The sequence below is a fragment of the Amia ocellicauda genome, unplaced genomic scaffold, assembly GCF_036373705.1.
Source record: "Amia ocellicauda isolate fAmiCal2 unplaced genomic scaffold, fAmiCal2.hap1 HAP1_SCAFFOLD_84, whole genome shotgun sequence".
Lineage (NCBI taxonomy): Eukaryota > Metazoa > Chordata > Actinopteri > Amiiformes > Amiidae > Amia > Amia ocellicauda.
Genome location: NW_027103010.1, coordinates 197349 through 258296, shown reverse-complemented (window position 1 = coordinate 258296; position 60948 = coordinate 197349). Strand labels below are relative to the sequence as shown.

Below are 60948 nucleotides of genomic sequence, written 5' to 3'. Positions count from 1 at the left end.
GTTTAGTTAAGAGTTACATTGATTGTTTACGTGGTTTGTTTAGCTAAGAATGATATATCTTGCACCTGTTTTGTAGTAAGAGCAGCGACTGTTTGTTAGTGAATTTAGCAAGTTACTTAGCACACTCAACACGCCCTGTCTGTAATCAGAAGCTTTACACTGTAGGCTGTAATTATTCGCATGTATCTAGTCAGATGAATGATCTGAAATGCATCAAAAGTCATGGAATGAGAGACTTTCTGGGCGTTGGTGGTATAGTGGTGAGCATAGCTGCCTTCCAAGCAGTTGACCCGGGTTCGATTCCCGGCCAACGCAACGTTTTCTTTCTAGGCTTCCGCCATCACACTTGTGATGCTTCGGGGGAGTTCGACACCATTCAAGCTATTGCGACCCTACTAAGCCTGCACTTACCGCTGTTTTCACTAACACACTTCTGGTGAACCGTTGCGCATGAACAGATGACGAATAAATGGCCTTACACTAGTATCCCACAGCACCAGCTTCGTCTGTAGAAAAACAAAGGTTCCTCTCCCTGCTGCAGGATACCCACATCACACTTGACTCGCAGACCTTTACTGCGCCCTCTTGCTTGACGTGGGCCGTGCTCCCAGTAGCGCTGTAACATACATGTGCACTTGCGTGCAAAAGTATTCGGTATTACATTTATTTGACGTGTTCTTTGCTTGAATATACTTTAAAAGCTAATACACTCCTCTCCATGCTCACCAACAACAATGTTGGCGACGATGACGGCTAAAGTAAAGTGAAATAGAAATGCCACTTCCATTCACTCCAATTACTATTGTTGTTATTATTACAAGGGAAAACTATGACCCTTGTTCATCAGTGTCTTGGGCGGACAGTTATGTCATTTAACAACATCCAAGATACCCGAGCCATCGGTCAGTCAGCACCGCTAGATGGCGGCAGTCAGACACTCATGCAATGTTTGAAGGAGAAAGTGTTCAAATAGAGGAGCGCACAACTCTCTACGTGGCACCGATGTTAACTAGTTTTCACAGAAACCTGTGCTATGTGGCTCGTTGGTCTAGGGGTATGATTCAAAGGGTTCAAATCCCGGACGAGCCCTTTGTTTTAGTCTTCTCTCATTCATTTTCATTTTGACAGGGTACTTTTGCCAACATGAAAAACATTTCCTTCATGTATCATGACTTCATTATGGTAATATCTCATTTCGTATGTTTCCAAATAGGCCTCTTAACAATCATCTACAAGCCTACATATACCAGCATGATTTCATACAATGTGCACGATATGTAGTCCATGTCTGTCTCTCTGTCTGTCTAGATATATGTTTATAATTGAGTTGATGATAGTTGCATCTGTGCGCCAAACTGTGTCTGAGCAGCAGACTGTAACTTGAAATAATTGCATGAAAATGTCTGTATCTTCTTAATTTTATGCAGGTTAGTTCAGCTAGTAAGAAAGGTCACTATCTTTTTTTTATCTTTTTCTGTAACTAAACCATTCTGTCTTTCTACATGATGCCGTAAATCCAACATTTCCCCAATTCGCTCCCTGCGAGAAGACAATGCGGTGTGCAATGAAAGTGATAGCCTGTCACTTGGCACTTCAGTTCTGCGTACCACCAAGTCTTATTAGACTCCTTAGTTCTAACTGCAAGTTCCCTGCCATGTCCATGAAAGGGGATTGAGTCCGTATTGAACCATTATCTAAAACACAAAACTATGAGAAAGCTTTCGTGATCTATTGGTGCGCATCGCTACCTTCCGAGTAGTGGCCAGTACTACTACTACTAAAGGTAATTATACTAAGGAACGAATGAACGAAAGAGAGAGTATCATTACTCAGTACACTTAGAGGCTATGTGTGTACTAGTAACTTGTTACTTGATTTAAGTCACGAAAAGTCGCATCCAACGTCAGTCCCATCCTATGTAATGTGTGATGTCCAGAGCCGGCCCTAGCCATTTGGGGGCCATATGCGAGATTTGATAGTAGCCCCAGAACCATCCCCCCTCTCGATGAAAAAAATTTTAGTGGTGCCCATGTTTATGGCGTATAGAGAATGTTTAGTTAAAACTAAAATAAACACAAACATTTAAATAATGCACATCACAGAACATGTATTGCACTTTAACATACACTGTACTTGTTGAAGAAATTGATGTAATAATCAATACAAATGTAAATAGTGCACTATGCATATTGAAATCAGAGCAATAACTAATAAACTGTTTAGGTAAAATAACATCCACACCAAAAATACTCAATACTGAAAATACTATAGTGCACAAAAAACTGAATTTAAATAATACAATTCTATCAAAAATCATTAGCTGACAACTGGCAAACTACTGCAGTACTTAACTACTAGCTGATCATTATCATCATTTGGATGGCAACTGGCAGTAGGCTAGCTAGCAAAGTGAGCTGGATTATTACTTTATAATGATATATAATTTATAAAGACATGTAAATTCCTCACAAAGTTATGACTTAAAGTCCCACTGCTTGGAATTTAGAAAACACAGAACATCACTAAAGTTCCCCTGACATTATCTTTATAAACTCCACCACAATATACATTATATCCATCATATTTACATTACATTTAGCATACATATCCCTGACGCGTGTATTGACCTCACTGGAGACAATATGCTCGAGTCACAGATTAAATGCCCCTCTCCCTCTCGGGTTTACATGGTCTTAGTTTATTGCACTAGAGACGAGTTGTTTACCCGCAGCACTGCACAGGGCAAAGGACTGTCTTGTGCATTGCGCCTTGTTTAATACTTTGTTTTAATGATCTTACCGAGTGGTTTTTTACGTCACTGGTGGGGCTACAAAGCCATGAATCGAAGTGTTTTATCAAGTTAGGATTAAAACACGATGTACAGTACTGAACAGTGTACAACAGACCCACAACAATTTAGAGAGCATAATGATAAAGGAAACCACTGATCCGCATTAACCATGAAACGTCCATCAGCAATGTACTTTACCTTGAAACCCACAATAAATGGACCAGACCGTTACCTTGCACTTTTAAAATGCGTCCATTTCGGGAATGTTACATGGATACCATCATCTCAGACATTAGATTTTGCACGTAAACTGTGGGCTTAGATCGTGGAAAATTGTGCATGTTTTCAAAATTTCTACGCCATTTACTGGTGTTCTTGGGATGCTCCTTCTGTGTGACCGTATACCTCGAGTAAACGTTTACTCGGTCTGCTTGAGCAAGTGGGTTGAAATGACGTGTGTAAGCCGAAAGCCAGTAATGTATTTTGATACCAGACATTACAGCTTTCATGACCAGGGGCGCAGCGAGGATTTCAGGGCCCCATGAAAGTAAAAAAGGTAGTTACCGAAATGTGACCCATCGGGAGGATAGCTAAACCCGGGGGTTATGCCTGTGAGGAGAGGTTGAGGGGTGGATGAGGAAGCTCGCCACTTGATAGGTCAGGTCGTTGAGGTAGGAGGAGAAACAAGTGAGAGCAGTCCCAGAGATTCCAAGGTCAGCGAGGCAGGAGAGGAGGATGGAGTGATCGACGGTGTCAAATGTTGCGGAGAGACCAAGGAGGATGAGGATTGAGGAGAGGGAGGCTGCCCGAGCACAGTTGAGGGAGTCAGTGACTGCCAGGACAGCAGTCTCAGTGGTGTGAGCGGTGTTTGGAAGGCGGATTGCAGAGGATCAAGAAGTGAGAGATGGGAAAGGAATGCAGAGAGCTGACAGTGGACCGCACGCTCGAGGGTCTTTGAGAGGAAGGGGAGTAGGGCGACAGGGCAGAGACAGGTGCCTCTGAGGAGAGGTGGGGTCAAGGGTAGGTTTCTTGAGGAGTGGGATGACCGCAGCTTGTTTAAATGCAAGAGGGGAAACAGCCAGAGAGGAGTGAGGAGTTGAGGAGGGAGGAGAAGAAGGGGAGTTGAAATGGAGCAGACGCTTGCAGGAGGCGAGTAGAGAGAGGGTCCAGGGGACATATTATGGGTTTGTGACCTAGGAGGAGAGAGGAAAGTTCAGAGTCTGAGAGAGGAGAGAATGAAGAAATGGAAGCTTGATCGGTGGGAGACTTGGGCAGGGTGGGAGTGGAGAGGAGACTGTTGAAGAGCTTGTGGATGTCTGTGATCTTGTAGAAGAATGAGGCAAAATGATGAGGTGAGATGAGATGAGGGAGGAGGGGGGAGATGAGAGAGAAGGTGGAGTAAAGCTTGCAGGGGTTGTGGACAGTGGATTCAAAGAATGACTGGAAGTAAGACTGAGGTGAGCGAGGAGGGGAATGTGGGCAGTAGAGAGTGGTAGAGTGCGAGGGTCGCTGGGAGTTTGGATCTCTTCCACTTGTGCTCAGTGGTGCGCAGACTGGATCAGGTTGAGCGGAGAACAGAAGAGATCCAAGGCTGAGGAGGGGAGGGACGGACAGAACGAGACGGTGTAAATGAAGAACTTTTTCCTGAAATCAGGAGCGATTCAAACTTCCGGTTTGAAATAGCTGTAGAACTGTCGCTATTTCGGTTGGAATTTCATGAATAAATTAATATAGGGACAACCTATGGACTGCCTACAAGACGCACAATCCCAAGAAAAAGGGAGCAAAGTCGATCCACGAATTGTTTATGAAGGCAAAAAAAAAATAGGCAATTAACCAATCGTGAAGCATGAATCGATTCCAAAGTACAACAACCCTGCTAGCACATTGCCTCAATGCTGTAGCAATATAAATTATATTGCTACAATGTTATTGGCAATGTTGTGTGTTAGCAGGGAATACCTGTACAGTTTTTTTCCAACAATCTGAAAAGTTAAATACTGGTGCTGAAAAATTAAGTACTAATAAAACAGAAGTATTTGGCACACACAAGTAATGTGTGTTGGTTCGGCAGTTACTGCTCTCAGGAAGGTAATGTGACTGCCTCCCGTCTCCAAAAAAGCTCCCGTCATTGATGAAGCAGGCGTGACCGCACCTTCCCAAGCTCTTCACTATGACTTCACATCTTGTCGCTATTAAAATCTAGGATGTGTCACAGAGTGGAAGTTATACAGTACCACTGGGGGGTAAAACTTATGGAAGCACGACTACACCACCTAGCGGTTGTCTACAGCCGCTAGGACCCATTGGGAGGTTGTCGATTGCCCAAATATGCCCATTTTGCATTTACTACCTCTCAATTCTCCCTTCGATTTAGGTTATTTAAATTGGGGAATCTCAAGCCAGGAGCACACCACAGACCACACAAGACAGGTATACAATTAACTGGATTACAAATCTCTAATATAAAATCCATCAGACTTCCTCTTTATGTTAAAAAGACAAAAGTTCAAACTAAAAAATGCATTCGTGGAGGGTTCTGTTGGTCTCCTCCGGCAGCACCAGGAGCTGGAATGGGGCAGGCAATAGTCCACGTGTCCTAGTACAAAGTAATGAGGGGCTCCGACAAAAATTCAGCTTCTGCTCTGGTCCGGGTTTGGCAATACAAAGAAATTACAATGTCCATGTACAGTCCAAGAAAACAATGGCCGAGTAAAAAAAAAAAAAAACAGGTTGTTTGTTGTTATCCTTTGAAACACTACTGTAGTTCAAAAAGCCTGTACGCTATCCCTTCTCTGGATACTCTCGCTAGCGTTGCAGAGGTCGCCTCAGCTCTCCTCTGGGTCTCTTAGCCCTTTCCGTTACTTGTCCATCAAGTCCTTCGTTCGCCTTTGGCTCCACGTTTCGTTCCCGTTGCTCTGCAATCCCGTCCCCCCCAGCTCCACCCCGGGAGCATTTTATCTCCAGCCTAACAGGTGCTCCTCATGGTCAATTATTGAATTTCGTAGAACCTGGCGAATAAGCGGGTACTCTCATGAATGCGTGATTAGCCATGTGTATATTTAAATCAATCAATCGTAAATAAAACTCGTGCATTTCCGTGAAGTGGGGCGGGACATTCAAAGTAAACAAACGTGATTTTAATGGGAATAATGTGATAATATAAGAGGTTTAAAGTGAATTAATAAAACAAAACAAAAAGCAATCAAAAACACACAAAACAAATACCAAATGCTAGTGATGCAGTAAAGGGACACTGTTTGGAATGAATGAGAATTGTGCATTCTTACCGATGCCCCACAACGATCACACCTTTTGATCGATCAGCTATTTAACTCTTTCATCAACCTCCATTACCTATAACATAATTCTGAGAAATATATCTTTTCTTTCAAGTGTGCTGCAGGAAACATCCACTTATTTATAATTCGTTTTATGTCACTTGTTTGCTGCAAGAAAGGCAAGGCGGTAAGGCTGTAGAACACTGCTACATTATGCATCTTGCACTATGGTGTCGGTAATATAGTTTTTTCGTGCAATACTTATTTATATTGTATTCATAATTCGTTTTGTCACTTGTTTCTTGCATACTGTTTTTATTTTGTGTGTTTTTTTCTTGTTTCAAACATAAAGAAAATCTAAGACATGAAGCTATGCAGTTTCTGTGTAAGTGTATGAACACAATGATCGGTGGTGGAATTGGCTGCGATGCAAGGGGACCAGCTAAAATCTTGCCTAGGGCATCAAATTGGTCAGGGCCGGCCCAGGGCGGAATGACTGATGTGAGTAGATAGTAGGTTTTTTTGGGCGCGGCCTATTTTGTTATGACGTATGCCCTAAGCTTATTAATATTCCTACGTCATAATCGGGGGGCGTGATTTTAGAGTTATTTCCTTAATTATTCCTACGTCATATCCGTCAGAAAGTGTACACCCCTAAAACCCTGAACAACAAGGCCCCCCATAACCGGTTGTTCTTGTTGTTCTTGTTGGTCAACTGTAGAGTGTGAATGGGTCGGCTCTTCCTGTAGCGGTTGGGGGTCTTTTTTAAATATACATGTAAGGGGCCCAGGTCTTAACAATGCCATTTTGAATAGTGCGTTTATCATATTCACACTGTCTCTGTCTCTGTCTCTGTCTGTCTCTCTCTCTCTGTCTCTCTCGCCCAAGCATTTTATAAGATCAACAAGTTCTGTTGTCTGTAATGGTCCCAGGTCTTAACAATGCCATTTTGAATAGTGCGTTTATCATATTCACACTGGCTCTGTCTCTGTCTGTCTCTATATCTCTCTCTCTCGCCCAATCATTTTATAAGATCAACAAGTTCTGTTGTCTGTAATGGTCACAGGTCCTAACAATTCCTGTTATGCATAGGGTACTTATGTTAACCCCAATGTATATGGCTCTGTCTCTCCCCTCAAATTTAATTAAAAATAAAATTAAAAAAAAGAGGGTGTGTGTGTGTGTGGGTGTTTGTGGGTATAGGTTAATTGTATTTGTAAAAAAAAAAAAAAAACAAAAAAAAAAAAAAAAAGCTGTGGTTATATTTTATCTCACACATAATGTGTTCATTCGTTTTACTTAAATACATTCTAGGGTCTTAAAGCTCATAAGAGTTAGACTTAAGATAAGGATATGTTTTTAAGGTATTTTAGCAGGCTCAATCCCTGATGATAAGGAATCATTTAAAAAATAAAAACAACTGATCACTCAATGCTAAATAGATCACAACACTCAAGGCTAAATCACTCACACCACGGGGGACGGGGGTGGGCTCAGACAAACGTAGGCATGGCGTGTGGTCTCAAAACATTAAGAATACTTTTAAACTATATAATTTATAAGCTTTGTAAAATAAACCCAAATATCTCTTTTGTGGGGATAAACGCTGTTCTGAGTAGTTTGTGACTTGTTTAATACCAAACAAAGCATCGCTATTAAAAAAAAAAAAAAAAAAAAAAAAATCACTGTAAAAGCGCTACTTATTTTAGATCTTTATAGTTATTTTCTTGGCTCAGGTTGTTTTTTAGCGCGTATAAAGGCCTGAAATATTCTTAGTGTTTATTGACTATAGGTCTTGATGCTTAAAAATGTTTTTTTGAGAGACCAAAAGGTTCTAATAAAAGTTTAGAGTAGAGAGGAGAGAGATCGTCGCCATCTTGGTTTCTATTTGAAATTGATGCAGGGTCATTTTATTGGTTGGTTTTGATATGTTAATTGATAACAGGACGGCACAAAGGCCAGCCCAGAACAATGCCTTACAAGCAGATCCGGCATCCGGCCATCAGTATAAGTATGAAGGTCTGGTCTTCAGCTCGACAGACTCATACTGACCTTTCGATTTAAGCCTAAAGATCAACAATGTCCGGAAACAACATCAACGACTTCGATTTAAACGAGTTTTTAGGTAAGTCTTCAGATTATTTTCATTGACTCAGAGCGTGGGCATGTATTGTAAATAAGGTTATAACATCTGTTTTAAGTTCTGTAAAATTATTTTTCAGCCAGTCAACAGGAGTTAATTCCCAACGCTGAGGAGATCATCTGGAACAACGACGGTAAGATTTTTGTGTTTGCGCTCAAGGGTTCTTATGTATGGGTGTGTGGTTGTGTTTTGAAGCGGCTCAATAGAGTTATGAAAACGTTTTAATATATATTAATGGCGGTCTCTTTAATTACACAGAAACTATCGAAAGGCCTGTGATTAATGTCTCCGAGGATCAACCAAGAGAAGTGGTTGTCCCTAGACAGGCTGTCTGCCGACCGGGTAAGAACTAAACCCCTGTTTGTTTGTATAACGTTTCGGTAAGATGTTTGAGGCCCGTTTTGTTAATTTAAAAAAATATCCTTTCTAACAGTATTAAGAAACGTGGTTCGAGACAACGAAAGGCCTTCCACATCGAGGGATTGTTTCGTTTTACCTTCGAGAACCGTAACCTTTCAAGAATCTGAAAGGCCGTCAGCCCCTGTATCTGATAGCGGTGAGTATATATCTGCCGCTTGTAAGAGGTTAAAGCTTTTTATAAAGAGGGGTGGTTAAAGGTTAAACATGTCTCTTACCTTCACAGAAGTGCAAAAAGCTAAATCAGCTGAAAAACATAAGAAACGATTATTCTTTGGAGGTAAGTAAGATCTTTCAAACTTTAATGTTTTTAAAAGGGTTTTGTTTGCCCGTTGAGGGCTAATATTTAAGCGAGGGGTGTCCATTTCCTGTAGGTCTTGGGGGTTCTGGGAAAGATCTTTAGAAGTCCGGACAGGTCTAGGCTTGTTTCTGGGGCATGTGTTTAGAAATGACCGATTGCCCGACCGTCTGGTTAGGAAGTAAAGCTGTCCGAAAGGTTTTAGTAAGTTGTTTGGCTTATCTCCCGCAATTATACTTCTGTTTTAAAGTGGCTGTAGGAAAAGGCTTGAAGGTGTTCATTGTATTTAATATTTAAACAGATCGTGAAAACGTTTGTGAAACAGGAAGTCCCGGGATCAGGAAGCGTTTACACTTGGAAGGTTCGTTTAAAAATGAAATGTGGTGTGTGTGTGTATAAAAAGTGTTTTATTAACAATATTACATTTAAGAAACAGTTTATTTACAGAGGCTTCTCTGTTTTACATTTATTATCAAGTCCTAATAAATATATTGTCTGTAAATAATAAGGCGTTGTAGTGAATGTCTAAGCCTATTTTCAAAGGTCTAAAAAAGCTAAAGGTTTTGAAGGTCCTGGACATGTTGTTTTAAGTTTGATTTCTGTCGCCGTTTAAAGATGTAAATGTAATGTATATTTTTATTCTTCCCAAGACTCTTGGGATAGTCATTCTGTGGATGAGCTATTGAGGACAATTACCCCGTCTAAGTGGGATCAAACATCTTCCCCGGAGAGATCACCGAGAGGATCCCCCACGGTGGTCTTGGAGACCCCCCAACATCTACTCAGGCCACAGCCTTCTGGGGGTAATTCAACAATCCAGATTCAGCCCGCCGCATTGTCGGGCGGAACAAATACAGGCAACCAACAACCTCAGGGGTCGCCGTCAGTCAGGGTTGACACACCACCCAACGACGGACTGGTTTCAACATCGTCCCCCCAGCCCCGTTTCTTGGCTACAGAAACGCTGAACAGTACACCGCGATTGGCCAGGGTGTCACCGCAAAGGCCTTCTTGGTCTCCGTCCGTGAGTATACGCTCGCTCCCTGCCTCCTTCGACCGAGATTTACCGGAGCGACCATCCTTTGCAGCTGAGCCAGGACACCATCCCCCGGAGCTACTTCCTGAAGGTCGGCATGAGTTGCTACATACCTTGTTACTAAATCAAAGACTTGTGTTAGTGGGGCAAAACCTTGTGATAGAGAGTCAAAACACCCTTATTAATACCCTTACTAACGAATTGTACCGTATTTAATGTTTTAATAGATACAAAACGCCTTACTATTGTGGGTTGTTGGAAAAATAAAAAATAAAAAAAAATGTCCGGACTTGGTAAAAGAACTCACAAACTAAAGGATTATGAACAAGTTAGGGCCCCAAAAAGACCTTCCCGAGAGAACACCCCCGGCCCTGTTGTGAACTCCTCTGATGTCCCAATGAACCAGGAACTATTACAAATGATAAATGATTTAAATAACCCCCAATCACCACCGATAGAATGTGAATTACCAGACTTACCGGTGAACCCCGACCTGTTACAGATGGTCAATGATCTAAATAACCACCTCCCAACGGTAGCGCTTATAGAGGTTCAACCCCTAGTTCACCCCGATTTGTTTGAAATGGTGGAGGCTTTGGAGACGCTACCCCGACCAAATTCTGCCCCTATTATAAATGATTTGAGACCATTAGAACACAGTACGGCGGCAGAAGCAGCCGTCACTATAGAGGAGGGTCTTGACATTAACCGGGTGGATATCTTTGAAGGACTTTTACAGGCTTTAAATGAGCCTCCTCAAAAAGGGGGTTTTGTAGATGTCAGCGGTGGGGGTGTTCGGAATGTGGAGGGTTCTGAGACTGATAAGGCTGTGGATGACATGCTCTGTGAGAATGTAGGGGTTGAAGGCTTTGTTCAAAATGATGATGTGTCCAAGAGTACCAGTGATCCCGTGATTATAGATAGACCGGCCTATAACAATTTTGAAATGATTCAGCGTTTTAATTTTGCAGAACTTTTAAATTGTGACAATTATGCAGAAATATTTGTCAACATACACGAGGCCTTGCAAAACATGCTTGAACAGGTTGCTGAAAGGGTCAGACCTCGAGATGTTGTACAGTTAGAACTCAGAGGGGATGATTTGTTTAGCAACCTATCTGTAATGCTGAGTGGAGATAATTTAGATGTTGATGAATTTCTGGCTAAAATCGAAGCGTTATTGCAAAGTAACGCATCCATCTTAGCTGATGAAAGTCTGTCTCTGGTAATGAATGTGTTTCGTAACCCTGAGGGTGTGGCGCTTAGAAGACTGTCGAAATGCTTGAAGAACGACATAATTAGGAACAAGCTCAGGCAATTAGTGGTGAGTTCCAATGGTGACAATAAGCTCTGTTTTGCTTACAGTTTAATAAAACTACTCACCCCCGACATGCCTGAACCCCAAGCTATGCAAGAGGCTTTAATGCTTCATCAGAGGGCCGGCTTAAACTCTCAACAGATGGTTGCCTTTTCAGACATTGCCATGTTTGAGGAGTTGTTGTCTTTAAAAATTGTTGTGTGGTACCGTTGTGAGGTAAAGGAAGTATTTGTGAAATGTCAGACACATCCTGAAACCCATACACAGACACTGTTTCTCTTCCTAAGTGATAGTCATTACTTTGGAATAAAGAGTTTGACGGCATTTTTGGGTTGTTCGTATGTTTGTCATTGGTGTTATAAGGCCTTCAATGATAAGCTTAAGCACCGCTGTGACGGTTACTGTAACGTCTGTTTCAATCCGCAATGTCGTAAGGGTTTGGCCCCTACCATTCGATGTAAAGATTGCTTAAGGATTTGTCTCTCCGCGTTCTGTTTTTCCGAACATAAGGTGCAGAGGGCCGCTGCTGAGGGGGTTAAAAAACGGAGTTATTGTGATCAAACTAAATATTGCCCGCAGTGTTGCCTCCAGTACCGTTTTCATGAGGTTAAACCACACAAATGTCTGGAACCGAGATGTAGGATCTGTAATGCGGATTTAACCCCGGGGTCTGAACACCAGTGCTTTATTCAGCCGGTTAAAAAGGAGCCGCCGCACAACCGGTATGTCTTTTTTGATTTTGAATGCCGGCAAGAAAACGGGGTCCATGTTGCTAATTATATACACTGTATTGACATGTTGGATTGTGAGTGGTCAGCTAGCTAGTCCAAAATACCTCAATTACACATTTATTGCCCACAATGCTAAGGGTTATGATTCTTACATATTGATGAAGTATCTGGTGGAAAATGGGGTGACCCCAAAAATAATAGCTCAGGGTAGCAAGATCATGTGTTTCACCGACGAGGTTTTCAACCAACGTTACATAGACTCGTTAAATTTCCTCCCCATGAAATTGAGCGCTTTGCCTAAAGCTCTGGGTTTTGAGGCTCAGAAGAAAGGTTGGTTCTGCCATTTTTTTAATACTAAGGACACTCAAAATTATCGAGGGTCCTACCCGCCCGCCTCTTATTATGGGGTTGATACTATGATGTCTCATGAGAGGGAGGAATTCTTTAAATGGTACAATACGGTTAAGGGTGGTGTTTTTGGTTTTCCGAGAAGAGATGGCCGCTTATTGTAAAAATGATGTGGTGATCCTTAAAGAAGCCTGTTTGCGTTTCCGCGCCGAGGTTATCAACACGTCGGGTCTCGACCCTTTGCAAAGTGTGACCATAGCGTCTCTCTGCATGAAAATGTATCGATCCAATTTCTTGCAGAAAAACACTATAGCGGTCACCACTTCTGACAACTATCGTGCTAGACAAAAGAACTTTTCGACTGTCTCCATACAGTGGCTGGAATATCGGAGTGCCCGGGATAACATCTTCATCAGACATGCTTTAAATCAAGGGGAAGTCAAAATGGGTCCTTACTACTTAGACGGTTTTAGCGACGTGTCCGGGCGGCGTACCGCTTATGAGTTTGCTGGTTGTATTTACCAGGGCTGTCCTCAGTGCTTCGACCCAAACACCTTTAACCCCGTAACACAAAAACTCTGCGGTGATATGTACTATGATTTCCAGGAACGAATTGAAACTTTAAAAAACACCTATGGTTTGAATGTACTGGTGATTTGGGAACACGCGTGGACGACCCTGAAGCAACAGGATGTGGGGGTACAACGGTTTATGGAAACCTTGGACTTTCCTGAACGTCTAGAGCCCAGGGATGCGTTATTTGGGGGTCGTACCAACGCCCTCTGTTTACATTATGAGGTAAAGGAGGGTGAGAGAGTAGATTACTATGATTTCACCAGTCTGTACCCTTATGTCAACAAGACCAAAATGTACCCGGTGGGGCATCCAACCATTGTTTATCGTGACTTTCTCGAAATCGGACAGTACTTTGGTTTGATCAAAGTCAGCATGTACCCTCCTCGCGAGCTGTTCTTACCCGTGTTGCCTTACAGGTGTTCGGGAAAATTGATGTTCCCTCTGTGTAGAACGTGTGTGGAAACTGAAAATCAAAATACCTCTTGTCTGCACAGTGATGACGAGAGAGCGCTGACGGGTGTCTGGTGTAGCATTGAGCTTGACAAGGCGGTGGAGAAAGGTTACAGAGTCGGTAAGGTGTATGAGGTTTGGCATTTTTCTGAAAAATCTGATACTCTTTTTGCTGAGTACATTATGACCCATCTGAAAGGGAAACAGGAGGCATCGGGCTATCCCTCATGGTGTGTTGACTCCGCTGCCAAAGAGCGGTACGTTCAGCAATATTTTGAAAAGGAAGGGATCCGTCTAGAGCCGGGGAACATAACTGTAAACCCCGCCAAGAGACAAATGTCCAAACTGATTTTAAACAGTCTGTGGGGTAAGTTTGGGGAAAGAAATAACCGTCTAAACACAACCTTGATTAAAACCCCTGAACAGTTTATAGAATTTATGTTTTCCAAACAACATGCAGTATCACACTTTCAATTCTTAAATGACCACGTGGCACAGGTCCAGTGGAGGGCCCCTAAAGATTTCCCCACCAAACAGGGAAACGTTAATGTTTTCATAGCGGTTTTTACCACGGCTTACGCCCGGCTTGAACTGTACAACTTAATGGATCAGCTGCAGGAACGCACGCTCTATCATGATACTGACTCTGTAATCTTTGTCACCAGGCCAGGGGATTGGGTCCCTCCCCTCGGGGACTACCTTGGGGAGTTAACGAGTGAGCTAGATCCTCAGGACCACATAGTTGAGTTTGTTTCAGGGGGTCCTAAGACTTACGCATACAGAACGGCTGCGGGTAAGACCTGTATGAAAGTTAAGGGTTTCACTCTGAACCATTGTAACAACAAGCTCATTAACATCAAGTCTCTGACGACCCTGGTACAAAGTTTTGTAACCGAGAAAGACGCGCCTCCTCGCGAGATTATTACAGCCGGAAATCAGATCTATCGCAATAAAAAGGGGTACACATTGGAAAATAGATCACTAAACAAACGGTTCAGGGTGGTGTACAATAAAAGAGTGTTGAAGACTGATTATACCACTCTGCCTTATGGATATTAGCGGTGGTTTTGATAACAGACTTCAACACCCTTTCTCCTGTATTATAGCCGGTCCCTCCAATTCGGGTAAGAGCTATCTTATAAAGAACATCATAGAAGATGTGGACGCAACCGTGTCCCAAGCTCTTGACAACATAGTGTGGTGTTACTCTTGCTGGCAACCTCTCTACGATGATTTGGCATCAAAAAAAAATAATCTGAAATTTGTGCAAGGTCTCCCCGCCTCGTTGTGTGACGATGACCTGTTCCCGCCCGGACAAACTAATCTAGTGATCCTTGATGACCTGATGGAGCAGGCCGGTGACAACAGTGAAGTGGAAAAAGCTTTACAAAAGTACACTCATCATAGGAATTTAAGTATTATTTATTTAGTTCAAAATCTATTTTTTCAAGGTAAAAAAAGCCGCACTATTAATTTAAATGCCAATTATATAATTCTTTTTAAAAACCCCAGAGATAAACTACAGGTCACCGTCTTGGCTCGTCAAATGTACCCTAACCAGACCAAATTCTTTTTGGAGGCATTTGAGGATGCCACCAAAAAACCCTACGGGTACTTGATTGTGGACTTAAAAGCACAAACCCCAGAAGACTTTCGCCTCAGAACAGGTTTGTGCCCGCCCGATTGGCCGGCAGTGTATGTGCTAAAGAAAAGGAAATAAATAAGAATGTCTGTTCGGATTAAAAGAAATCTGCCGCTTTTGCAAATGTTATTTGAGGGGAGCCCGTGCCATAGGAAAGCTGTGCTGGCAGGGGCCCCCTCGGATTTGATCGAGACCCTGTGTGAAATAGCTTTTAACATCTTACGCGGTAATATACCCCTAACCCCTTCTCAACATTCTAAACTCAAAAAACAAAAAGCGGTTATCAAGATCATCGCTAATAAGAAGTATTCTATTAAAAGAAAAAGAAAGAAGATTAATCAAACCGGAGGTTTTATAGGACCGCTGTTGAGCATAGCCGTGCCTTTCCTAACCAGTCTTCTAGCTTCCAGAGTGGGTTAATAATGGAATATGCTCAGAAAATGTTTTTGATCCCTCAGGAGCAGCTTGAGAAACTGAGAAAAAATGTTGTCGGGCCAGAGCCCATTAGACAAACGGCCGAAAACAACCTGGACTCTGAAATGAAAGCTATACTGGCCAGGGCCGATTTAAATCAGTATTCCAAAGCCCAGATGTATAGCAACACGTTACAGCTCTACCTCCGTCTGGTTAGACAGGGTGAAAAAGATCAAAACATTTTAACTTTAACCATGGCCTCTCAAGAAAATGGTTCTGGGACTGATGCGGGGGGTACGGTTGATAAAGATGTTGCGGTGCCCGAACCTGTTGAGAGTTCAGAGGGAGATGTTGTAACGGATGTTTTGAGAAACATGCCGGCCAGAAGCAAAAGACATGCAGAATATATTCTGCACAAAATGGTTCAGAAACCGCGGGTAACGACTTGGAATGAACAGGGTGAATTTGTTTTTAAAGGACAACTGCTCAAAGGTTCACACATGTTTGATTTGTTGAAGAGTGTCACTAGCACTAATAAGGTACCCGATAGTCGCCGACCTGTAGGCTGGAATGCTTTCCTACAGGCGATGGCCTGTCTGAACATACCCCAATCAACAGTCCCTAACCAGGAAACGCGACAAAAAATCCGTCTGTGTAAAGAGGTGGTGACTGATCTGACGCCGATATCTCATTACTCTGACCGTGTTGAGCAACCCTCCTCAGGATCTATCCATCGTTGGGAAGCTTATTAATCTCATGTTTTTATTTGTCTCCCCTGTAAATAAGGAACCGACAAACCATTTTTTTATTTTTATTTTTTATTTTCAAATGTTGTACATTTATTTATAACATAACCCTGCTTTGTATAAGATTTGTGCTGAATAAAAACAAAACTAATGATTCAAAGGCTGTTTTCATTATTTTTTCACTTTAACACGCATGACATCTTTTAAAATCCTCACAAGAACACCCCATCTGTATACATGGCTGGCTAGGGTCGTAAGTAATTGTGTTATAAGGGGGGGTCCACAGTGTCCTGACAAACTCTGCCACTTTTTTATCATTTTGGCCTAAATCCTCACTGTACAAGGACATAATATTGGGGTATGACCTTCCTTTAGATCTATGATATAAGAAAAACACACAGTGTTGACCACAAGTGAAGGTCTGAAGACTTTGTACTTGACGACCGCTGTAAATGGTTTCTTGACAGTTGTTGAGCAGAAAGTTATTGATCTTCCGAGGGAAAGGTCTGAAATCCGGGGGGTTTCCATAGGAATCAAAAAATTCCCCACGGCGGTCCTCCCTTAGATAAATAGCCAGCCAATGTTCTCCGGGCATATTTTTAGGGTGTGTGTTGATTATGTACATTGCAGGTAAATTCTTGATCTTAAATTTAGGCAGCTGGTCGCAGGCGTAGACTCCTTGAAACACTTTCCGTGAGCCGTCCAGGGCATTCATGATGTGGTTGAGCTCTCTGGTGTTCATTTTAATAATAATCATACAGAACCTTTCTCCTCTGATTCACCTCAATAATGTTGTCAAACACAGCATACACGACCATATTTACAGTGCGTGGTAGAGGCTGCTTGAAACGCATCTCCAAACGCATATTGCCCGTCTTCATCAGTGAAAAATGTTGTCCACACTCTTCGTCAGGGGTCAGGTTGAAACCGTACAGGGTGTAACCGCTGCAGTATTCCCGGCGATCGATCAGCAGAGGTTGATCCTTGAGATGGCGACCCGTAGCCAGTACTAGACTGTAATATTCACGAACCGCGTTGCCGTTTTCAAAGTCAGGTTGAAAAGGTCTGGATGGAACCTGCACACCATCGACGTACAGTGCTATAAATTCCGCGTTATAATGTTTAAAGTTAAAGGGGTTCTTGTTGTAAACCCCGGTAAATGCATCATTATCCACGAGACCTATAATAACCTGTTTTGGGAGCTGGCCTAGAAACAGATTTTCCTGGTTCATCACCCGTGTCCCTGCAGGGATACTGTGGACTTTCATATAGACTCTTTCGATCGGGTACTTGGCGTTTGCCGTCATTAAAGCCTGCGCATGTCCTAGTTTAACCGCCGGGGAGACGGATACTTTTTTCACAAACAGCGAGGCCGATAATATGGTCAGTTTATATTTTTCAGTATCAGGGGTCATCAGACAAAAAGCACTTTTACTACGGATCATTTTAATTTTAATGTCTACCCCGTTGAGCATGAGTTTTTCTTGGAAAAATATGTCTGCATGAATATGTCCCATTAGCTCAAAGGTCCTCCCTTCTGTTGAAAAGGCCGTTCTTTTTTGCAAACCCTTATTGAGTCCCTCTGGATCCTGGTCGTCCATAGCTTCCGGGGTGTCTTTGAAGAAAAGGCCGGGGCTGAACTGTTTGCTTAGGGTCTCCTCACTATAATTAAGGATACACTCCATCATGGCCCTATAGGGGTAAGTATTGCTGCTTTGACTAATGAGCCGATCTCCCAGGGTCACATCCACCTGTGAAAACATGGTGGCCACCGGGTAATTGATGACCCCAGCGTTGGCCGTCTTCTCGATTGCATCGCCATCCTCATCAGTCACTTTACAGTTCATTAAAATAAATGTGTTATTCAAATCAATATAATCCTCGCCATTGCCAGCTATAAAAAACTCCAGAGGGGCCGTATCTGAAATTGCGGAAAGAGGGGGTATCTCTACATATATGCTCTTATCTATACTCGTTTGAGTGTATGGAACTGTAAACAGATCCAGTTCTGATTTGACGCATTCTTCCGATAGACTGTGGACAAAAGACATTTTTAAAAGATGTATCCTGAGGCTCTATTTGTCTTTCTTTGAGACTTTCTTTTTGCAGGTTTTTTCTTGTGCTGCTTCCTTCTCCGAGTGTTTCCACGATATGTTGGAGAATGAGAGCTTCTTCGTTTTTTGTTAGCCACGGATCTTCGTCGCCCTGGTGGACACATACTGTTTCTTCTTTTACCCCCCCTCCTCGCCATTACCATGAGACCCGAACCCTCCTGCTGCTCATGGCTAGCTGCCCGGTTCATAACATTGGTGAACACGTCACTAACAATATTTTTAGCCGCTGATTTCAAGTGGGGTCTGGCTATAGCAAAGCCTCTCTTAAGCAGGGGTACGGCCATTCTAAAGAGACCACGAAAGAGTCCTCCTAGACCGGCTCCATACATTGTGGGGGCTCCTACAAAACCGGGCAAGCCGTTCCCGGCTTGCATCTTGTAATAATCCACATAGGCGCTAGGATCTACATAACCCCTCGAGGTAGCCATTTTAATAATGTACACACTGTTTCAGGGGTCGAAAATGTAGTTTGACAATAACTTTACCGAAGCGGAAGGGTACGTTGATATTCTGATCCGATTTTACTTCGATCGTGATGTTGTCAAAGTGGGTCTTTGAGACTGGTACGTAGTGTGGCTTGTCATAAGTAATTGTGACCATGTCATTGCTTTTACCTTTAAGAAGTACATTTCTCAAAAGGGGGACATAGCTATCCCCGACCCTCTGGTGTGTTATGATATCCGTATACACATAAAGAGTGTAAAAGCCGCCCCTGATGTCAGCCGGGAAGGGGGCCACCACTTCTGAGAACCTGCTCTCTGTGTCAGAATAGAACCCTAATATACGCCCCAGTTGTCCTTTGGTTTGAATGCTAATACCAGGTTTTGACACCTTGTACACTCTGTTTTTAATAGGGTTGTAATATAGCTTGATGTTGGGGGTGCCTTCTGAGAACTGTTTATGCATCTCATCTAATATTGTATCCACATTGTCATAATAACCTCCTTGCATCGTGAATGTCCATTGACTCTTTTTAACATCGTCAAAAATGGCGAAGGTGGCATCCTTATCTTGTAAAACAGCCCAAGTGTAAGGATACTGTATTTCCGCCAACCCCACTTCCCACGACCCCCTTAGATCTATAGATTTTCCAAATTGTACCGTGTAACTGGATATTTCATTTTTAGGGTATATATCGAGAGAGGCGTTACTGGGTAGAGTCACGTAGAAGCCTCCTGATTCCATCTTGAGTATCGAATGTAATGACCCCCTCACACCGGCGGGCATGTTGTTATAAGGCTTGAATATCACAAACCTGTTGTTCAGGGACCCAACTATTGAACTTTTCAGGCCATCCAAGCCATTTCACCAACACATATTTTTTCCGGTTCTGGGTTTTCTCAGCTAATATCTTTTCAACTCTGTATACAATGTCTTTACCCACAATAATTTTTTGTAACTCGGCTTCGTAAAACGTTCCTTCTATATCCTCCCCGTCATAGTCTTTTAACCGGTACACGGGGGGGTCTCTAGCCACCTGTTCGGTAACTGTAAAATATTCGTCAGAAAATGTTTGTTCATAATCTTTGGCAAAAGTACTCCTTAGCTTTGAAACGCGAACCACATCGCCGATGTTGAACTTATAAGTAGTTTTCCCCTTCTTAATAAATGGGCCGTATAATTTTTTATAGACCTTAAAAGAATTACTTTGATCAACATCTATAGGCTTCATTTTAATACTGGCGTGATACCCTTGGTTGTAAGCATCGATAAAATCCTGAACTTTATCAAAATACTTGAACGTGTTGACCGCTGTAAAATATCTCCACATTTTGGTCTTTATGGTGCGGTTAAACCTCTCCACCACCGATGCCTTAAGCTCATTACCGGTGGTGAAATGATGTATTTTGTGTCTCTTCAGTAGATTCTGAAATTCTCTGTTGAGAAACTCTTTTCCTTTATCAGTCTGCAGTTTTTTAGGACATCGTCCCTGGGACAATATATCCTCAAAGGCCCTTGTCACCACCCGACCTGTTTTATTATGTAGAATGCGAGCCCAGGCATATTTTGATAACACATCGATACACATCAACATAAATTCGTGACCATTGTTATGTTTTGATAAATTTGACATATCGACTAGATCCATTTGCCATTGTGAGTCTACACTCACCTAAAGGATTATTAGATACACCTGTTCAATTTCTCATTAATGCAAATATCTAACCAACCAATCACATGGCAGTTGCTTCAATGCATTTAGGGGTGTGGTCCTGGTCAAGACAATCTCCTGAACTCCAAACTGAATGTCTGAATGGGAAAGAAAGGTGATTTAAGCAATTTTGAGCGTGGCATGGTTGTTGGTGCCAGACGGGCCGGTCTGAGTATTTCACAATCTGCTCAGTTACTGGGATTTTCACGCACAACCATTTCTAGGGTTTACAAAAAATGGTGTGAAAAGGGAAAAACATCCAGTATGCGGCAGTCCTGTGGGCGAAAATGCCTTGTTGATGCTAGAGGTCAGAGGAGAATGGGCCGACTGTTTCAAGCTGATAGAAGAGCAACTTTGACTGAAATAAACACTCGTTACAATCGAGGTATGCAGCAAGGCATTTGTGAAGCCACAACACGTACAACCTTGAGGCGGATGGGCTACAACAGCAGAAGACCCCACCGGGTACCACTCATGTCCACTACAAATAGGAAAAAGAGGCTACAATTTGCACAAGCTCACCAAAATTGGACAGTTGAAGACTGGAAAAATGTTGCCTGGTCTGATGAGTCTCGATTTCTGTTGAGACATTCAGATGGTAGAGTCAGAATTTGGCGTAAACAGAATGAGAACATGGATCCATCATGCCTTGTTACCACTGTGCAGGCTGGTGGTGGTGGTGTAATGGTGTGGGGGATGTCTTCTTGGCACACTTTAGGCCCCTTAGTGCCAATTGGGCATCGTTTAAATGCCACGGCCTACCTGAGCATTGTTTCTGAGCATGTCCATCCCTTTATGACCACCATGTACCCATCCTCTGATGGCTACTTCCAGCAGGATAATGCACCATGTCACAAAGGTCGAATCATTTCAAATTGGTTTCTTGAACATGACAATGAGTTCACTGTACTAAACTGGCCCCCACAGTCACCAGATCTCGACCCCAATTGAGCATCTTTGGGATGTGGTGGAACGGGAGCTTCGTGCCCTGGATGTGCATCCCACAAATCTCGATCAACTGCAAGATGCTATCCTATCAATATGGGCCAACATTTCTAAAGAATGCTTTCAGCACCTTGTTGAATCAATGCCACGTAGAATTAAGGCAGTTCTGAAGGCGAAAGGGGGTAAAACACAGTATTAGTATGGTGTTCCTAATAATCCTTTAGGTGAGTGTATAAGCGGAATATATTTGTTATAAATACAGCAAATATAGTTTTATATTCACTGTATTTTCCATTTCATGGGATTCCAGAATAATTTCTGTATCAAATTTAAACTACTGAGATATCATATTAAAGATATAGGAAAGACCAAACATATGTGCAGTGTCCGGTTTTCTTTGTTTTCTTTCTTTCTGTAATTTCTGCTTTAAGTTTAACTTGGTATTCTCGTCATGCCATGTGTTCTGTGTCATGCTCACTGTCACTATCTCTTTAGCATTCTGTTTAACTTCTTCATCACGTCAATGCTTCAGTTGCCCATTCATTAACCTAATGGTCACTAGCAAAACATCACCATAGTTCCCAATATTTTTCCTTGACGTCCTGTGTTAACTGAAGTTTAAGGACCTCGTGGCGCAACGGTAGCGCGTCTGACTCCAGATCAGAAGGTTGTGTGTTCAAATCACGTCGGGGTCAGTCTTTTACTCAACATTCCCTGTAATATCACTCAATAATTCCTGCTGTGGAGAGTGTTATTAATATCCTAGAATGCAAACGTTGTTAGTCTAAGTAACATGCATCTACACCCGAGGGGATGCATAAAAGTCAGTCTGGTCTCCTGCACGTTGAAATTATATTTGATTTTAAGAATCCGTATCGTTTGTTATATTTTAATCTGCCTTGTTATAGGCTATTAACAGTGGACTGTCACAATCCGTGTTTTATTCACTGCTGTATAGCTCCCTTTTATGTATTTCTTGTGCTTTCGATTACCGCCTACCCTATACTGTCTCACTTTCTGATCCCTGGTCGACACAATTCATACACTAATAAAAACGTATAGAAATACTTTAGATAACATCAACACTACTAGGTAATAATAGTAGATGGGATTCAATGTTCATTTCTCGGTTCATGTTTGAGCGATTCCGAGGCCTCGCTAAGGTGCCTTTTAGTGATGCGCTAAGGTCGCTGCACTGTGGCGCGGCACACCGACCCCCCAGGATGTTGCCATATTATTAGGAATATTATTAGGGTTCCACTGTACAAGATCTGCTGCCGTGCTCGGCATTACCAGCAGCTTATCCAGACGGAGGCGCCGGGTGTCACAGAGAGATGCAGGTCGGTGCTGCTAATGGAGCGAGTCACTCATACTTTGACAATCACTCTTTGGGTGCATCGGGGTGTGTATATTGAAGTCACTAGACTTTCATTGACGTACACGGAGTAGCCTACACAGCATCAGCTGAGTTTGCGCCTGTAGAAAAGCCTGGCTGAATTTCTGCCAGCCCCAGCTCCTCTAGTCCAATAGTGCTATTAGTCAGCAACATTAGATGGCAGTCACACACAAGGTGCTTGAACTTGAGACTGAGAAAGTTTCCAGCTGTTGGAGCGCACCGCTTTCTACGTGGCACTAGTGTAAAGATGTCACTAATGTAAGTTTGTTCGAGATATGATTCTCTCTTAGAGTGCGAGAGGTCCTGGTTTAAAATGCCTTTCTTTTACGGTTTTCTTAATTTCTCATCAGCATTTTATTATGGTATTACCCCTTTTCTGTAAAGATTAGTTTATAATACACATGCATATACTACATATACTATTATTAAACATTATTATTATTTTTATTTCTTGGCAGACGCCCTTATGCAGGGCGACTTGCAACATAAGTGCAAGAATACAGTTAAGTACAAGGCATCAAACATTACAAATTCAAATTTACATTAAACAAAGCAATTCAAGATAATACATTTTACAACTTCCAATGTATACAGTTAAGTACAGTAAGTGCAGTCATACATTGTGAAAAGTAAAGCTAAGTGCCGTCAAGATGTACGACAATTGTCGAAATCATGTATTTGGCCAGTGAATAAGATCTCTTCTCCTCTCATCAGCATTTTATTATGGTATTACCCCTTTTCTGTAAAGATTAGTTTATAATACACATGCATATACTACATATACTATTATCATTTAAAATATTGTAGACAGACGCCATCCGACTGTCTATCCGTCTATTTTTAAATCCATCTAGTTTTGTCCATTTGTCCAAAATGTGGCTAGAGACAGTGGCTTGCTTTCTACCTAGTTCCCCCAGTAAAAGCCATTAACCACTGAAGAAACTCAATTCATTTCTGACAGTCATTTAAGGTAAGGTACATCCTTGCCATTCTTAACAATGACTGTGATGTCATCTACGTAAGCCACCGCTTTGAAAAGTTTCATTAATACACCAGGAACAATCAGCCCAAATAGTCTGTAGGTTATGTAAATGCATCACTACCAGCAGGTGACACACACACACACACACACACACACACTTTTCTCTCGAGTTTGTTTTTCCATTCCAATGGGTGTCCAAGTTACTCCAACAGTCCAAGTTACACTGTCAATCAAATACATCATTGTCCGTGTTCCACCTTGGTGGGTAAATTCAATAAACTATGCGCTAAATAAAAACTGACCTTTAAATAAACAGTATTCATCTATCGAGAATCTATGTTCATGGTTTGTATAGAAGTATTTCCACATATGCATCTGGACACTCGGGCAAGCCAGCTGAGAAGTCGCTCAAGTCGCCGCAGCTAAGTATCGCCTTTTTCTCTCGCGTTTCCTAGTTTAGTTAAGAGTTACATTGATTGTTTACGTGGTTTGTTTAGCTAAGAATGATATATCTTGCACCTGTTTTGTAGTAAGAGCAGCGACTGTTTGTTAGTGAATTTAGCAAGTTACTTAGCACACTCAACACGCCCTGTCTGAAAATCAGAAGCTTTACACTGTAGGCTGTGATTATTCGCATGTATCTAGTCAGATGAATGATCTGAAATGCATCAAAAGTCATGGAATGAGAGACTTTCTGGGCGTTGGTGGTATAGTGGTGAGCATAGCTGCCTTCCAAGCAGTTGACCCGGGTTCGATTCCCGGCCAACGCAACGTTTTCTTTCTAGGCTTCCGCCATCACACTTGTGATGCTTCGGGGGAGTTCGACACCATTCAAGCTATTGCGACCCTACTAAGCCTGCACTTACCGCTGTTTTCACTAACACACTTCTGGTGAACCGTTGCGCATGAACAGATGACGAATAAATGGCCTTACACTAGTATCCCACAGCACCAGCTTCGTCTGTAGAAAAACAAAGGTTCCTCTCCCTGCTGCAGGATACCCACATCACACTTGACTCGCAGACCTTTACTGCGCCCTCTTGCTTGACGTGGGCCGTGCTCCCAGAAGCGCTGTAACATACATGTGCACTTGCGTGCAAAAGTATTCGGTATTACATTTATTTGACGTGTTCATTGCTTGAATATACTTTAAAAGCAAATACACTCCTCTCCATGCTCACCAACAACAATGTTGGCGACGATGACGGCTAAAGTAAGGAGAAATAGAAATGCCACTTCCATTCACTCCAATTACTATTGTTGTTATTATTACAAGGGAAAACTATGACCCTTGGTCATCAGTGTCTTGGGCGGACAGTTATGTCATTTAACAACATCCAAGATACCCGAGCCATCGGTCAGTCAGCACCGCAAGATGGCGGCAGTCAGACACTCATGCAATGTTTGAAGGAGAAAGTGTTCAAATAGAGGAGCGCACAACTCTCTACGTGGCACCGATGTTAACTAGTTTTCACAGAAACCTGTGCTATGTGGCTCGTTGGTCTAGGGGTATGATTCAAAGGGTTCAAATCCCGGACGAGCCCTTTGTTTTAGTCTTCTCTCATTCATTTTCATTTTGACAGGGTACTTTTGCCAACATGAAAAACATTTCCTTCATGTATCATGACTTCATTATGGTAATATCTCATTTCGTATGTTTCCAAATAGGCCTCTTAACAATCATCTACAAGCCTACATATACCAGCATGATTTCATACAATGTGCACGATATGTAGTCCATGTCTGTCTCTCTGTCTGTCTAGATATATGTTTATAATTGAGTTGATGATAGTTGCATCTGTGCGCCAAACTGTGTCTGAGCAGCAGACTGTAACTTGAAATAATTGCATGAAAATGTCCGTATCTTCTTAATTTTATGCAGGTTAGTTCAGCTAGTAAGAAAGGTCACTATCTTTTTTATCTTTTTCTGTAACTAAACCATTCAGTCTTTCTACATGATGCCGTAAATCCAACATTTCCCCAATTCGCTCCCTGCGAGAAGACAATGCGGTGTGCAATGAAAGTGATAGCCTGTCTCTTGGCACTTCAGTTCTGCGTACCACCAAGTCTTATTAGACTCCTTAGTTCTAACTGCAAGTTCCGTGCCATGTCCATGAAAGGGGATTGAGTCCGTATTGAACCATTATCTAAAACACAAAACTATGAGAAAGCTTTCGTGATCTATTGGTGCGCATCGCTACCTTCCGAGTAGTGGCCAGTACTACTACTACTAAAGGTAATTATACTAAGGAACGAATGAACGAAAGAGAGAGTATCATTACTCAGTACACTTAGAGGCTATGTGTGTACTAGTAACTTGTTACTTGATTTAAGTCACGAAAAGTACCATCCAACGTCAGTCCCATCCTATGTAATGTGTGATGTCCAGAGCCGGCCCTAGCCATTTGGGGGCCATATGCGAGATTTGATAGTAGCCCCAAAACCATCCCCCCTCTCGATGAAAAACATTTTAGTGGTGCCCATGTTTATGGCGTATAGAGAATGTTTAGTTAAAACTAAAATAAACACAAACATTTAAATAATGCACATCACAGAACATGTATTGCACTTTAACATACACTGTACTTGTTGAAGAAATTGATGTAATAATCAATACAAATGTAAATAGTGCACTATGCATATTGAAATCAGAGCAATAACTAATAAACTGTTTAGGTAAAATAACATCCACACCAAAAATACTCAATACTGAAAATACTATAGTGCACAAAAAACTGAATTTAAATAATACAATACTATCAAAAATCATTAGCTGACAACTGGCAAACTACTGCAGTACTTAACTACTAGCTGATCATTATCATCATTTGGATGGCAACTGGCAGTAGGCTAGCTAGCAAAGTGAGCTGGATTATTACTTTATAATGATATATAATTTATAAAGACATGTAAATTCCTCACAAAGTTATGACTTAAAGTCCCACTGCTTGGAATTTAGAAAACACAGAACATCACTAAAGTTCCCCTGACATTATCTTTATAAACTCCACCACAATATACATTATATCCATCATATTTACATTACATTTAGCATACATATCCCTGAGGCGTGTATTGACCTCACTGGAGACAATATGCTCGAGTCACAGATTAAATGCCCCTCTCCCTCTCGGGCTTACATGTTCTTAGTTTATTGCACTAGAGACGAGTTGTTTACCCGCAGCACTGCACAGGGCAAAGGACTGTCTTGTGCATTGCGCCTTGTTTAATACTTTGTTTTAATGATCTTACCGAGTGGTTTTTTACGTCACTGGTGGGGCTACAAAGCCATGAATCGAAGTGTTTTATCAAGTTAGGATTAAAACACGATGTACAGTACTGAACAGTGTACAACAGACCCACAACAATTTAGAGAGCATAATGATAAAGGAAACCACTGATCCGCATTAACCATGAAACGTCCATCAGCAATGTACTTTACCTTGAAACCCACAATAAATGGACCAGACCGTTACCTTGCACTTTTAAAATGCGTCCATTTCGGGAATGTTACATGGATACCATCATCTCAGACATTAGATTTTGCACGTAAACTGTGGGCTTAGATCGTGGAAAATTGTGCATGTTTTCAAAATTTCTACGCCATTTACTGGTGTTCTTGGGATGCTCCTTCTGTGTGACCGTATACCTCGAGTAAACGTTTACTCGGTCTGCTTGAGCAAGTGGGTTGAAATGACGTGTGTAAGCCGAAAGCCAGTAATGTATTTTGATACCAGACATTACAGCTTTCATGACCAGGGGCGCAGCGAGGATTTCAGGGCCCCATGAAAGTAAAAAAGGTAGTTACCGAAATGTGACCCATCGGGAGGATAGCTAAACCCGGGGGTTATGCCTGTGAGGAGAGGTTGAGGGGTGGATGAGGAAGCTCGCCACTTGATAGGTCCGGTCGTTGAGGTAGGAGGAGAAACAAGTGAGAGCAGTCCCAGAGATTCCAAGGTCAGCGAGGCAGGAGAGTAGGATGGAGTGATCGACGGTGTCAAATGTTGCGGAGAGACCAAGGAGGATGAGGATTGAGGAGAGGGAGGCTGCCCGAGCACAGTTGAGGGAGTCAGTGACTGCCAGGACAGCAGTCTCAGTGGTGTGAGCAGTGTTTGGAAGGCGGATTGCAGAGGATCAAGAAGTGAGAGATGGGAAAGGAATGCAGAGAGCTGACAGTGGACCGCACGCTCGAGGGTCTTTGAGAGGAAGGGGAGTAGGGCGACAGGGCAGAGACAGGTGCCTCTGAGGAGAGGTGGGGTCAAGGGTAGGTTTCTTGAGGAGTGGGATGACCGCAGCTTGTTTAAATGCAAGAGGGGAAACAGCCAGAGAGGAGTGAGGAGTTGAGGAGGGAGGAGAAGAAGGGGAGTTGAAATGGAGCAGACGCTTGCAGGAGGCGAGTAGAGAGAGGGTCCAGGGGACATATTATGGGTTTGTGACCTAGGAGGAGAGAATGAAGAAATGGAAGCTTGATCGGTGGGAGACTTGGGCAGGGTGGGAGTGGAGAGGAGACTGTTGAAGAGCTTGTGGATGTCTGTGATCTTGTAGAAGAATGAGGCAAAATGATGAGGTGAGATGAGATGAGGGAGGAGGGGGGAGATGAGAGAGAAGGTGGAGTAAAGCTTGCAGGGGTTGTGGACAGTGGATTCAAAGAATGACTGGAAGTAAGACTGAGGTGAGCGAGGAGGGGAATGTGGGCAGTAGAGAGTGGTAGAGTGCGAGGGTCGCTGGGAGTTTGGATCTCTTCCACTTGTGCTCAGTGGTGCGCAGACTGGATCAGGTTGAGCGGAGAACAGAAGAGATCCAAGGCTGAGGAGGGGAGGGACGGACAGAACGAGACGGTGTAAATGAAGAACTTTTTCCTGAAATCAGGAGCGATTCAAACTTCCGGTTTGAAATAGCTGTAGAACTGTCGCTATTTCGGTTGGAATTTCATGAATAAATTAATATAGGGACAACCTATGGACTGCCTACAAGACGCACAATCCCAAGAAAAAGGGAGCAAGGTCGATCCACGAATTGTTTATGAAGGCAAAAAAAAAATAGGCAATTAACCAATCGTGAAGCATGAATCGATTCCAAAGTACAACAACCCTGCTAGCACATTGCCTCAATGCTGTAGCAATATAAATTATATTGCTACAATGTTATTGGCAATGTTGTGTGTTAGCAGGGAATACCTGTACAGTTTTTTTCCAACAATCTGAAAAGTTAAATACTGGTGCTGAAAAATTAGGTACTAATAAAACAGAAGTATTTGGCACACACAAGTAATGTGTGTTGGTTCGGCAGTTACTGCTCACAGGAAGGTAATGTGACTGCCTCCCGTCTCCCCAAAGCTCCCGTCATTGATGAAGCAGGCGTGACCGCACCTTCCCAAGCTCTTCACTATGACTTCACATCTTGTCGCTATTAAAATCTAGGATGTGTCACAGAGTGGAAGTTATACAGTACCACTGGGGGGTAAAACTTATGGAAGCACGACTACACCACCTAGCGGTTGTCTACAGCCGCTAGGACCCATTGGGAGGTTGTCGATTGCCCAAATATGCCCATTTTGCATTTACTACCTCAATTCTCCCTTCGATTTAGGTTATTTAAATTGGGGAATCTCAAGCCAGGAGCACACCACAGACCACACAAGACAGGTATACAATTAACTGGATTACAAATCTCTAATATAAAATCCATCAGACTTCCTCTTTATGTTAAAAAGACAAAAAAGTTCAAACTAAAAAATGCATTCGTGGAGGGTTCTGTTGGTCTCCTCCGGCAGCACCAGGAGCTGGAATGGGGCAGGCAATAGTCCACGTGTCCTAGTACAAAGTAATGAGGGGCTCCGACAAAAATTCAGCTTCTGCTCTGGTCCGGGTTTGGCAATACAAAGAAATTACAATGTCCATGTACAGTCCAAGAAAACAATGGCCGAGTAAAAAAAAAAAAAAACAGGTTGTTTGTTGTTATCCTTTGAAACACTACTGTAGTTCAAAAAGCCTGTACGCTATCCCTTCTCTGGATACTCTCGCTAGCGTTGCAGAGGTCGCCTCAGCTCTCCTCTGGGTCTCTTAGCCCTTTCCGTTACTTGTCCATCAAGTCCTTCGTTCGCCTTTGGCTCCACGTTTCGTTCCCGTTGCTCTGCAATCCCGTCCCCCCCAGCTCCACCCCGGGAGCATTTTATCTCCAGCCTAACAGGTGCTCCTCATGGTCAATTATTGAATTTCGTAGAACCTGGCGAATAAGCGGGTACTCTCATGAATGCGTGATTAGCCATGTGTATATTTAAATCAATCAATCGTAAATAAAACTCGTGCATTTCCGTGAAGTGGGGCGGGACATTCAAAGTAAACAAACGTGATTTTAATGGGAATAATGTGATAATATAAGAGGTTTAAAGTGAATTAATAAAACAAAACAAAAAGCAATCAAAAACACACAAAACAAATACCAAATGCTAGTGATGCAGTAAAGGGACACTGTTTGGAATGAATGAGAATTGTGCATTCTTACCGATGCCCCACAACGATCACACCTTTTGATCGATCAGCTATTTAACTCTTTCATCAACCTCCATTACCTATAACATAATTCTGAGAAATATACCTTTTCTTTCAAGTGTGCTGCAGGAAACATCCACTTATTTATAATTCGTTTTATGTCACTTGTTTGCTGCAAGAAAGGCAAGGCGGTAAGGCTGTAGAACACTGCTACATTATGCATCTTGCACTATGGTGTCGGTAATATAGTTTTTTCGTGCAATACTTATTTATATTGTATTCATAATTCGTTTTGTCACTTGTTTCTTGCATACTGTTTTTATTTTGTGTGTTTTTTTCTTGTTTCAAACATAAAGAAAATCTAAGACATGAAGCTATGCAGTTTCTGTGTAAGTGTATGAACACAATGATCGGTGGTGGAATTGGCTGCGATGCAAGGGGACCAGCTAAAATCTTGCCTAGGGCATCAAATTGGTCAGGGCCGGCCCAGGGCGGAATGACTGATGTGAGTAGATAGTAGGTTTTTTTGGGCGCGGCCTATTTTGTTATGACGTATGCCCTAAGCTTATTAATATTCCTACGTCATAATCGGGGGGCGTGATTTTAGAGTTATTTCCTTAATTATTCCTACGTCATATCCGTCAGAAAGTGTACACCCCTAAAACCCTGAACAACAAGGCCCCCCATAACCGGTTGTTCTTGTTGTTCTTGTTGGTCAACTGTAGAGTGTGAATGGGTCGGCTCTTCCTGTAGCGGTTGGGGGTCTTTTTTAAATATACATGTAAGGGGCCCAGGTCTTAACAATGCCATTTTGAATAGTGCGTTTATCATATTCACACTGTCTCTGTCTCTGTCTCTGTCTGTCTCTCTCTCTCTGTCTCTCTCGCCCAAGCATTTTATAAGATCAACAAGTTCTGTTGTCTGTAATGGTCCCAGGTCTTAACAATGCCATTTTGAATAGTGCGTTTATCATATTCACACTGGCTCTGTCTCTGTCTGTCTCTATATCTCTCTCTCTCGCCCAATCATTTTATAAGATCAACAAGTTCTGTTGTCTGTAATGGTCACAGGTCCTAACAATTCCTGTTATGCATAGGGTACTTATGTTAACCCCAATGTATATGGCTCTGTCTCTCCCCTCAAATTTAATTAAAAATAAAATTAAAAAAAAGAGGGTGTGTGTGTGTGTGGGTGTTTGTGGGTATAGGTTAATTGTATTTGTAAAAAAAAAAAAAAAAAAAAAAAAAGCTGTGGTTATATTTTATCTCACACATAATGTGTTCATTCGTTTTACTTAAATACATTCTAGGGTCTTAAAGCTCATAAGAGTTAGACTTAAGATAAGGATATGTTTTTAAGGTATTTTAGCAGGCTCAATCCCTGATGATAAGGAATCATTTAAAAAATAAAAACAACTGATCACTCAATGCTAAATAGATCACAACACTCAAGGCTAAATCACTCACACCACGGGGGACGGGGGTGGGCTCAGACAAACGTAGGCATGGCGTGTGGTCTCAAAACATTCAGAATACTTTTAAACTATATAATTTATAAGCTTTGTAAAATAAACCCAAATATCTCTTTTGTGGGGATAAACGCTGTTCTGAGTAGTTTGTGACTTGTTTAATACCAAACAAAGCATCGCTATTAAAAAAAAAAAAAAAAAAAAAAAAAATCACTGTAAAAGCGCTACTTATTTTAGATCTTTATAGTTATTTTCTTGGCTCAGGTTGTTTTTTAGCGCGTATAAAGGCCTGAAATATTCTTAGTGTTTATTGACTATAGGTCTTGATGCTTAAAAATGTTTTTTTGAGAGACCAAAAGGTTCTAATAAAAGTTTAGAGTAGAGAGGAGAGAGATCGTCGCCATCTTGGTTTCTATTTGAAATTGATGCAGGGTCATTTTATTGGTTGGTTTTGATATGTTAATTGATAACAGGACGGCACAAAGGCCAGCCCAGAACAATGCCTTACAAGCAGATCCGGCATCCGGCCATCAGTATAAGTATGAAGGTCTGGTCTTCAGCTCGACAGACTCATACTGACCTTTCGATTTAAGCCTAAAGATCAACAATGTCCGGAAACAACATCAACGACTTCGATTTAAACGAGTTTTTAGGTAAGTCTTCAGATTATTTTCATTGACTCAGAGCGTGGGCATGTATTGTAAATAAGGTTATAACATCTGTTTTAAGTTCTGTAAAATTATTTTTCAGCCAGTCAACAGGAGTTAATTCCCAACGCTGAGGAGATCATCTGGAACAACGACGGTAAGATTTTTGTGTTTGCGCTCAAGGGTTCTTATGTATGGGTGTGTGGTTGTGTTTTGAAGCGGCTCATTAGAGTTATGAAAACGTTTTAATATATATTAATGGCGGTCTCTTTAATTACACAGAAACTATCGAAAGGCCTGTGATTAATGTCTCCGAGGATCAACCAAGAGAAGTGGTTGTCCCTAGACAGGCTGTCTGCCGACCGGGTAAGAACTAAACCCCTGTTTGTTTGTATAACGTTTCGGTAAGATGTTTGAGGCCCGTTTTGTTAATTTAAAAAAATATCCTTTCTAACAGTATTAAGAAACGTGGTTCGAGACAACGAAAGGCCTTCCACATCGAGGGATTGTTTCGTTTTACCTTCGAGAACCGTAACCTTTCAAGAATCTGAAAGGCCGTCAGCCCCTGTATCTGATAGCGGTGAGTATATATCTGCCGCTTGTAAGAGGTTAAAGCTTTTTATAAAGAGGGGTGGTTAAAGGTTAAACATGTCTCTTACCTTCACAGAAGTGCAAAAAGCTAAATCAGCTGAAAAACATAAGAAACGATTATTCTTTGGAGGTAAGTAAGATCTTTCAAACTTTAATGTTTTTAAAAGGGTTTTGTTTGCCCGTTGAGGGCTAATATTTAAGCGAGGGGTGTCCATTTCCTGTAGGTCTTGGGGGTTCTGGGAAAGATCTTTAGAAGTCCGGACAGGTCTAGGCTTGTTTCTGGGGCATGTGTTTAGAAATGACCGATTGCCCGACCGTCTGGTTAGGAAGTAAAGCTGTCCGAAAGGTTTTAGTAAGTTGTTTGGCTTATCTCCCGCAATTATACTTCTGTTTTAAAGTGGCTGTAGGAAAAGGCTTGAAGGTGTTCATTGTATTTAATATTTAAACAGATCGTGAAAAAGTTTGTGAAACAGGAAGTCCCGGGATCAGGAAGCGTTTACACTTGGAAGGTTCGTTTAAAAATGAAATGTGGTGTGTGTGTGTATAAAAAGTGTTTTATTAACAATATTACATTTAAGAAACAGTTTATTTACAGAGGCTTCTCTGTTTTACATTTATTATCAAGTCCTAATAAATATATTGTCTGTAAATAATAAGGCGTTGTAGTGAATGTCTAAGCCTATTTTCAAAGGTCTAAAAAAGCTAAAGGTTTTGAAGGTCCTGGACATGTTGTTTTAAGTTTGATTTCTGTCGCCGTTTAAAGATGTAAATGTAATGTATATTTTTATTCTTCCCAAGACTCTTGGGATAGTCATTCTGTGGATGAGCTATTGAGGACAATTACCCCGTCTAAGTGGGATCAAACATCTTCCCCGGAGAGATCACCGAGAGGATCCCCCACGGTGGTCTTGGAGACCCCCCAACATCTACTCAGGCCACAGCCTTCTGGGGGTAATTCAACAATCCAGATTCAGCCCGCCGCATTGTCGGGCGGAACAAATACAGGCAACCAACAACCTCAGGGGTCGCCGTCAGTCAGGGTTGACACACCACCCAACGACGGACTGGTTTCAACATCGTCCCCCCAGCCCCGTTTCTTGGCTACAGAAACGCTGAACAGTACACCGCGATTGGCCAGGGTGTCACCGCAAAGGCCTTCTTGGTCTCCGTCCGTGAGTATACGCTCGCTCCCTGCCTCCTTCGACCGAGATTTACCGGAGCGACCATCCTTTGCAGCTGAGCCAGGACACCATCCCCCGGAGCTACTTCCTGAAGGTCGGCATGAGTTGCTACATACCTTGTTACTAAATCAAAGACTTGTGTTAGTGGGGCAAAACCTTGTGATAGAGAGTCAAAACACCCTTATTAATACCCTTACTAACGAATTGTACCGTATTTAATGTTTTAATAGATACAAAACGCCTTACTATTGTGGGTTGTTGGAAAAATAAAAAATAAAAAAAAATGTCCGGACTTGGTAAAAGAACTCACAAACTAAAGGATTATGAACAAGTTAGGGCCCCAAAAAGACCTTCCCGAGAGAACACCCCCGGCCCTGTTGTGAACTCCTCTGATGTCCCAATGAACCAGGAACTATTACAAATGATAAATGATTTAAATAACCCCCAATCACCACCGATAGAATGTGAATTACCAGACTTACCGGTGAACCCCGACCTGTTACAGATGGTCAATGATCTAAATAACCACCTCCCAACGGTAGCGCTTATAGAGGTTCAACCCCTAGTTCACCCCGATTTGTTTGAAATGGTGGAGGCTTTGGAGACGCTACCCCGACCAAATTCTGCCCCTATTATAAATGATTTGAGACCATTAGAACACAGTACGGTGGCAGAAGCAGCCGTCACTATAGAGGAGGGTCTTGACATTAACCGGGTGGATATCTTTGAAGGACTTTTACAGGCTTTAAATGAGCCTCCTCAAAAAGGGGGTTTTGTAGATGTCAGCGGTGGGGGTGTTCGGAATGTGGAGGGTTCTGAGACTGATAAGGCTGTGGATGACATGCTCTGTGAGAATGTAGGGGTTGAAGGCTTTGTTCAAAATGATGATGTGTCCAAGAGTACCAGTGATCCCGTGATTATAGATAGACCGGCCTATAACAATTTTGAAATGATTCAGCGTTTTAATTTTGCAGAACTTTTAAATTGTGACAATTATGCAGAAATATTTGTCAACATACACGAGGCCTTGCAAAACATGCTTGAACAGGTTGCTGAAAGGGTCAGACCTCGAGATGTTGTACAGTTAGAACTCAGAGGGGATGATTTGTTTAGCAACCTATCTGTAATGCTGAGTGGAGATAATTTAGATGTTGATGAATTTCTGGCTAAAATCGAAGCGTTATTGCAAAGTAACGCATCCATCTTAGCTGATGAAAGTCTGTCTCTGGTAATGAATGTGGTTCGTAACCCTGAGGGTGGGGCGCTTAGAAGACTGTCGAAATGCTTGAAGAACGACATAATTAGGAACAAGCTCAGGCAATTAGTGGTGAGTTCCAATGGTGACAATAAGCTCTGTTTTGCTTACAGTATAATAAAACTACTCACCCCCGACATGCCTGAACCCCAAGCTATGCAAGAGGCTTTAATGCTTCATCAGAGGGCCGGCTTAAACTCTCAACAGATGGTTGCCTTTTCAGACATTGCCATGTTTGAGGAGTTGTTGTCTTTAAAAATTGTTGTGTGGTACCGTTGTGAGGTAAAGGAAGTATTTGTGAAATTTCAGACACATCCTGAAACCCATACACAGACACTGTTTCTCTTCCTAAGTGATAGTCATTACTTTGGAATAAAGAGTTTGACGGCTTTTTTGGGTTGTTCGTATGTTTGTCATTGGTGTTATAAGGCCTTCAATGATAAGCTTAAGCACCGCTGTGACGGTTACTGTAACGTCTGTTTCAATCCGCAATGTCGTAAGGGTTTGGCCCCTACCATTCGATGTAAAGATTGCTTAAGGATTTGTCTCTCCGCGTTCTGTTTTTCCGAACATAAGGTGCAGAGGGCCGCTGCTGAGGGGGTTAAAAAACGGAGTTATTGTGATCAAACTAAATATTGCCCGCAGTGTTGCCTCCAGTACCGTTTTCATGAGGTTAAACCACACAAATGTCTGGAACCGAGATGTAGGATCTGTAATGCGGATTTAACCCCGGGGTCTGAACACCAGTGCTTTATTCAGCCGGTTAAAAAGGAGCCGCCGCACAACCGGTATGTCTTTTTTGATTTTGAATGCCGGCAAGAAAACGGGGTCCATGTTGCTAATTATATACACTGTATTGACATGTTGGATTGTGAGTGGTCAGCTAGCTAGTCCAAAATACCTCAATTACACATTTATTGCCCACAATGCTAAGGGTTATGATTCTTACATATTGATGAAGTATCTGGTGGAAAATGGGGTGACCCCAAAAATAATAGCTCAGGGTAGCAAGATCATGTGTTTCACCGACGAGGCTTTCAACCAACGTTACATAGACTCGTTAAATTTCCTCCCCATGAAATTGAGCGCTTTGCCTAAAGCTCTGGGTTTTGAGGCTCAGAAGAAAGGTTGGTTCTGCCATTTTTTTAATACTAAGGACACTCAAAATTATCGAGGGTCCTACCCGCCCGCCTCTTATTATGGGGTTGATACTATGATGTCTCATGAGAGGGAGGAATTCTTTAAATGGTACAATACGGTTAAGGGAGGTGTTTTTGATTTCCGAGAAGAGATGGCCGCTTATTGTAAAAATGATGTGGTGATCCTTAAAGAAGCCTGTTTGCGTTTCCGCGCCGAGGTTATCAACACGTCGGGTCTCGACCCTTTGCAAAGTGTGACCATAGCGTCTCTCTGCATGAAAATGTATCGATCCAATTTCTTGCAGAAAAACACTATAGCGGTCACCACTTCTGACAACTATCGTGCTAGACAAAAGAACTTTTCGACTGTCTCCATACAGTGGCTGGAATATCGGAGTGCCCGGGATAACATCTTCATCAGACATGCTTTAAATCAAGGGGAAGTCAAAATGGGTCCTTACTACTTAGACGGTTTTAGCGACGTGTCCGGGCGGCGTACCGCTTATGAGTTTGCTGGTTGTATTTACCAGGGCTGTCCTCAGTGCTTCGACCCAAAAACCTTTAACCCCGTAACACAAAAACTCTGCGGTGATATGTACTATGATTTCCAGGAACGAATTGAAACTTTAAAAAACACCTATGGTTTGAATGTACTGGTGATTTGGGAACACGCGTGGACGACCCTGAAGCAACAGGATGTGGGGGTACAACGGTTTATGGAAACCTTGGACTTTCCTGAACGTCTAGAGCCCAGGGATGCGTTATTTGGGGGTCGTACCAACGCCCTCTGTTTACATTATGAGGTAAAGGAGGGTGAGAGAGTAGATTACTATGATTTCACCAGTCTGTACCCTTATGTCAACAAGACCAAAATGTACCCGGTGGGGCATCCAACCATTGTTTATCGTGACTTTCTCGAAATCGGACAGTACTTTGGTTTGATCAAAGTCAGCATGTACCCTCCTCGCGAGCTGTTCTTACCCGTGTTGCCTTACAGGTGTTCGGGAAAATTGATGTTCCCTCTGTGTAGAACGTGTGTGGAAACTGAAAATCAAAATACCTCTTGTCTGCACAGTGATGACGAGAGAGCGCTGACGGGTGTCTGGTGTAGCATTGAGCTTGACAAGGCGGTGGAGAAAGGTTACAGAGTCGGTAAGGTGTATGAGGTTTGGCATTTTTCTGAAAAATCTGATACTCTTTTTGCTGAGTACATTATGACCCATCTGAAAGGGAAACAGGAGGCATCGGGCTATCCCTCATGGTGTGTTGACTCCGCTGCCAAAGAGCGGTACGTTCAGCAATATTTTGAAAAGGAAGGGATCCGTCTAGAGCCGGGGAACATAACTGTAAACCCCGCCAAGAGACAAATGTCCAAACTGATTTTAAACAGTCTGTGGGGTAAGTTTGGGGAAAGAAATAACCGTCTAAACACAACCTTGATTAAAACCCCTGAACAGTTTATAGAATTTATGTTTTCCAAACAACATGCAGTATCACACTTTCAATTCTTAAATGACCACGTGGCACAGGTCCAGTGGAGGGCCCCTAAAGATTTCCCCACCAAACAGGGAAACGTTAATGTTTTCATAGCGGTTTTTACCACGGCTTACGCCCGGCTTGAACTGTACAACTTAATGGATCAGCTGCAGGAACGCACGCTCTATCATGATACTGACTCTGTAATCTTTGTCACCAGGCCAGGGGATTGGGTCCCTCCCCTCGGGGACTACCTTGGGGAGTTAACGAGTGAGCTAGATCCTCAGGACCACATAGTTGAGTTTGTTTCAGGGGGTCCTAAGACTTACGCATACAGAACGGCTGCGGGTAAGACCTGTATGAAAGTTAAGGGTTTCACTCTGAACCATTGTAACAACAAGCTCATTAACATCAAGTCTCTGACGACCCTGGTACAAAGTTTTGTAACCGAGAAAGACGCGCCTCCTCGCGAGATTATTACAGCCGGAAATCAGATCTATCGCAATAAAAAGGGGTACACATTGGAAAATAGATCACTAAACAAACGGTTCAGGGTGGTGTACAATAAAAGAGTGTTGAAGACTGATTATACCACTCTGCCTTATGGATATTAGCGGTGGTTTTGATAACAGACTTCAACACCCTTTCTCCTGTATTATAGCCGGTCCCTCCAATTCGGGTAAGAGCTATCTTATAAAGAACATCATAGAAGATGTGGACGCAACCGTGTCCCAAGCTCTTGACAACATAGTGTGGTGTTACTCTTGCTGGCAACCTCTCTACGATGATTTGGCATCAAAAAAAAATAATCTGAAATTTGTGCAAGGTCTCCCCGCCTCGTTGTGTGACGATGACCTGTTCCCGCCCGGACAAACTAATCTAGTGATCCTTGATGACCTGATGGAGCAGGCCGGTGACAACAGTGAAGTGGAAAAAGCTTTACAAAAGTACACTCATCATAGGAATTTAAGTATTATTTATTTAGTTCAAAATCTATTTTTTCAAGGTAAAAAAAGCCGCACTATTAATTTAAATGCCAATTATATAATTCTTTTTAAAAACCCCAGAGATAAACTACAGGTCACCGTCTTGGCTCGTCAAATGTACCCTAACCAGACCAAATTCTTTTTGGAGGCATTTGAGGATGCCACCAAAAAACCCTACGGGTACTTGATTGTGGACTTAAAAGCACAAACCCCAGAAGACTTTCGCCTCAGAACAGGTTTGTGCCCGCCCGATTGGCCGGCAGTGTATGTGCTAAAGAAAAGGAAATAAATAAGAATGTCTGTTCGGATTAAAAGAAATCTGCCGCTTTTGCAAATGTTATTTGAGGGGAGCCCGTGCCATAGGAAAGCTGTGCTGGCAGGGGCCCCCTCGGATTTGATCGAGACCCTGTGTGAAATAGCTTTTAACATCTTACGCGGTAATATACCCCTAACCCCTTCTCAACATTCTAAACTCAAAAAACAAAAAGCGGTTATCAAGATCATCGCTAATAAGAAGTATTCTATTAAAAGAAAAAGAAAGAAGATTAATCAAACCGGAGGTTTTATAGGACCGCTGTTGAGCATAGCCGTGCCTTTCCTAACCAGTCTTCTAGCTTCCAGAGTGGGTTAATAATGGAATATGCTCAGAAAATGTTTTTGATCCCTCAGGAGCAGCTTGAGAAACTGAGAAAAAATGTTGTCGGGCCAGAGCCCATTAGACAAACGGCCGAAAACAACCTGGACTCTGAAATGAAAGCTATACTGGCCAGGGCCGATTTAAATCAGTATTCCAAAGCCCAGATGTATAGCAACACGTTACAGCTCTACCTCCGTCTGGTTAGACAGGGTGAAAAAGATCAAAACATTTTAACTTTAACCATGGCCTCTCAAGAAAATGGTTCTGGGACTGATGCGGGGGGTACGGTTGATAAAGATGTTGCGGTGCCCGAACCTGTTGAGAGTTCAGAGGGAGATGTTGTAACGGATGTTTTGAGAAACATGCCGGCCAGAAGCAAAAGACATGCAGAATATATTCTGCACAAAATGGTTCAGAAACCGCGGGTAACGACTTGGAATGAACAGGGTGAATTTGTTTTTAAAGGACAACTGCTCAAAGGTTCACACATGTTTGATTTGTTGAAGAGTGTCACTAGCACTAATAAGGTACCCGATAGTCGCCGACCTGTAGGCTGGAATGCTTTCCTACAGGCGATGGCCTGTCTGAACATACCCCAATCAACAGTCCCTAACCAGGAAACGCGACAAAAAATCCGTCTGTGTAAAGAGGTGGTGACTGATCTGACGCCGATATCTCATTACTCTGACCGTGTTGAGCAACCCTCCTCAGGATCTATCCATCGTTGGGAAGCTTATTAATCTCATGTTTTTATTTGTCTCCCCTGTAAATAAGGAACCGACAAACCATTTTTTTTTTTTTTTTTTTTATTTTCAAATGTTGTACATTTATTTATAACATAACCCTGCTTTGTATAAGATTTGTGCTGAATAAAAACAAAACTAATGATTCAAAGGCTGTTTTCATTATTTTTTCACTTTAACACGCATGACATCTTTTAAAATCCTCACAAGAACACCCCATCTGTATACATGGCTGGCTAGGGTCGTAAGTAATTGTGTTATAAGGGGGGGTCCACAGTGTCCTGACAAACTCTGCCACTTTTTTATCATTTTGGCCTAAATCCTCACTGTACAAGGACATAATATCGGGGTATGACCTTCCTTTAGATCTATGATATAAGAAAAACACACAGTGTTGACCACAAGTGAAGGTCTGAAGACTTTGTACTTGACGACCGCTGTAAATGGTTTCTTGACAGTTGTTGAGCAGAAAGTTATTGATCTTCCGAGGGAAAGGTCTGAAATCCGGGGGGTTTCCATAGGAATCAAAAAATTCCCCACGGCGGTCCTCCCTTAGATAAATAGCCAGCCAATGTTCTCCGGGCATATTTTTAGGGTGTGTGTTGATTATGTACATTGCAGGTAAATTCTTGATCTTAAATTTAGGCTGCTGGTCGCAGGCGTAGACTCCTTGAAACACTTTCCGTGAGCCGTCCAGGGCATTCATGATGTGGTTGAGCTCTCTGGTGTTCATTTTAATAATAATCATACAGAACGTTTCTCCTCTGATTCACCTCAATAATGTTGTCAAACACAGCATACACGACCATATTTACAGTGCGTGGTAGAGGCTGCTTGAAACGCATCTCCAAACGCATATTGCCCGTCTTCATCAGTGAAAAATGTTGTCCACACTCTTCGTCAGGGGTCAGGTTGAAACCGTACAGGGTGTAACCGCTGCAGTATTCCCGGCGATCGATCAGCAGAGGTTGATCCTTGAGATGGCGACCCGTAGCCAGTACTAGACTGTAATATTCACGAACCGCGTTGCCGTTTTCAAAGTCAGGTTGAAAAGGTCTGGATGGAACCTGCACACCATCGACGTACAGTGCTATAAATTCCGCGTTATAATGTTTAAAGTTAAAGGGGTTCTTGTTGTAAACCCCGGTAAATGCATCATTATCCACGAGACCTATAATAACCTGTTTTGGGAGCTGGCCTAGAAACAGATTTTCCTGGTTCATCACCCGTGTCCCTGCGGGGATACTGTGGACTTTCATATAGACTCTTTCGATCGGGTACTTGGCGTTTGCCGTCATTAAAGCCTGCGCATGTCCTAGTTTAACCGCCGGGGAGACGGATACTTTTTTCACAAACAGCGAGGCCGATAATATGGTCAGTTTATATTTTTCAGTATCAGGGGTCATCAGACAAAAAGCACTTTTACTACGGATCATTTTAATTTTAATGTCTACCCCGTTGAGCATGAGTTTTTCTTGGAAAAATATGTCTGCATGAATATGTCCCATTAGCTCAAAGGTCCTCCCTTCTGTTGAAAAGGCCGTTCTTTTTTGCAAACCCTTATTGAGTCCCTCTGGATCCTGGTCGTCCATAGCTTCCGGGGTGTCTTTGAAGAAAAGGCCGGGGCTGAACTGTTTGCTTAGGGTCTCCTCACTATAATTAAGGATACACTCCATCATGGCCCTATAGGGGTAAGTATTGCTGCTTTGACTAATGAGCCGATCTCCCAGGGTCACATCCACCTGTGAAAACATGGTGGCCACCGGGTAATTGATGACCCCAGCGTTGGCCGTCTTCTCGATTGCATCGCCATCCTCATCAGTCACTTTACAGTTCATTAAAATAAATGTGTTATTCAAATCAATATAATCCTCGCCATTGCCAGCTATAAAAAACTCCAGAGGGGCCGTATCTGAAATTGCGGAAAGAGGGGGTATCTCTACATATATGCTCTTATCTATACTCGTTTGAGTGTATGGAACTGTAAACAGATCCAGTTCTGATTTGACGCATTCTTCCGATAGACTGTGGACAAAAGACATTTTTAAAAGATGTATCCTGAGGCTCTATTTGTCTTTCTTTGAGACTTTCTTTTTGCAGGTTTTTTCTTGTGCTGCTTCCTTCTCCGAGTGTTTCCACGATATGTTGGAGAATGAGAGCTTCTTCGTTTTTTGTTAGCCACGGATCTTCGTCGCCCTGGTGGACACATACTGTTTCTTCTTTTACCCCCCCTCCTCGCCATTACCATGAGACCCGAACCCTCCTGCTGCTCATGGCTAGCTGCCCGGTTCATAACATTGGTGAACACGTCACTAACAATATTTTTAGCCGCTGATTTCAAGTGGGGTCTGGCTATAGCAAAGCCTCTCTTAAGCAGGGGTACGGCCATTCTAAAGAGACCACGAAAGAGTCCTCCTAGACCGGCTCCATACATTGTGGGGGCTCCTACAAAACCGGGCAAGCCGTTCCCGGCTTGCATCTTGTAATAATCCACATAGGCGCTAGGATCTACATAACCCCTCGAGGTAGCCATTTTAATAATGTACACACTGTTTCAGGGGTCGAAAATGTAGTTTGACAATAACTTTACCGAAGCGGAAGGGTACGTTGATATTCTGATCCGATTTTACTTCGATCGTGATGTTGTCAAAGTGGGTCTTTGAGACTGGTACGTAGTGTGGCTTGTCATAAGTAATTGTGACCATGTCATTGCTTTTACCTTTAATAAGTACATTTCTCAAAAGGGGGACATAGCTATCCCCGACCCTCTGGTGTGTTATGATATCCGTATACACATAAAGAGTGTAAAAGCCGCCCCTGATGTCAGCCGGGAAGGGGGCCACCACTTCTGAGAACCTGCTCTCTGTGTCAGAATAGAACCCTAATATACGCCCCAGTTGTCCTTTGGTTTGAATGCTAATACCAGGTTTTGACACCTTGTACACTCTGTTTTTAATAGGGTTGTAATATAGCTTGATGTTGGGGGTGCCTTCTGAGAACTGTTTATGCATCTCATCTAATATTGTATCCACATTGTCATAATAACCTCCTTGCATCGTGAATGTCCATTGACTCTTTTTAACATCGTCAAAAATGGCGAAGGTGGCATCCTTATCTTGTAAAACAGCCCAAGTGTAAGGATACTGTATTTCCGCCAACCCCACTTCCCACGACCCCCTTAGATCTATAGATTTTCCAAATTGTACCGTGTAACTGGATATTTCATTTTTAGGGTATATATCGAGAGAGGCGTTACTGGGTAGAGTCACGTAGAAGCCTCCTGATTCCATCTTGAGTATCGAATGTAATGACCCCCTCACACCGGCGGGCATGTTGTTATAAGGCTTGAATATCACAAACCTGTTGTTCAGGGACCCAACTATTGAACTTTTCAGGCCATCCAAGCCATTTCACCAACACATATTTTTTCCGGTTCTGGGTTTTCTCAGCTAATATCTTTTCAACTCTGTATACAATGTCTTTACCCACAATAATTTTTTGTAACTCGGCTTCGTAAAACGTTCCTTCTATATCCTCCCCGTCATAGTCTTTTAACCGGTACACGGGCGGGTCTCTAGCCACCTGTTCGGTAACTGTAAAATATTCGTCAGAAAATGTTTGTTCATAATCTTTGGCAAAAGTACTCCTTAGCTTTGAAACGCGAACCACATCGCCGATGTTGAACTTATAAGTAGTTTTCCCCTTCTTAATAAATGGGCCGTATAATTTTTTATAGACCTTAAAAGAATTACTTTGATCAACATCTATAGGCTTCATTTTAATACTGGCGTGATACCCTTGGTTGTAAGCATCGATAAAATCCTGAACTTTATCAAAATACTTGAACGTGTTGACCGCTGTAAAATATCTCCACATTTTGGTCTTTATGGTGCGGTTAAACCTCTCCACCACCGATGCCTTAAGCTCATTACCGGTGGTGAAATGATGTATTTTGTGTCTCTTCAGTAGATTCTGAAATTCTCTGTTGAGAAACTCTTTTCCTTTATCAGTCTGCAGTTTTTTAGGACATCGTCCCTGGGACAATATATCCTCAAAGGCCCTTGTCACCGCCCGACCTGTTTTATTATGTAGAATGCGAGCCCAGGCATATTTTGATAACACATCGATACACATCAACATAAATTTGTGACCATTGTTATGTTTTGATAAATTTGACATATCGACTAGATCCATTTGCCATTGTGAGTCTATGTCAGTTGCATATACACGGTTTCTTTTAAAGTTAATCCTGAGAGGTTTATGTAAGGTATAGGCGTCTTGTTCCCGTAACCATTCTGAAACAACCACATCATTAACCTTCACACCGGCCTCAGCGAGTCCCCTTTGAAAACCCTTCTTACCCGCCAAACCCCCAATCTTGGCTGGGTTGTAGTATAGTTCATGCATTTGGGGAGCTTGCCGAGTCATTCTGCCAAATAAACACACAGACCCACACTATGCGCAAAGTTTTTATACAAGGTTTTTTATTCAACTTCAGGAGAGCAGATACCCCTTTTTAGACATTTGAGAAAAGTATAACATACACAACAATTTTTTCTACGGTCCAGACAAAAAGAAATCAGATGATTGGTTACTTGATCTATATCAACAAATACCTGTTTCTTTATCTTGTAGGCACACACCTCAGTTACATATGTAAATAAAACAACAATATGACCTATTTTAAAAGTAAACAGAGGGGTATTAAACATGCTCAGTAAAAGGTCATACAGATGTTGATGAAATGGCCTAATATCATTCTTGGCCCCCTTGAGCGCTTCATCCCAGTGTTCGTACCCCCCGGTCTTTGTTACAGCAGCCATGAACTTTTCCAGGTTTGAAAGTTGATCCTCATCGATGGTTAAATCTGTAGAGAAAAGGCTCGCGTTGGCTACTTTTCTGTCAAGCACATGGTGTAATAGCGCTCTCAGGTTAGCTGCAGAGTGTTGATGACAGAACCAGTTGCAGCAGCAGTCCAGAACATTCCCCATGTTCAAAGTCCCTTAGTTCAGGTCAGAGTCTGAATCAGTGGCGTAGATGTCGAATTCTTCGTCGCTGCCCCCAGCTTTAACTTCTTTACGGAAGAAATAAGCTTTTAGCTTGCCAGCGGTTTTTCTACTTGGCTCATCCAGGTCATTGAGCAGCTGCCCAAGTTTCTCTATTATAAACGGCTCCTTTTTCAGCTCCAGCAAAATCTCATCTATGATTTTCTGGACTTGTCCAGCAGTGACATGTATGTGGGAGTAAGACAGAGCCTTGATTAGTGCCGGTTTCAGCCACGGTTTGTTCAGTCTTCTGTAAAACACGTTGAAATAGAACAGGAAATAGTAACGGTCTGGTTCAAACAAACAACTGTGTCTCAACTGACTGGGGTGATTCACTTCACACCCCCGACAGACTTCTTTCAGAGCTCGGTCGATGAGAGCACTCAGAATATACACCAGGGTGCTTTTAACCACTCTGCTTACTTGGACACCTACCCCGGGCATAAATCCTGCGTCTTCATCACGCCCCCGAGACAGTCCGATGCTCATTGGGTCGCCTGGTGGTTTGTGGGGTGTTTCTACATCCATTGGACTGACCCCCTCCTGAGACGCACAGACGGTAGACAGTTCGGCAAAATCGAGGCCCTCCATGAGCTCCAGAGGCTGGGGATCCCCGAGACTCATTTGGACATCCATCGCTCCGCATGTTGTTTCGTCCTGAGGGACCGGGGTCTGAGGTCTTGGAGGGTAACCGCAGTCAGAGGGTTCCGGAGTGTATACAAAATCTGGGGAATAGAACCAGGGGTGATCCCGGGTTTGAAGAGGCCTGTAGAGCCTGTCGACGTCCGCAGCTTTCGGGTAAGACATTCTCTTTAATTTTAAACCATGAATGAATTGTTGCGCCTTTTATCCTATCTCTTCACTACGTCACGACACACCGCCCTCTTAGAAGAGAGTAGACCCTGAGCCGTCAGACCCCCCTCCAACCCCCCACAGGTCGTCTGTTTTATCATCGTCGTCGTCATTCAAGGGGGATATATAATCCATAATCCAGCATATTCTCCTTCTAACAGAATCCAGTTGTGAACATTTGGTCAAGATGTCAAAACCATCATTTATACAGTTTATGACCTCTTTCAAGAACGGCCAGTCCACGGCGTCAAACATAATTTCAGTAACCTGTTTTTCTGGATCCTCCACAACCCCTTCAATAGGGTTTGTAATCAGGGTACTGCTAAACAAAACCTTACGATCAGTAGTTAGAGATAGACTCTTCACCACTGTACCGTAGTTCTGCAAGCTTTCCCATTCACACCTTTCAAAACTCTGAGTCGGAGACTCCGTTTCGCCTTCTCTTGGACCCTCTTGCAAGCCTTCTAGAGTCTTATCCACAAGCCCCAGGTCTCTCCATGCCATCACCTTCAACCAGTCCTCAAAAGAGTATTCAATCACCGTCTCAAAAGGTTCCAACGTACCCTCCTTCTCTCCCAAAGCAAAAAGCTCCACTCCAACATAGCTGGGATCCCTTTTAAAGCGGTAACCCCGTCGACCCCCCCAGAACAACACCCAGGAGCGTTCAATCTTCAAATTGGTGAGTACAGGAACCCTTGCCCGGGATTGTTTCTTGCGGGGTTTCATGTTGATGTCGCTGGACATGTTGAAGAAGCGGGATGTTTCAGATGCTGAGAATTAAAGAGGTATTGCCTAAAAGCAGCGCGGGGTCTTAAATAGAGAGGAGAGTTTCGGGGCGTTGCCTTCAGAGGGGGGGGGGGGTCTTTATGGGTGGCCTTGTTGTTCAGGGTTTTAGGGGTGTACACTTTCTGACGGATATGACGTAGGAATAATTAAGGAAATAACTCTAAAATCACGCCCCCCAATTATGACGTAGGAATATTAATAAGCTTAGGGCATACGTCATAACAAAATAGGCCGCGCCCAAAAAACCCTACTATCTACTGATGTGCGGTCCTAATTAATCGGCTACGTAAATCATTCCTTTCCGACCGAACCTGTAACGCTCAAATAAATAATCTGTATAATTTATTTAGCCATCTAACTTCAAGTTAACCTGACACTGAGCAGGTTTGATTTTTGTTTGTCCGTGTTCCACCTCGGGGGGTAAATTCAATAAACTATGCGCTAAATAAAAACTGACCTTTAAATAAACAGTATTCATCTATCGAGAATCTATGTTCATGGTTTGTATAGAAGTATTTCCACATATGCATCTGGACACTCGGGCAAGCCAGCTGAGAAGTCGCTCAAGTCGCCGCAGCTAAGTATCGCCTTTTTCTCTCGCGTTTCCTAGTTTAGTTAAGAGTCACATTGATTGTTTACGTGGTTTGTTTAGCTAAGAATGATATATCTTGCACCTGTTTTGTAGTAAGAGCAGCGACTGTTTGTTAGTGAATTTAGCAAGTTACTTAGCACACTCAACACGCCCTGTCTGTAATCAGAAGCTTTACACTGTAGGCTGTGATTATTCGCATGTATCTAGTCAGATGAATGATCTGAAATGCATCAAAAGTCATGGAATGAGAGACTTTCTGGGCGTTGGTGGTATAGTGGTGAGCATAGCTGCCTTCCAAGCAGTTGACCCGGGTTCGATTCCCGGCCAACGCAACGTTTTCTTTCTAGGCTTCCGCCAATAGCCATCATTCAAGCTATTGCGACCCTACTAAGCCTGCACTTATTGCTGTTTTCACTAACACACTTCTGGTGAACCGTTGCGCATGAACAGATGACGAATAAATGGCCTTACACTAGTATCCCACAGCACCAGCTTCGTCTGTAGAAAAACAAAGGTTCCTCTGCCTGCTGCAGGATACCCACATCACACTTGACTCGCAGACCTTTACTGCGCCCTCTTGCTTGACGTGGGCCGTGCTCCCAGAAGCGCTGTAACATACATGTGCACTTGCGTGCAAAAGTATTCGGTATTACATTTATTTGACGTGTTCATTGCTTGAATATACTTTAAAAGCTAATACACTCCTCTCCATGCTCACCAACAACAATGTTGGCGACGATGACGGCTAAAGTAAGGAGAAATAGAAATGCCACTTCCATTCACTCCAATTACTATTGTTGTTATTATTACAAGGGAAAACTATGACCCTTGGTCATCAGTGTCTTGGGCGGACAGTTATGTCATTTAACAACATCCAAGATACCCGAGCCATCAGTCATGGCGGCAGTCAGACACTCATGCAATGTTTGAAGGAGAAAGTGTTCAAATAGAGGAGCGCACAACTCTCTACGTGGCACCGATGTTAACTAGTTTTCACAGAAACCTGTGCTATGTGGCTCGTTGGTCTAGGGGTATGATTCAAAGGGTTCAAATCCCGGACGAGCCCTTTGTTTTAGTCTTCTCTCATTCATTTTCATTTTGACAGGGTACTTTTGCCAACATGAAAAACATTTCCTTCATGTATCATGACTTCATTATGGTAATATCTCATTTCGTATGTTTCCAAATAGGCCTCTTAACAATCATCTACAAGCCTACATATACCAGCATGATTTCATACAATGTGCACGATATGTAGTCCATGTCTGTCTCTCTGTCTCTCTAGATATATGTTTATAATTGAGTTGATGATAGTTGCATCTGTGCGCCAAACTGTGTCTGAGCAGCAGACTGTAACTTGAAATAATTGCATGAAAATGTCTGTATCTTCTTAATTTTATGCAGGTTAGTTCAGCTAGTAAGAAAGGTCACTATCTTTTTTTTATCTTTTTCTGTAACTAAACCATTCAGTCTTTCTACATGATGCCGTAAATCCAACATTTCCCCAATTCGCTCCCTGCGAGAAGACAATGCGGTGTGCAATGAAAGTGATAGCCTGTCACTTGGCACTTCAGTTCTGCGTACCACCAAGTCTTATTAGACTCCTTAGTTCTAACTGCAAGTTCCCTGCCATGTCCATGAAAGGGGATTGAGTCCGTATTGAACCATTATCTAAAACACAAAACTATGAGAAAGCTGGTGCGCATCGCTACCTTCCGAGTAGTGGCCAGTACTACTACTACTAAAGGTAATTATACTAAGGAACGAATGAACGAAAGAGAGAGTATCATTACTCAGTACACTTAGAGGCTATGTGTGTACTAGTTACTTGTTACTTGATTTAAGTCACGAAAAGTCGCATCCAACGTCAGTCCCATCCTATGTAATGTGTGATGTCCAGAGCCGGCCCTAGCCATTTGGGGGCCATATGCGAGATTTGATAGTAGCCCCAGAACCATCCCCCCTCTCGATGAAAAACATTTTAGTGGTGCCCATGTTTATGGCGTATAGAGAATGTTTAGTTAAAACTAAAATAAACACAAACATTTAAATAATGCACATCACAGAACATGTATTGCACTTTAACATACACTGTACTTGTTGAAGAAATTGATGTAATAATCAATACAAATGTAAATAGTGCACTATGCATATTGAAATCAGAGCAATAACTAATAAACTGTTTAGGTAAAATAACATCCACACCAAAAATACTCAATACTGAAAATACTATAGTGCACAAAAAACTGAATTTAAATAATACAATACTATCAAAAATCATTAGCTGACAACTGGCAAACTACTGCAGGACTTAACTACTAGCTGATCATTATCATCATTTGGATGGCAACTGGCAGTAGGCTAGCTAGCAAAGTGAGCTGGATTATTACTTTATAATGATATATAATTTATAAAGACATGTAAATTCCTCACAAAGTTATGACTTAAAGTCCCACTGCTTGGAATTTAGAAAACACAGAACATCACTAAAGTTCCCCTGACATTATCTTTATAAACTCCACCACAATATACATTATATCCATCATATTTACATTACATTTAGCATACATATCCCTGACGCGTGTATTGACCTCACTGGAGACAATATGCTCGAGTCACAGATTAAATGCCCCTCACCCTCTCGGGTTTACATGGTCTTAGTTTATTGCACTAGAGACGAGTTGTTTACCCGCAGCACTGCACAGGGCAAAGGACTGTCTTGTGCATTGCGCCTTGTTTAATACTTTGTTTTAATGATCTTACCGAGTGGTTTTTTACGTCACTGGTGGGGCTACAAAGCCATGAATCGAAGTGTTTTATCAAGTTAGGATTAAAACACGATGTACAGTACTGAACAGTGTACAACAGACCCACAACAATTTAGAGAGCATAATGATAAAGGAAACCACTGATCTGCATTAACCATGAAACGTCCATCAGCAATGTACTTTACCTTGAAACCCACAATAAATGGACCAGACCGTTACCTTGCACTTTTAAAATGCGTCCATTTCCGGAATGTTACATGGATACCATCCTCTCAGACATTAGAATTTGCACGTAAACTGTGGTCTTAGATCGTGGAAAATTGTGCGTGTTTTCAAAATTTCTACGCCATTTACTGGTGTTCTTGGGATGCTCCTTCTGTGTGACCGTATACCTCGAGTAAACGTTTACTCGGTCTGCTTGAGCAAGTGGGTTGAAATGACGTGTGTAAGCCGAAAGCCAGTAATGTATTTTGATACGAGACATTACAGCTTTCATGACCAGGGGCGCAGCCAGGATTTCAGGGCCCCATGAAAGTAAAAAAGGTAGTTACTGAAGTGTGACCCATCGGGAGGATAGCTAAACCCGGGGGTTATGGCTGTGAGGAGAGGTTGAGGGGTGGATGAGGAAGCTCGCCACTTGATAGGTCCGGTCGTTGAGGTAGGAGGAGAAACAAGTGAGAGCAGTCCCAGAGATTCCAAGGTCAGCGAGGCAGGAGAGGAGGATGGAGTGATCGACGGTGTCAAATGTTGCGGAGAGACCAAGGAGGATGAGGATTGAGGAGAGGGAGGCTGCCCGAGCACAGTTGAGGGAGTCAGTGACTGCCAGGACAGCAGTCTCAGTGGTGTGAGCGGTGTTTGGAAGGCGGATTGCAGAGGATCAAGAAGTGAGAGATGGGAAAGGAATGCAGAGAGCTGACAGTGGACCGCACGCTCGAGGGTCTTTGAGAGGAAGGGGAGTAGGGCGACAGGGCAGAGACAGGTGCCTCTGAGGAGAGGTGGGGTCAAGGGTAGGTTTCTTGAGGAGTGGGATGACCGCAGCTTGTTTAAATGCAAGAGGGGAAACAGCCAGAGAGGAGTGAGGAGTTGAGGAGGGAGGAGAAGAAGGGGAGTTGAAATGGAGCAGACGCTTGCAGGAGGCGAGTAGAGAGAGGGTCCAGGGGACATATTATGGGTTTGTGACCTAGGAGGAGAGAGGAAAGTTCAGAGTCTGAGAGAGGAGAGAATGAAGAAATGGAAGCTTGATCGGTGGGAGACTTGGGCAGGGTGGGAGTGGAGAGGAGACTGTTGAAGAGCTTGTGGATGTCTGTGATCTTGTAGAAGAATGAGGCAAAATGATGAGGTGAGATGAGATGAGGGAGGAGGGGGGAGAAGAGAGAGAAGGTGGAGTAAAGCTTGCGGGGGTTGTGGACAGTGGATTCAAAGAATGACTGGAAGTAAGACTGAGGTGAGCGAGGAGGGGAATGTGGGCAGTAGAGAGTGGTAGAGTGCGAGGGTCGCTGGGAGTTTGGATCTCTTCCACTTGTGCTCAGTGGTGCGCAGACTGGATCAGGTTGAGCGGAGAACAGAAGAGATCCAAGGCTGAGGAGGGGAGGGACGGACAGAACGAGACGGTGTAAATGAAGAACTTTTTCCTGAAATCAGGAGCGATTCAAACTTCCGGTTTGAAATAGCTGTAGAACTGTCGCTATTTCGGTTGGAATTTCATGAATAAATTAATATAGGGACAACCTATGGACTGCCTACAAGACGCACAATCCCAAGAAAAAGGGAGCAAAGTCGATCCACGAATTGTTTATGAAGGCAAAATAAAAATAGGCAATTAACCAATCGTGAAGCATGAACCGATTCCAAAGTACAACAACCCTGCTAGCACATTGCCTCAATGCTGTAGCAATATAAATTATATTGCTACAATGTTATTGGCAATGTTGTGTGTTAGCAGGGAATACCTGTACAGTTTTTTTCCAACAATCTGCAAAGTTAAATACTGGTGCTGAAAAATTAGGTACTAATAAAACAGAAGTATTTGGCACACACAAGTAATGTGTGTTGGTTCGGCAGTTACTGCTCTCAGGAAGGTAATGTGACTGCCTCCCGTCTCCCCAAAGCTCCCGTCATTGATGAAGCAGGCGTGACCGCACCTTCCCAAGCTCTTCACTATGACTTCACATCTTGTCGCTATTAAAATCTAGGATGTGTCACAGAGTGGAAGTTATACAGTACCACTGGGGGGTAAAACTTATGGAAGCACGACTACACCACCTAGCGGTTGTCTACAGCCGCTAGGACCCATTGGGAGGTTGTCGATTGCCCAAATATGCCCATTTTGCATTTACTACCTCTCAATTCTCCCTTCGATTTAGGTTATTTAAATTGGGGAATCTCAAGCCAGGAGCACACCACAGACCACACAAGACAGGTATACAATTAACTGGATTATAAATCTCTAATATAAAATCCATCAGACTTCCTCTTTATGTTAAAAAGACAAAAAAGTTCAAACTAAAAAATGCATTCGTGGAGGGTTCTGTTGGTCTCCTCCGGCAGCACCAGGAGCTGGAATGGGGCAGGCAATAGTCCACGTGTCCTAGTACAAAGTAATGAGGGGCTCCGACAAAAATTCAGCTTCTGCTCTGGTCCGGGTTTGGCAATACAAAGAAATTACAATGTCCATGTACAGTCCAAGAAAACAATGGCCGAGTTGAAAAAAAAAAAAAACAGGTTGTTCGTTGTTATCCTTTGAAACACTACTGTAGTTCAAAAAGCCTGTACGCTATCCCTTCTCTGGATACTCTCGCTAGCGTTGCAGAGGTCGCCTCAGCTCTCCTCTGGGTCTCTTAGCCCTTTCCGTTACTTGTCCATCAAGTCCTTCGTTCGCCTTTGGCTCCACGTTTCGTTCCCGTTGCTCTGCAATCCCGTCCCCCCCAGCTCCACCCCGGGAGCATTTTATCTCCAGCCTAACAGGTGCTCCTCATGGTCAATTATTGAATTTCGTAGAACCTGGCGAATAAGCGGGTACTCTCATGAATGCGTGATTAGCCATGTGTATATTTAAATCAATCAATCGTAAATAAAACTCGTGCATTTCCGTGAAGTGAAGCGGGACATTCAAAGTAAACAAACGTGATTTTAATGGGAATAATGTGATAATATAAGAGGTTTAAAGTGAATTAATAAAACAAAACAAAAAGCAATAAAAAACACACAAAACAAATACCAAAATAGGCTAACGCCCATTGCTAGTGATGCAGTAAAGGGACACTGTTTGGAATGAATGAGAATTGTGCATTCTTACCGATGCCCCACAACGATCACACCTTTTGATCGATCAGCTATTTAACTCTTTCATCAACCTCCATTACCTATAACATAATTTTGAGAAATGTACTTTTTCTTTCAAGTGTGCTGCAGGAAACATCCACTTATTTATAATTCGTTTTATGACACTTGTTTGCTGCAAGAAAGGCAAGGCGGTAAGGCTGTAGAACACTGCTACATTATGCATCTTGCACTATGGTGTCTGTAATATAGTTTTTTCGTGCAATACTAATTTATATTGTATTCATAATTCGATTTGTCACTTGTTTCTTGCATACTGTTTTTATTTTGTGTGGTTTTTTATTGTTTCAAAAGTAAAGAAAATCTAAGACATGAAGCTATGCAGTTTCTGTGTGAGTGTATGAACACAATGATCGGTGGTGGAATTGGCTGCGATGCCAGGGGCACCAGCTAAAATCTTGCCTAGGGCATCAAATTGGTCAGGGCCGGCCCAGGGCGGAATGACTGATGTGCGGTCCTAATTAATCGGCTACGTAAATCATTCCTTTCCGACCGAACCTGTAACGCTCAAATAATTAATCTGTATAATTTAAATCTATAATCTCTATGAATTATTCCTCGCAGAAAAGCTACTGGGTCTGGATCACTACTGGATCTGTTAGGAACGGCGCCGTCATTGTTGGGGGACACAGTCAGCTGTCATTTAACTGGGCAGATGAAATACAGTCAGATTGTTAGCCATCTAACTTCAAGTTAACCTGACAGGGAGCAGGTTTGAGATGCTGGAAATGCTGCTCTGGAAACATAGCTGGCTGAACTTTAAACTCGCTACGGAGAATGGAAAATCCCGAGTTAATGCCAAGTTATCCTGAAACTTAGCCGGCTAACCTACTTATCCAAGTAGGAAGAACACACCCAGGTGCCTATATGTTGTTGGTTTCTTTACAATGCTTGTGTAACTTAATAATATATATACTTTTCCTTGTGCAGAAAACATATCGGCACAATTCGAACTTGTGCAAGTTTTATTGTAGAATACTACTACTAATAATAATAATTACAATTATTATGATAATAAACACGAAACAGAGACTGATTAGCATACGTTGAGGTTATCAACAAAGCTATTAACTCTTTACCATAATGCATTTTTACTATTAAGTTGTATCTGAAGCATATCATCTTTCGTGAAACTTGATTTGATTATGTACTTACCCAGCGTTACTTTTAACTTTTCTGTATGTGCACATATTCCTGTTATCCACAAACCACTGTAGTTATTTAAAGCAACTAAACGCAATAACTTCATCGTCACTCTTGTAACATTAAAACCCAATATTCACTGGCGCTGTTTAAACTGTGAATAACTAGGTGAGTGCATGTTTTTTCAGACAATGGCCAATTCTACCTGTTCACCAAAAGCAAGCATGTGCAAATATGTACATTTATTATTTGGACCTTATTATATTAAACCTATTGTAAAATAAAATACAATATTAGTAAAGGCAAATACACTCACCTAAAGGATTATTAGATACACCTGTTCAATTTCTCATTAATGCAATTATCTAACCAACCAATCACATGGCAGTTGCTTCAATGCATTTAGGGGTGTGGTCCTGGTCAAGACAATCTCCTGAACTCCAAACTGGATGTCTGAATGGGAAAGAAAGGTGATTTAAGCAATTTTGAGCGTGGCATGGTTGTTGGTGCCAGACGGGCCGGTCTGAGTATTTCACAATCTGCTCAGTTACTGGGATTTTCACGCACAACCATTTCTAGGGTTTACAAAAAATGGTGTGAAAAGGGAAAAACATCCAGTATGCGGCAGTCCTGTGGGCGAAAATGCCTTGTTGATGCTAGAGGTCAGAGGAGAATGGGCCGACTGATTCAAGCTGATAGAAGAGCAACTTTGACTGAAATAACCACTCGTTACAACCGAGGTATGCAGCAAGGCATTTGTGAAGCCACAACACGTACAACCTTGAGGCGGATGGGCTACAACAGCAGAAGACCCCACCGGGTACCACTCATCTCCACTACAGATAGGAAAAAGAGGCTACAATTTGCACAAGCTCACCAAAATTGGACAGTTGAAGACTGGAAAAATGTTGCCTGGTCTGATGAGTCTCGATTTCTGTTGAGACATTCAGATGGTAGAGTCAGAATTTGGCGTAAACAGAATGAGAACATGGATCCATCATGCCTTGTTACCACTGTGCAGGCTGGTGGTGGTGGTGTAATGGTGTGGGGGATGTTTTCTTGGCACACTTTAGGCCCCTTAGTGCCAATTGGGCATCGTTTAAATGCCACGGCCTACCTGAGCATTGTTTCTGACCATGTCCATCCCTTTATGACCACCATGTACCCATCCTCTGATGGCTACTTCCAGCAGGATAATGCACCATGTCACAAAGGTCGAATCATTTCAAATTGGTTTCTTGAACATGACAATGAGTTCACTGTACTAAACTGGCCCCCACAGTCACCAGATCTCGACCCCAATTGAGCATCTTTGGGATGTGGTGGAACGGGAGCTTCGTGCCCTGGATGTGCATCCCACAAATCTCGATCAACTGCAAGATGCTATCCTATCAATATGGGCCAACATTTCTAAAGAATGCTTTCAGCACCTTGTTGAATCAATGCCACGTAGAATTAAGGCAGTTCTGAAGGCGAAAGGGGGTAAAACACAGTATTAGTATGGTGTTCCTAATAATCCTTTAGGTGAGTGTATAAGCGGAATATATTTGTTATAAATACAGCAAATATAGTTTTATATTCACTGTATTTTCCATTTCATGGGATTCCAGAATAATTTCTGTATCAAATTTAAACTACTGAGATATCATATTAAAGATATAGGAAAGACCAAACATATGTGCAGTGTCCGGTTTTCTTTGTTTTCTTTCTTTCTGTAATTTCTGCTTTAAGTTTAACTTGGTATTCACGTCATGCCATGTGTTCTGTGTCATGCTCACTGTCACTATCTCTTTAGCATTCTGTTTAACTTCTTCATCACGTCAATGCTTCAGTTGCCCATTCATTAACCTAATGGTCACTAGCAAAACATCACCATAGTTCCCAATATTTTTCCTTGACGTCCTGTGTTAACTGAAGTTTAAGGACCTCGTGGCGCAACGGTAGCGCGTCTGACTCCAGATCAGAAGGTTGTGTGTTCAAATCACGTCGGGGTCAGTCTTTTACTCAACATTCCCTGTAATATCACTCAATAATTCCTGCTCTGGAGAGTGTTATTAATATCCTAGAATGCAAACGTTGTTAGTCTAAGTAACATGCATCTACACCCGATGGGATGCATAAAAGTCAGTCTGGTCTCCTGCACGTTGAAATTATATTTGATTTTAAGAATCCGTATCGTTTGTTATATTTTAATCTGCCTTGTTATAGGCTATTAACAGTGGACTGTCACAATCCGTGTTTTATTCACCTGCTGTATAGCTCCCTTTTATGTATTTCTTGTGCTTTCGATTACCGCCTACCCTATACTGTCTCACTTTCTGATCCCTGGTCGACACAAATCATACACTAATAAAAACGTATAGAAATACTTTAGATAACATCAACACTACTAGGTAATAATAGTAGATGGGATTCAATGTTCATTTCTCGGTTCATGTTTGAGCGATTCCGAGGCCTCGCTAAGGTGCCTTTTAGTGATGCGCTAAGGTCGCTGCACTGTGGCGCGGCACACCGACCCCCCAGGATGTTGCCATATTATTAGGAATATTATTAGGGTTCCACTGTACAAAATCTGCTGCCGTGCTCGGCATTACCAGCAGCTTATCCAGACGGAGGCGCCGGGTGTCACAGAGAGATGCAGGTCGGTGCTGCTAGTGGAGCGAGTCACTCATACTTTGACAATCACTCTTTGGGTGCATCGGGGTGTGTATATTGAAGTCACTAGACTTTCATTGACGTACACGGAGTAGCCTACACAGCATCAGCTGAGTTTGCGCCTGTAGAAAAGCCTGGCTGAATTTCTGCCAGCCCCAGCTCCTCTAGTCCAATAGTGCTATTAGTCAGCAACATTAGATGGCAGTCACACACAAGGTGCTTGAACTTGAGACTGAGAAAGTTTCCAGCTGTTGGAGCGCACCGCTTTCTACGTGGCACTAGTGTAAAGATGTCACTAATGTAAGTTTGTTCGAGATATGATTCTCTCTTAGAGTGCGAGAGGTCCTGGTTTAAAATGCCTTTCTTTTACGGTTTTCTTAATTTCTCATCAGCATTTTATTATGGTATTACCCCTTTTCTGTAAAGATTAGTTTATAATACACATGCATATACTACATATACTATTATTAAACATTATTATTATTTTTATTTCTTGGCAGACGCCCTTATGCAGGGCGACTTGCAACATAAGTGCAAGAATACAGTTAAGTACAAGGCATCAAACATTACAAATTCAAATTTACATTAAACAAAGCAATTCAAGATAATACATTTTACAACTTCCAATGTATACAGTTAAGTACAGTAAGTGCAGTCATACATTGTGAAAAGTAAAGCTAAGTGCCGTCAAGATGTACGACAATTGTCGAAATCATGTATTTGGCCAGTGAATAAGATCTCTTCTCCTCTCATCAGCATTTTATTATGGTATTACCCCTTTTCTGTAAAGATTAGTTTATAATACACATGCATATACTACATATACTATTATCATTTAAAATATTGTAGACAGACGCCATCCGACTGTCTATCCGTCTATTTTTAAATCCATCTAGTTTTGTCCATTTGTCCAAAATGTGGCTAGAGACAGTGGCTTGCTTTCTACCTAGTTCCCCCAGTAAAAGCCATTAACCACTGAAGAAACTCAATTCATTTCTGACAGTCATTTAAGGTAAGGTACATCCTTGCCATTCTTAACAATGACTGTGATGTCATCTACGTAAGCCACCGCTTTGAAAAGTTTCATTAATACACCAGGAACAATCAGCCCAAATAGTCTGTAGGTTATGTAAATGCATCACTACCAGCAGGTGACACACACACACACACACACACACACTTTTTTCTCGAGTTTGTTTTTCCATTCCAATGGGTGTCCAAGTTACTCCAACAGTCCAAGTTACACTGTCAATCAAATACATCATTGTCCGTGTTCCACCTTGGTGGGTAAATTCAATAAACTATGCGCTAAATAAAAACTGGCCTTTAAATAAACAGTATTCATCTATCGAGAATCTATGTTCATGGTTTGTATAGAAGTATTTCCAAATATGCATCTGGACACTCGGGCAAGCCAGCTGAGAAGTCGCTCAAGTCGCCGCAGCTAAGTATCGCCTTTTTCTCTCGCGTTTCCTAGTTTAGTTAAGAGTTACATTGATTGTTTACGTGGTTTGTTTAGCTAAGAATGATATATCTTGCACCTGTTTTGTAGTAAGAGCAGCGACTGTTTGTTAGTGAATTTAGCAAGTTACTTAGCACACTCAACACGCCCTGTCTGTAATCAGAAGCTTTACACTGTAGGCTGTGATTATTCGCATGTATCTAGTCAGATGAATGATCTGAAATGCATCAAGACTTTCTGGGCGTTGGTGGTATAGTGGTGAGCATAGCTGCCTTCCAAGCAATTGACCCGGGTTCGATTCCCGGCCAACGCAACGTTTTCTTTCTAGGCTTCCGCCATCACACTTGTGATGCTTCGGGGGAGTTCGACACCATTCAAGCTATTGCGACCCTACTAAGCCTGCACTTACCGCTGTTTTCACTAACACACTTCGGGTGAACCGTTGCGCATGAACAGATGACGAATAAATGGCCTTACACTAGTATCCCACAGCACCAGCTTCGTCTGTAGAAAAACAAAGGTTCCTCTCCCTGCTGCAGGATACCCACATCACACTTGACTCGCAGACCTTTACTGCGCCCTCTTGCTTCACGTGGGCCGTGCTCCCAGAAGCGCTGTAACATACATGTGCACTTGCGTGCAAAAGTATTCGGTATTACATTTATTTGACGTGTTCATTGCTTGAATATACTTTAAAAGCTAATACACTCCTCTCCATGCTCACCAACAACAATGTTGGCGACGATGACGGCTAAAGTAAGGAGAAATAGAAATGCCACTTCCATTCACTCCAATTACTATTGTTGTTATTATTACAAGGGAAAACTATGACCCTTGGTCATCAGTGTCTTGGGCGGACAGTTATGTCATTTAACAACATCCAAGATACCCGAGCCATCGGTCAGTCAGCACCGCTAGATGGCGGCAGTCAGACACTCATGCAATGTTTGAAGGAGAAAGTGTTCAAATAGAGGAGCGCACAACTCTCTACGTGGCACCGATGTTAACTAGTTTTCACAGAAACCTGTGCTATGTGGCTCGTTGGTCTAGGGGTATGATTCAAAGGGTTCAAATCCCGGACGAGCCCTTTGTTTTAGTCTTCTCTCATTCATTTTCATTTTGACAGGGTACTTTTGCCAACATGAAAAACATTTCCTTCATGTATCATGACTTCATTATGGTAATATCTCATTTCGTATGTTTCCAAATAGGCCTCTTAACAATCATCTACAAGCCTACATATACCAGCATGATTTCATACAATGTGCACGATATGTAGTCCATGTCTGTCTCTCTGTCTCTCTAGATATATGTTTATAATTGAGTTGATGATAGTTGCATCTGTGCGCCAAACTGTGTCTGAGCAGCAGACTGTAACTTGAAATAATTGCATGAAAATGTCTGTATCTTCTTAATTTTATGCAGGTTAGTTCAGCTAGTAAGAAAGGTCACTATCTTTTTTTTATCTTTTTCTGTAACTAAACCATTCAGTCTTTCTACATGATGCCATAAATCCAACATTTCCCCAATTCGCTCCCTGCGAGAAGACAATGCGGTGTGCAATGAAAGTGATAGCCTGTCACTTGGCACTTCAGTTCTGCGTACCACCAAGTCTTATTAGACTCCTTAGTTCTAACTGCAAGTTCCCTGCCATGTCCATGAAAGGGGATTGAGTCCGTATTGAACCATTATCTAAAACACAAAACTATGAGAAAGCTTTCGTGATCTATTGGTGCGCATCGCTACCTTCCGAGTAGTGGCCAGTACTACTACTACTAAAGGTAATTATACTAAGGAACGAATGAACGAAAGAGAGAGTATCATTACTCAGTACACTTAGAGGCTATGTGTGTACTAGTAACTTGTTACTTGATTTAAGTCACGAAAAGTACCATCCAACGTCAGCCCCATC

The 60948-nt window shown here is 42.4% G+C and overlaps 6 non-coding genes across 6 annotated transcripts; all 6 read left to right on the top strand.

The window, feature by feature from the left end:
* The first annotated feature begins 243 nt into the window (after positions 1 to 243).
* Positions 244 to 315, top strand: trnag-ucc (transfer RNA glycine (anticodon UCC)). Its single transcript has one exon. It is a non-coding gene; the product is annotated as a tRNA-Gly (tRNA).
* Positions 316 to 22025: 21710 nt separating this feature from the next.
* trnaw-cca (transfer RNA tryptophan (anticodon CCA)) lies at positions 22026 to 22097 on the top strand. The gene has a single exon. It is a non-coding gene; the product is annotated as a tRNA-Trp (tRNA).
* A 2381-nt stretch (positions 22098 to 24478) lies between these two features.
* On the top strand, positions 24479 to 24550 carry trnag-ucc (transfer RNA glycine (anticodon UCC)). Its single transcript has one exon. It is a non-coding gene; the product is annotated as a tRNA-Gly (tRNA).
* Positions 24551 to 47929: 23379 nt separating this feature from the next.
* On the top strand, positions 47930 to 48001 carry trnag-ucc (transfer RNA glycine (anticodon UCC)). The gene has a single exon. It is a non-coding gene; the product is annotated as a tRNA-Gly (tRNA).
* Positions 48002 to 56842: 8841 nt separating this feature from the next.
* On the top strand, positions 56843 to 56914 carry trnaw-cca (transfer RNA tryptophan (anticodon CCA)). The gene has a single exon. It is a non-coding gene; the product is annotated as a tRNA-Trp (tRNA).
* Positions 56915 to 59277: 2363 nt separating this feature from the next.
* Positions 59278 to 59349, top strand: trnag-ucc (transfer RNA glycine (anticodon UCC)). Its single transcript has one exon. It is a non-coding gene; the product is annotated as a tRNA-Gly (tRNA).
* Positions 59350 to 60948: the final 1599 nt, after the last annotated feature.